Consider the following 72,089-nt stretch of genomic DNA (forward strand, 5'->3'; position numbering starts at 1 on the left):
GGAAAAGTCACCTAGAAAGGAGAGCCAATAAGAATAAGCTTGGACTACTAGGCAGAAACCACACAGGCAAGAAGGCAATGGGATGACATATAAAAAGTTGAAGGAAAAAATTGCCAGCCAAGAATCATATAGCCAGCAAAAATGTCTCTCAAATATAAAGGTGAAATTAAGACATTTCCAGGTAAACAGAAGTTTAGAGAATTCATAAAAACCAACGCAAAACTACAAGAAACACTAAAGGGAGTTCTTTGGCTAGAAAATTGATAATATCAGGTATCAACCCAAGACTAGAACACTGGGCAGAGCAACCAGAAGTCAACCCAGATAGGGAAACCCAAAAAAACAAAGCAAGATTATTAAAAAAAAAAAAAAAAAAAAGCTCAAAACAGGGTAACAGCAATGTTATCATAGAAAAGAAGACAACATTAGAATAATAAAGAGGGAGTAAGAAATGTTATCATACACCTTCCATATGGAGTGGAAAATACGGCAATACAAAGAAATAAAAGTTCCATTTAAATTTAGAAAAATAGGGGTAAATAATAAGGTAACCACAAAGGAGACAAGCTACCCTACTCATTAAAAAAAAATAATAATAATAGAGACTCAGCAGAAACAAAATCAACAACAACAGATATGAGGAAAGGACAATATATAAAGAAAATCTACTCAGCACATAAAATCAAGTGGGAAAAAGAAACTGTCAATACACAAAAAAAGACATCAAAATGATAGCACTAAATTCACACCTATCCATAATTACTCTGAATGTAAATGGACTAAATGCACCAATAAAGAGTCAGAGAGTCTCAGACTGGATAAAGAAACACGATCTGTCTCTATGCTGCCTACAAGAGACACACCTTAGACTTAGAGACACAAACTAAAACTCAAAGGATGGAAAAAAATATATCAAGCAAACAATAAGCAAAAAAGAGCAGGAGTAGCAATATTAATTTCTGACAAAATAGGCTTTAAAGTTAAATCCATCAGAAAAGATAAGGAAGGACACTATATAATGATTAAAGGGACAATACACCAAGAAGCTATAACCATATTAAATACTTACACACCCAATGACAGGGCTGCAAGATACATAAAACAAACTCTATCAGCATTGAATAGTGAGATAGATAGCTCCACAATAATACTGGGATACTTCAACACACCACTTTCGCTGAAGAACAGGATATCCAGAAAGAAGCTCAGTAAAGACACGGAAGATCTAAATGCCACAATCAACTAACACGACCTCATAGACATATACAGAACACTCCACCCAACAGCAACCAACTAAACTTTCTTTTCTAGTGCACATGGAACATTCTATAGAATAGACCACATATTAGGTCATAAAGCAAGCCTTAGCAGAATCCAAAACACTGAAATATTACAAAGCATTTTCTCTGACCAGAAGGCCATAAAAGTGGAAATCAATAACAGGAAAAGCAGGAAAAAGAAATCAAACACTAACTAAACAATACCCTGCTCAAAAAAGATTGGATTATAGAAGACATTAAAAAAAAAAAATAAGGATGGAATAAAGAAATTCATAGAATCCAATAAGATGAAAACACTTCCTAACAGAACCTTTGGGACACAGCAAAAGCGGTGCTCAGAGGCCAATTTATATCAATAAATGCACACATACAAAAAGAAAAAATGGCCAAAATGAAAGAATTATCTCTACAACTTGAAGAAATAGAAACAGAGCAACAAAAAAAAAACTCACAGACACTAGAAGAAAACAAATAATAAAAATTAGAGCAGAACTAAACTAAATAGAAAACAGAAAAACAATAGAAAGAATTAATAAGACCAAAAGCTAGTTTTTTTGAAAAAAATCAACAAAATTGATAAACTACTGGCCAAACTGACAAAAGAAAAACAGGAGAGGAACCAAATAACCCGAATAAGAAATGAGATGGGCGATGTTACAACACACCCAACTGAAATTAAAAGAATCATATCAGATTACTCTGAAAAATTGTACTCTAACAATTTGAAAACCTAGAAGAAATGGATGAATTCCTAGAAACACATTACCTACTTAAACTAACACAAACAGAGGTAGTACAACTAAATAGAGCCATAATAAAAGACGAAGCGAAAAGGGTAATCAAAAAACTGCCCCCCCCCCAAAAAAGCTCTGGCCCGGACAGTTTCACTGAAGAGTTCTACCAAACTTTCAGAGAAGGGATAACACCACTACTACTACAGGTATTTCAGAAAACAGAAAAGGACAGAATACTCCCAAACTCATTCTATGAAGCCACCATATCCCTGATACCAAAACCACGTAATGACATCACACACACACAAAATTACAGACCTGTATCCCTCATGAACTTAGATGCCAAAATCCTCAACAAAACTCTAGCCAATAGAGTTCAACAACATATCAAAAAAAAAATAATTCACCATGACCAAGTGGGATTCATACCACATATACAGGAATGTTTCAACATTAGAAAAACCATTAATGTAATCCATCATATAAATAAAACAAAAGACAAGAATCACATGATTTCATCAATTGATGCAGAAAAGGCATTTGACAAAGTTCAACACCATTCATGACAAAAACTCTCAGCAAAACAGGAATACAAGGAAAATTCCTCAACATAATAAAGGGCATTGATACAAAACCGATAGCCAACATCATCCTAAATGGAGAGAGCCTGAAAGTATTCCCCTTGAGATAGGGAACCAGACAAGGATGCCCTTTATCACCACTCTTATTGAACACTGTGCTGGAGGTCCTACCCATAGCAATTAGGCTAGATAAAGACATAAAGGGCATCCAGATTGGCAAGGAAAAAGTAAAAGTATCTCTATTTGCAGATGACATGATCTTATACACAGAAAACCCTAAGGAATCCTCCAGAAAACTACTGAAACTAATAGAAGAGTTCAGCAGAGTATCAGAATACAAGGCAAACATACAAAAATCAGTTGGATTCCTCTACACCAACAAAAAGAACATCGAAGAGGAAATCACCAAATCAATACCATTTACAATAGCCCCGAAGAAGATAAAATACTTAGGAATACATCTTACCAGAGATGTAAAATACCTAAACATAGAAAACTAGAAGACACTACTGCAAGAAACCAAAAGAGACCTACCTATGTGGAAAAACATACGTGGCTCATGGATAGGAAGACTTAACATTATAAAAATGTCTATTCTACCAAAGGCAATCTATAGATTTAATGCAATTCTGAGCCAAATTCCAACTTTTTAAAAATAATTTGTATTGTGCTTTAAGTGAAAGTTTACAAATCAAGTCAGTCTCTCACATATAAACTTATAATATACGCCTTACTACACAACGAGACAGCCCGCTCCCTCCTTCCAGTCTCTTTTTTCGTGACCATTTTGTAAGCTTCTAACCGTCCCATCTTCCCTCCAAACAGGAGATGCCAACATAGTCTCAGGTGTCCACCTGATACAAGTAGCTCACTCCTCATCATCTCTCTCTCCAATCCATTGTCCAGTCCAATCCATGTCTAATGAGTCCAATGACATTTTTTAATGATAAGTAAAGCATTACTGGAAAAGAAGAATAAAGTGGGAGGCCTCACTCTACCTGATTTTAGAACATATTATACTGCCACAGTAGTCAAAACAGCCTGGTACTCCTACAACAACAGATTCATAGACCACTGGAACAGATTTGAGAATCCAGACATAAATCCATCCACATATGAGCAGTTGATATTTGACTAAGGCACCAAAACAGTTAAATAGGGAAAAGACAGTTTTTTTTAACAAATGATGCTGGCATAACTGGATATCCATCTGCAAAAAAATCAAACAAGACCCATACCTCACCCCATGCACAAAAACAAACTCAAAATGGATCAAAGACCTAAATATAAAATCTAAAATGATAAAGATCATGGAAGAAAAAATAGGGACACTGTTCGGAGCCCTAATACATGGCATAAAGAGTATATGAAACATTATTAATAATGCAGAAGAAAAACCAGGTAACTGGGAGCTCCTAAAAATCAAACACCTATGCTCATCCAAAGACTTCACCAAAAGAGTTAAAAGATTACCCAGACTGAGGAAAAGTTTTTAGGTATGACATTTCCAATCAGTGCCTGATCCCTAGAATCTACATGATACTGCAAAAATTCAACTACAAAAAGACAAATAACACAATTAAAAAATTGTCAAAAGATATGAACAGACACCTCACTAAAGAAGACATTCAGGTAGCTAACAGATACATGAGGAAATATTCATGGTCGTTAGCCATTAGAGAAATGCAGATCAAAACTACAATGACATTTCATCTCACTCCAACAAGGCTGGCATTAATCCAAAAAACACAAAACAAGAAATGTTGGGGAAGTTGTGGAGAGATTGGAACACTTACACACAGTTGGTGGGAATGTAAAATGGTACAACCACTTTTGAAATCAATTTGGCGCTTCCTTAAAAAGCTACAAATAGAACTACCATAAGATCCAGCAATCCCACTCCTTGGAATATACCCTAGAGAAATAAGAACTTTTACAGGAACAGATATATGCACCCTTATGTTCATTGCAGCACTGTTTAGAATAGCAAAAAGATGGAAGCAACCAAGGTGCCCATCAATGAATGAATGAATAAATAAACTATGGTATATTCACATGACAGAATACTGCGCATTGATAAAGAACAGTGATGAATCTGTGAAACATTTCACAACATGGAGGAACCTGGAAGGCATTATGTTGAGTGAAATTAGTTACAACAGAATAAGTATTGTATAAGACCACTACTATAAGAACTAAGAAATAGTTTAAACAGAGAAGAAAATATTCTTTGATGGTTAAGAGAGATGGGAGGGAGGGAAGGAGAGGGATATTCACTAATTAGGTAGTAGATAAGAACTACTTTAGGTGATGGGAAAGACAACACACAATACAGGGGAGGTCAGCACAACTGGACTAAACCAAAAGCAAAGAAGTTTCCTGAATAAACTGAATGCTTCGAAAGCCAGAGTAGCAGGGGCAGGGGTTTGGGGACCATGGTTTCAAGGGAAATCTAAGTCAATTGGCATTATAAAATCTATTAAGAAAGCATTCTGCATCCCACTTTGGAGATTGGCATCTAGAGTCTTCGGCCCTAGCAAGCGGCCATCTAAGATGCATCAATTGGTCTCAGTCCACCTGGATCAAAGGAGAATGTAGAACACTAAGGACACAAGGTCATTAAGAGCCTAAGAGACAGAAAGGGCCACATAAACCAGAGACTACATCAGCCTGAGACCAGAAGAACTAGATGGTGCCCAGCTACAACTGATGACTGCCCTGACAGGGAACACAGAGAACCCCTGAGGGAGCAGGAGAGCAGTGGGATGCAGACTCCAAATTCTCGTAAAAAGACCAGACTTAATGGTCTGACTGAGACTAGAAGGACCCTGGTGGTCATGGCCCCCAGACCTTCTGTTGGCCCAGGACAGGAACCAACTCTTCAGACAGGGATTAGACTGGACAACAGGTTGGAGAGGGATGCTGGTGAGGAGTGAGCTTCTTGGATCAGGTGGACACTTGAGACTGTGTTGGCATCTCCTGTCTGGAGGGAAGAGGAGAGGGTAGAGAGGGTTAGAAGCTGGAGGAATGGACATGAAAAGAGAGAGTGGAGGGAGGGAGTAGGCTGTCTCATTCGGGGAAGAGCAATTGGGAGTATGTAACAAGGTGTATATAAGTTTTTGTGTGAGAGACTGACTTGATTTGTAAACTTTCGCTTAAAGCACAACAAAAATTAAAAAAAAAAAAAAGAAAGAAATCAAAAGACGCATTGCATTGGGCAAATCTGCTGCAAAGGACTTCTTTAAAGTGTTGAAAAGCAAATATGTCACCTTGAAGACTAAGGTGTGCCTGACCCAAGGCATTGTGTTTTCAATCGCCCAATATGCATGTGAAAACTGGACAATGAATAAGGAAGACCAAAAAAGAATTGACGCCTTTGAATTGTGGCGTTGGCAAAGAATATTGAATGCACTGCCAAGAGAAGGAACAAATCTGTCTTGGAAGAAGTACAACCAGAATGCTCCTTAGAAGCAAGGATGGCGAGACTGTGTCTTACATACTTTGGACATGTTGTCAGGAAAGATCAGCTCCTGGAGAAGGACATCATGCTTGGTAAAGTACAGGATCAGCGGAAAAAAAGGAAGACCCTCAAAGAGAGAGATTGACACAGTGGGTGCGACAATGGGCTCCAGGATAGTAACGATTTTAAGAATGGTACAGGACCAGGCAGTGTTTTGTTCTGTGATACATAGGTTGGCTATGAGTCAGAACAGACTTGATGGCACCTAACAACAACAATCAATTTGAAAATGATACCTTCAGTTCTTTTTTACTCCAATTTACTGAATGCTCTGTAATTCTGGTTGACTCATAGTGCCACAGTATTTCAAATTTATTTTCCTAACTTTTTTCAGATTCTTCGAAATCATCCTACTGAGTGATTTGGATAACTTTTATATACAACTTCCATCAACCTAGTTGCATGGTACATTCAAATATTAACAAAAAAAAAATTAGTCAACCCATTTATTTAAGTCTGATTAGAGCCACTTCATTTCTCACAAAAAGATTTAATAAATATCGAATTATTTTACAAATAGTTGTGTTGACATTTGTAAACATATTCCATTTTCTCATGCTTTACTTGAGTCATATTAAGCCCTGATATCCTCCTTCCTTTTGGGAATGTGAGAGTGGAGAGGCAATTAAGAATAATCCACAGCTGGCTCCAGTCAGGCATCTCCTTTCCATGAACCCTTCCTTTATGATAAAAATCTCACATGAGATGATTCTAGATAATGTAATTATCAAGGAAGAGTAAAATTCCCATGTTTCCATATGTGGTTTCATTTCACTGAGAATTAAGTTACCTTGATTAGTGTTTATTTTCCTCGTGCCACACACAAGCAGTTGCACCTAGAAGATATTGCTTGTTTAAGATATTTCTGTTCATTTGTTTAACTTTAAGAGTCTTCTTTGGGACCCAGTCAAGACAGCCAAATTGCATTTGGTTCTTTTTCTGGTCTTTAGGAGCCAATGATGTAACCACCAGGAAGGTAAGTAGCTATAAAAATGAATGTTTCTGCACAAATGAGTTCAAATGCATGACTGCAGGACATCAGGAATGTTCTGGATGAAATATGATGAATATGTTGTTGCTTCTAAGATTTTGTGGAAACTCTGGTGACATAGTGGTTAAGTGCTATGGCTGCTAATCAAAGGGTCAGCAGTTTGAATCTGCCAGGCGCTCCTTGGAAACTCTATGGGGCAGTTCTACTCTGTCCTATAGGGTCGCCATGAGTAGGAATCACCTCGACGGCACTGGGTTTGGTTTGGTTTTTTGGTTCTAAGACTTTGCAGGTAAGGATAAATTTTCTTAATCTTTTTATTCCCATAAATGATTGTCTAATCAAATATACATTATTCTATTTTAAACACCATTGTAGAAGCAACCTTCTGTATGTTCCTGCTATGAACATATTTTACATTTTGTTTGATTATTACTGTTCTAGTCCTACCCTTCTGAGAACCAATCCTTTTGAAATCCTCACCTGCTCTTCATATTAGGTTTCTAACTTACTCTTCTTACATTAATAACAAAATATTAATATCTATATTTATAAATTTATCACTTCAACATGACAGTTAAATTATCTAGCCTGATGTATGGATTCAATAGATAATAAGTAACATATTTATATTTTCTTACTATTTTAAATAACTTTCGCATGCCATGTGAGGCAGGCAGTGCAGGAATTATCTATATTTTAATTTCAGGAAGGTAAATTGCTTACTTAGATGCATACCCCCAATAGCATATAAACACTGAAATTCAACCTAGTGTTTGTGAATTCACAATGAAACTGAAAGGGAAACAAAAAGAGGTAGCATAGAAAGAAAGAAGACGGGAAGGAAGGAAACGTATCTGAGCAAACTGTCTAGAAGCTTGGAGTGAGTAAAGAAGGCAGGTAGAAGAAATAGCAATATTTGTTAGTATTGGCTTTGCTTCATCCATTGTCAGAAGTAAGTTTCATACGTATGTATATATATATATACATATATATATATATATTCTTTCCAGATGAGGGTCATGATCCCATTTTGTGGGAGAGTAAATCAAGGCTACGGAAAGTAAAGAAGCATACTTAAAGTCATCAGCCAATTAAGGGCAGAGTGGGATTACAAATACAAATCTGCGTAATTAAAAAGCCAACATTGTATCAATGATATTTCCCTTAACGTTATAATGGCTCCCACTTTATACTTACAATGTAAGCATTGCTGGACAGTATAAAATACCTATTTGATTCCTGAGTTTCCTATACAAAAAAGTAATGATGAAAGTGGTGAGAAATTTAAAGTATTGAACACTACAAACACTCTGGGCTGTACCATACATAATATGACATGAACAATTGACTTCGTTCTCCAAAAGTAAAAGATAAGAAATATTAGACAGTAAAGATAATTTAAATCTATTAGCCAGCAAAACTTGTGAAAATAGTAGCCCAACCACTCCTGACTGTCTACTGTGTTAGTATCATAATCACTATTCAGAGACTGATGCTGAGTTTGTGCCATTGAGAATGGGTGAAAACAGGGGCACCAACTGGTCTCAAAGGCATTTAAACCCCTACTGAGAACTGGAGCTAATCATTTGATCTTACTTATTTGGAATTTATTATAATTTTTGATTAATTTACATTTAAAATTTTAAACATTACATAATTCTCTTTGACATATTTCATGCACTAAATACATAGCTGGAATATAAGCTTATCAATTTATCTGACTTATTACAAGAAAGGAATCCTGGTGATGTAGCGGATTCCAACCTGGCTGCTAACCAAAAGGCCTACAGTTCAAATCCATCAGCCACTCCTTGGAAGCCCTTATGGGGCAGCTCTCCTCTGTCCTATAGAGTCGGTATGAGTTGGAATCAACTTGATGACAACAGGTTTGGTTTAGTTTTTTTTAACACAAGAAAAATCTAAATGTTAACATCATTTTTGGTGAATTTATATTTTGAAATTAAAAAGAAATGTATATATCTAAAAAAAGCATAGATAGATTGTAACCTGTTTTACAAATGTTGAAATTAAGTTTTATAGTCAGTAAGTATTGCCGATATGCAGCTAGTCAATGAAGGAAGTAAAACTCAGGTAATTGAAACTTGATTCTAAATCCCATTCTGTCTCCACAAAAATGTAATTACTTTTTAATCATGCCTGAACTCTGAGTGGACAAGAATATAATAAAAGAAAAAAACAACAGCAAATAAAATGAAACACTGTTTTAAGTGTTAAGGTAGAGAAATAAGAAAGACATTTAAAAGTAAATAACAAGGCTTCAACAACAGGTAAAGAGCGCAATAAGGCAGTAAACATGTTGAGTCGACAATAGTGACCATAGTGCTATAAAAAAATATATATATATATATAGGATGTTAAAAAAAAAAAAAAAGACTTCACAGGGACACACAGTGATCAGTATCACATAAAATGGTGGTGGGACTAGAACTTGAGTTTACAGCACTGTGAAGATTTTCACAGCTATTTAGGAAGTGGTAAAGGGAAAAGTAATGCATTCAGAATGGGAAGAGTTGTGAGCAAAGCTATGTTTATGTAATGATTTAAGCATTTTTTCTACAGCATGGGACTTGTAAAATGATTTATTGCATTAAAATAATACTTGAATGACATGGACAACTAGTTTAATTCCAATAAATCAGAAATTGCAACACCTGCTAAAGGGAAAAGCTGCTGGATGCACATTTTGAAGCATCTAGCTATTTTATTTCGGTGTCAAGATTCTCCTCTCTTTTACATAACGCTGGTAACCTCTGCTGCACTTATTTTTTATTCTTTGTTTTCTGTTTGTATCTGTCATGACAATAGGTATCTATTGACTTATTCTGCTGTTTAATGTGTTTTTATTTGTTTTTGTCTTTTTTAACCATCCGAATTATTACATTAAACATTTACCTACAAGTACACCTATAGTTATGGAACATATTTGTTGTTGTAACTTTCATGTCAAAATATTTTTTGATTCAGTATTCTCTAGCCACAATAGTCCCTCCAACTCTTTAAACCATTGGAACATCACTTTATAATTTGAAATGTAATGATATACACATTATTACACACCTGATTGTTGTCTTAAGCCACATAAAAAAAAAATAGTGGTGAAAAATTTATATAGAGATGATGATTTGATGAAATAGTGGTTTGCCTAATAATAAAACTTAACATTTTTATAAGATTTTTCACTGTAATTTTCAAGGAGAGATTTGGAGCCAATTCTTGAACAATGCTCTTGGCAGGCTGAAGAATTTTTACCTTAATAGAAGGTGAAGAGCAGTGGCAAATATTGAGACAAAGCTGTCTTTCTTCCTGTGCTGAGATGAAGGCCCGTGTTGCTGTGTGGAACTGCATCAGGTAGAGAATTTCTAAAGGGAGCCAAGACCCACTATGCAATTTCTTCATCCTTAGAGTTAAATAACCGTAAGAATATTTCCTATACTTCAATTTATTCTTGAACATTGAGTGAATGGTCAAAAAAATGAATGATATTGGGTAATATTTGTGAGAAAACTACGTGTAGAATGTTCATTATATGTACACAGAACTCTGGGTATATGGAGCAAGAAAAATATCTACAAAAAATATGAATTAATTAAGAGAATTAGATTCTGGCAGCCAACACAGAACCAATATGCACTTATGTCTTTAGTGATGTTCAATATCCAATGCCTTTATTTTTAACTGACTTGCTTACAGAGCTGTGTTTTGTTCTAGAGATCGGTGTTATGAAGGCAAGTGGGACTTGCTGAGGCACCGCAAATGCAGTCAGTGTGATTGTGTGTATCCAACTGGGGATCCGTCACCAACACTGTCGGGAAACTGCTGGTAAGTAAGCACTTTTATTCAACCTATTTCTGACTAAAAGAGCCAGTCCCCAAAATATACTAAAAGGTGGATGTCATGGATTGTATTATGTCCCCCCCGAAAAATGTGTGTATCAAGTTGGTGAGGCCATGATTCCCAGTGTTCTGTAGTTGTCCTCCATTTTGTGATTGTAATTTTATGTTAAAGAGGATTAAGGTGGGATTGTAATAAAAACATTACTAACAATGTACAAGTACCCAAAGAGAAATTAGATAACTCCTAAAAATCAAACACTTATGCTCATCCAAAGTCTTCACCAGGAGAGTAAACTGATTACCTACAGACTGGGAAACAGTTTTTAGCTATAACATTTCTGATCAGCATCTGAACTCTAAAATCTACATGATATTGCAAAAACTCAATAACAAAAAGACAAATAATCCATTTAAAAATGGGCAAAGGATAGGAATAGGCACTTCAACGAAGAAGACATTCAGGCAGGTAACAGATACATGAGGAAATGCTCACAATCATTAGCCATTAGAGAAATGTAAATCAAAACTACAATGAGATACCATCTCACTCCAACAAGGCTGCCATTAATCCCAAATCACAAAATAATAAATGTTGGAGAGGTTGTAGAGAGCCTGGAACACTTATTCACTGCTGGTGGGAATTTAAAATGGTGCAGCCACTTTGAAAATCAATCTGGCACTTCCTTAAAAAGGTAGAAATAGAACTACCATAGGATATGGCAATCCCACTCCTTGGAATATATCTTAGAGAAATAAGAGCCTTTATATGAACAGATATATGCACAACCATGTTCATTGCAGCACTGTTTACAATAGCAGAAAGATGGAAGTAACCAAGGTGCCCATCAACAGATGAATGGATAAATAAATTGTGGTACATTCACACGATGGAATACTTCACACAGATCAAGAACAATGATGAATCCGTGAAATATTTCATAGCTTGGAGGAATCTGGAGGACATTATGCTGAGTGAAATTAGTCAGTTGCAAAAGGACAAATATTGTATGAGACCACTATTATAAGAACTCAAGAAATAGTTTAAACAGAGAAGAAAATATTCTTTGATGGTTATGAGGGTGGGGAGAAAGGGAGGGAGAAGGATATTTGCAAATTAGATAGTAGACAAGAACTATTTTAGGTGAAGCGAAAGACAACATACAATAAAGGAGAGGTCAGCGTAACTGGACTAAATCAAAAGCAGTTTCCTGAATAAACCAAATGCTCCGAAGGCCAGAGTAGCAGGGGCAGCAGTTGGGGGACCATGTTTTCAGGGGACATCTAGGTCAATTGGCATAATAAAATCTATTAAGAAAACATTCTGCATCCCACTTTGGTGAGTGGCATCTGCAGTCTTAAAAACACTATCAAGCGGCCGTCTAAGATGCATCAATTGGTCTCAACCTACCTGGAGCAAAGGAGAATGAAGAACACCAAAGATACAAGGTAATTATGGGTCCAAAAGACAGAAATGGCCACGTAAATCCAAGACTACATCAGCCTGAGACCGGAAGAACTAGATGGTGCCCGTCTACAACCGAAGACTGCCCCGACAGGGAACGAAACAGAGCATCCCTGACGGAGCACGAGAACAGTGAGATGCACACCTCAAAGTCTCATAAAAAAATCAGACTTAATGATCTGACTGAGACTAGAGGAACCCTGGAGGTCACGGTCCCCAGACCTTCTTTTGGCCCAAGACTGGAACCATTCCCAAAGCCAACTCTTCAGACAGGGATTGGACTGGATTATAGGATAGAATATGATAGTGGTGAGGAGTGACCTTCTGGTCTCAAGTGGACACATAAGACTATGTGGGCAGCTCCTGTTTGGAGGGGAGATGAGAAGGAAGAGAGGGACAGAAAGTGGCTGAATGGACACGGGGAATACAGGGCTGAGAGAAGGAGTGTGCTGTCTCATTAGTGGGAGAGGAACTAGGAGCACATAGCAAGCTGTATACAAATTTTTGTATGAGAGATTGACTTGATTTGTAAAGTTTCACTTAAAGCACACACACACAAAAGATGCAAAGAATACACAGAGTCACAGTACCAAAAGAAATGGTCGACTCTCAGTTGCTTCATGAGGTGGCATATGATGAAGAACTGGTAGTAGTGAAGCAAGAAGTCCAAGCTACACTGAAGGCACTGGCAAAAAACAAGGCTCCAGGAGCTGACAGAATACCCACTGAGTTGTTTCAACAAACAGATGCAGCCCTGTACATGCCCATTCCACTATGCAAAGAAATTTGGAAGCTAGGTACCTGGCCAACAGACTGCAAGAGATGCATGTTTGTGTCCATTCCAAAGAAAAGCGATCCAACTGATTGTGGAAGTTATCAAATGTAAATCATAGTATTAGTAAATATGGTAAACAAACAGACAAACTATCTACTCCACAGTGAATATGACATTCTATCCCCAGGAGATCTAGTGAGTTTATGATGTTGTTGTTAGGTGCTGTTGAGTCAGTTCCAACACATAGTGACCCTGTGTACAACAGAATGGAACAGTGCCCAGCCCTGGGCCTTTCTCATTGCTATGTCTGAGCCCACTGGTGCAGCCACCGTCTCAATCTGTCTCATTGAGGATCTTTGTCTTTTTCACTGACCCTCTACTTTACCAAGCACGATGTCTTTTTCCAGGGACTGATTCCTCCTGATAATATGTCCAGAGGACGTGAGACCAAGTCTTGCCACCCACCTTTCTAAGGAGCATTCTGGCTGTACTTCTTCCAAGACAGGTGTGTTCATTCTTCTAGCAGTCCTTGGTATATTCATTATTCTTCACCAACAACATAATTCAAGTTTCAGTTCTTTTGTCTCCCTTATTCATTGTCCAGCTTTAGCTGCACATGAGGCGACTGAAAATATCATGGCTTGGTTCAGGCACACCTTAGTCCTCAAAGTGATATCTTCGATTTTTAACACTTTGAGGTCTTTTGTAGCAGATTTGCCCAATAAAATATGTCATTTGATTTCTCGAAGTCTGCTTCCATGGGTGTTGATTGTGGATCCAAGTAAAATGAAATCCTTGGCGACTTCAGTATTTTCTCTGTTTATTGTGATTTTTTTATTGTTCCAGTTGTGAGGATTTTTGTTTTCTTTATGTTGAAGTGTAATCCATACTGAAGGCTGAAGTCTTTGATCCTCATCAGTAAGTGCTTCAAGTCCTCTTCACTTTCAGTAAGCAAGGTTGTGTCATCTGCATGTCTAGGCTGTTAATGAGTCTTCCTCCAATCCTGGTGCCCCTTCTTCTTCATAGAGTCCAGCTTCTTGGACTGTATGGATTATATGTTTTTTTAAAGACACTGAGTTTTTGGTAATTTACTATGGCAGCCCTAGAAAATGAATACAGAGCCCTTCACCAAGGACAAGTCAAGTTAGCACCAAAAATGCTCCTGTAAGGGTAGCCATGTAACATGAGACATGGCAGTTTTTAAAAAGTATGAAGTAAAACTTTCAGCTTTGACAAAGAAAGGGCTCCTCTAAGTCCAAGTTCTAAGTCCATTGCTGTTGGGTCAATTCTATCTCACAGCGACCCTAAAGGACAGAGTAGAATTGACCCATAGGGTTTCCAAGGAGTGGCTGGTAGATTCGAACTGCTTGAATAAGTATTGTGAAAAAATACAACCCTGACACACAACTTTTCTGAGCTTAGTACTAAAACAAAACAAAAAAAAAGTCGCTATTGAGTGGATTCTCACTCATAGGGACCCTATAGGACAGAGTAGAGCTTCCCCACAGGGTTTCCAAGGAGCGACTGGTAGATTCAAACTGCAGACCTTTTGGTAGCAGCCAAATGCATAACCACTGCACCACCAGTGGCTTTCAAATCAGCTATAGGCTGATGATCTCCAAATTCTTAGAACCCGGAAAACTACTCTACCTCAGAGTGGTATCCACAGCTGGGAACTGTTCTCCACACTTGGACGAACTCAGACATCCAAATCTAACATGTCCAGAAAAAAATCTTTTGGTCATTTTCTCAAGCTTGTTCCTCCATGGTTTTCCACATGGTAGAGAATGGCTCTGGTGACCATGCGCTCATGGTAGCCTGAATTCTAGAAGTCTCCTTTGATTCTCCATTCCCCTCATCCCATACGTCTGATTGACCAGCAATTCTTGGCAGCTCAAGCTCCAAAGTACACCTCAAGCCTGCCCACTGTTCCCACCTGCACTACCACCATCACTGCTCACCCTGACCACTGCAGAAGCATCCTGACCGGTCCTCTGTATTTGCTGTCTTCAAGTTCTCCTGGGCTACAGTTAATTCCTGGGACACATTCTTTCTGAAGACCATTGAACAATAGAAGGAGAAGGGCATTTAGTTGTATGCTACCTCCTCCGCTTGAGCTGCATGCCCCTCAGAAATCACTTTTCAGTGTGCAGTCTATAATGTCTCTATCCCAATTTCCTGTCTTTGGCCGCACTGCTTTGATAGCGTGCATGCATATGTGCTTCAGGGGTCATGTAGGCAGATGCTTGGAGGAATTTTTCTTAGTACAATCATGGTTGTGTGCCATCAAGAGATTCTGACTCATATCAACCCTGTATGACAACTTAGAACTGCCTCACAAGGTTTCCTAGGTTGCAGTCTTTATGGCGCAGCCCTGGTGGCACCATGGTTAAGAGCTCGGCTGCTAACCAAAGGGTGGACAGTTCGAATCCACCAGTTGATTATTTACAGAAAGACATGGCAGTCTGCTTCTGTAAAGACTTATAGTCTTAGAAACCCTATGGGGCAGTTCTACTCTGCCCTATAGGGTCACTATGAGTCGGAATTGATTCAATAGCCACTGGTTTGGATTTTGTTTGGTTAGAATCTTTATGGGAGCCCATCTCCAGATCTTTTCAACCCCTGAGCTGGTGGGTTCCAACGGCCCACCTTTCAGTTAGCCAAGCACTTAACCGTTGCACCTCCAATACTTAACTCTGCACGCGAGAGGGCCCTCTCCTGACGTCTCCCGTCTCCTCACCCCGCACACCTTGGCGTTGTCCTTGCTTCTAGACCCCACCCTCCCCTCTGGAGGCCCAACCCCCCCACACCCGCCCCACACCCGGGCCGCTGGGCGGGGCCGGCAGCCATGTTCCTCGCCGTCCAGCCAGTTACTCCCGGAAGCGCCTGGACGGGTGGTGAGGGGCCCGGGCTGGATGGCGCGCCTTACAGCGGACGGTGTTCGTGCTGCTTTCCGTGCCGTGGTTTCTGAAAGGTAGGAAACTCCGGCAGGTGGGTGGAGGGACCCGCTCCCAGACTGAACAAGCCCGGCCCCTCGAAGGTGTGGAGGGAAGGCGCCAGGAGGGCGGTTCCCAGTCCCAGCATCCCGTGGGCTCCAGAGGTTGGGGAGTCCGGACGTTGGGTTAGCAGCTGGCATCGCCCCCTCCGGCGTACCCCGTCCCGAGTGATCCCCAGGGGCGGATGCGGTGCGGGGCCGGGCGGACGCAGCCACTCTAGGGGCTGCGAGAGGGAGAGAGGGAGCCTCTGGCCCGGGAGACGCAGCTGGTCTGCGAAATTTCATCCCCATGGATTTGCGGGGGGGGGGGGGGTCCAGCCGCGGGATCCAGCTGCGGAATGCCCTCGGGCCTGGGGGCTTGAAGGTCTTGGGGAGAAAGGCCGTGTCCAGGGCTGCGCCAAGGTCCCTCCTCTGCCCGGGGCGGGTTTGCGGGCCAAGCTGGGGGATGGGCGCCTGCCCCCCCCCGCCCCCCACCTGCTCCCTCTGCCAGGGGGGGAAACCAAGGCCCAGAGTTCGCCCGGGGGGGTGAGACTCCAGACTGAGGACGGGGCACTCGCCCCCGTTCGTCGTCCCACCCCCACCAGACTCCGTAGGGTGCCAGGGGCGGGGAGAGAGCGATCCCCCGCCCAAGGCCCCACTGCCCCTTACTGTTTTGGGCGCTGTGCCTGGGAGGCTGAGGCACCCCGCGCCCGCGCCGGGCTGGTCTACTCTCGGGGCTGGGGCCTCGGCGCGGCCCCGGCCCCACCTGGAAAGGAAGGGGTCCTGGGAATCTGTGGAGCAGCGCGGGGATCCTACTCCTTGTGGAAGCAGCAGCGATTCAGTGTCTGTTAACAGTGTGGATGCCGGGTCCCGCTCCCCCTCTGGGTGGCGGGGGTGGGGGTAGCAGGAAGGGGTCCTGAGCGCCCATGTTGTTTGTTAACTTAAACGTTTGTGCGGCGCTGTGTAGCGGTAGCTGTGGACGCGGTCTCTGGTGCTGAGGGGATTTGAGGGTTCCTCAAACTGGTGGCATTTGGAGCCTCTACCCTGGTGGCAGTGGGTTCAGTGGGTTACCCTGGTGGCGTAGTGGTTAAGTGCTAAGGCTGCTAGCCAAAAGGTTGGCAGTTTGAATCCACCAGGCGCTCCTTGGAAACTCTGTGGGGCAGTTCTACTCTGTCGTATAGGGTCGCTATGAGTCAGAATTGACTCGATGGCAACAGGTGTGGTTTTTTTTTTTAGGTTGGAGATTAGGTGTCTCTCGGGCTGACATTTGAAGGTCTGGAGCTGACGGTTTATGAGGGTTTCTAAGGGTTTTAAGCGCTCCGGCCATGGGCACCAACCCGATCTTCCAGCCCCTGCGGACGGACCGCCCCCCCCCGGGGGGGATTGGCTTCTCTGGGACCCTGAGCCCAGAGGGCGGTGAGAAGCTGACAAACGTGAGTGATGCCCTGCAGGCTCCAGTCGGCGGGGCAGCCCTGCTCACACGGTCTCAATACGGGTAGTCGGCTTCGTGCCTGGGGGGTGGTTTCCGAATGTTTCCTCGTGGCCCCCCCCCCCCCCGTGCGGGGCGACAACTCTCCCCTGGGCGGGGACCTAGTAGAGGCCTGCAGGGCATCAGGGTGTGGAGGGGCAGAGCTTGGGCAGGGAGGGCGCGGCCCTGCAGGTTCCTGTACATGACCACGGCAGGGGGCTGCGGGTCCTGAAGGCTGGGCCTGGTCGAGGACCCACTAGGTCTCGCAGAAGGAGTGGGTTAGGATAATCATAGCATTAATGGGAGTATTGAGAGAGCGCCCTGGGGCGTTGGGTCCCTCGGGAAGAAAAGCTTCTGCTGTCGCCACTGGAGCGGTACCCAGGTCGTCCCGGCTTAGGTCCAGGAGGTTCCCATGCTCGGAGGGTCTGGTGGGCAGAACAGAACCGGCGGTGCGCACGCCCTCTCGCGGCCTTGCGCCGAATCGCTGAGGTTCAGTGTCAGGTGATTCTAAGCCATGGTTTTGGAACTCAATAGTGAAGCAGAGCAAATAAATGATGCAGTGCCTTGATGGGACCGGTGGAGACAACAAGAAGCAAAGCACAGCTGAAACTTCAAAATTCCACTGAGTGTTAGTAGGATTTGGAGGGAGGAAATAGACGGAGAGTCGAGAGGCCCAGAGATGCAGAAGGGTTAGAGGATTAGGGGTTAGGGTTTGGTGTTAGGGGTTCAGGTTGGGGGGTTAGAGGTTTGGGAGTTAGGTTGAGGGGTATAGGTTTTAGGTGGCTGGGGGTTGGGGTTAGGGCTGGGGTTACTAGGCTAGGGCACAAGTGGTTTAGGGTTATGGTTAGGGTTAGAGTGAGGCTGAGGTTGATTCCCAGTCTTGTGTACCGTCTCTTCCTTCACCAGAGTTACCACATATCTGTCGTTTGGTTGGAAACCCTGATGGCATAGTGGTTAAGACCCACCAGTGCTAACCAAAGGTCTGCAGTTCGAAGCCACCAAGCGCTCCTTGGAAACTCAATGGGGCAGTTCTAATCTGTCCTATAGGGTCTCTATGAGCTGGAATCGACTCGACGGCGGTGGGTTTGTTTTTTTTGGTTATTGTTTAGTTAGCTTTTCTCTACCCACTCTCCGTCTGCCTGGTGAACATCAAGGATTGTTTCTGTGTGTAAATGTTTTCATGAGTTTTTATGATAGTGGTCTCTTAGTGTATATGTCGTTTTGTGATTGACTTAGTCAGCATGATGTGCTCCAGATTCATCCATGGTGTGAGATGTTTCGGAGATTCATCATTGGTCTTCATTGTCGTGTAGTGTTCCACTGTGTGTATGTACCGTAGTTTGTTTATCCATTCCTCTGTGGATGAGCACTGAGGTTGTTTCCATCTTTTTGCTACTGTGAATAATGTCGCAGTGAACACGGGTGTGCATATGTCTATTCCTGTGACTGCTCATGGAAACCCTGGTGGCTAGTGGTTAAGTGCTACGGCTGCTAACAAAAAGGGTTAGGGTTTGAGGTTCGGGATGTTAGGGTTAGGGTTGTTAGAGTTCTGGTTGTTAGGGTTTGGGGTTAGGGGTTGGGGTTAGGGTTTTGGGGTTAGGGATGTTAGGGTTAGGGTTGTTAGGGTTTGGGTTAGGGTTTTTCAGTTGGGGTTAGGTGTTAGGCTTAGGTTTAGGGTTTGAGGTTAGAGTTTGGATTTACAGGTTAGGTGTTAGGGGTTGCAGTTTGGGGTTTACAGTTTTGGGGGTTTAGGGTTTTGGGGTTTAGTCATTAGGGTTTGGGTTAGGTTTTAGGGGTCAGGATTTAGATTTAGGGTTGGGGTTGGTGTTGGGTTTGTTTGGGATATGTGGTTTGGGGTAAGAGGGTGGGTGTTAGAGGTTTGGGGGTTAGAGATTGAGGGAGTTAGAGGGTGAGGGGTTAGAGGGTGAGGGGGTTAGAGGTTGAGAAGATTATAGAGTGAGGGAGTGAGAAGGTGAGGGTGTGAGGGGGTGAAGGTTAGGGTTTAGGGTTAGAGGGTTTAGGCTTAGGGTTCAGAGGCTTAGGGTTAGGGGGTTAGGGTTTCAGAGTTCAGAGGTTGGGGTTGGTGTTGTGGTTAGGGTTAGAGAGTTAGGGTTAGAGGGTTAGGGTTGGAGGTTTAGGGTTAGAAGATTAGGGGTATGGTTTAGAGGTTTAGGGTTAGGGGTTAGGGCTAGGGTTTAGGGGTTCAGGTTTAGGGGTGTGGGATGGGTCTGGGGTAAGGTTTTAGGGTTTAGGGTTAGAGGGTTATGTTTAGGGCTTAAGGCTTAGAGTTTAGGGTTTTAGGACTTAAGGTTTAGGGCTTAGGGCTTAGAGCCTAGGGTTTAGGACTTAAGGTTTAGGGTTTAAGGCTTAGAGTGAGGGTTAGGGCTGGGGGCTGGGGTTAGGGTTTAGGGTTTAGTGTTAGGGTATTAGGGTTAGAGGGTTAGATGGTTTAGCGTTTAAGTTTAGGGTTTAGGGGTTGGGGTTAAGGGTGTTAGTGTTTAGGGTTTTGGCATTTAGGATGTTAGGGTTGAATGTGTTAGGGCTAAGGGTGTTAGGGTTTTGTGTGTTAGGGTTTTAAGTGTTAGGGTTTACAGTTTAGGATTAGGCTTAGACCCATTCTTAGGTTTAGGGCTAGGGATTTGAGGTTTAGGGTTTGGCGTTGGGTTTGGGGGTTGGGGTTAGGTTTAGGGCTAGGATTAGAGGGCTAGGGTTAGAGGGTTAGAGTTAGAGGGTTAGGGTTTCAGGTTAGCGTTAGAGGGTTAGGGTTCGAGTGTTAGGGTTAGGGTTAGGGTCGTTAAGGTTAGGGTGGTTAGGGGTTAGGTGTTAGGATTTAGGGTTTAGGGTATAGGGGTTAGAGTTTGGGTTAGGGTTAGAGTTTAGGGCCTTGGGGGTTAGGACCTAAGGGCTTAGGGTCTTAGGGGCTTTGGGACTTAGGGCTTAGGGGCTAGAGTTAGAGGGCTAAGGCCAGAGGGCCAGGGTTATGGTTTGATTCCTGGTTGGCAATTTTTTTCCTTCAATATTTTGTATAAGTCATCCCATTGCCTTCTTGCCTCCATGATTTCTGCTGAGTAGTCCAAGTTTATTATTATTTACTCTCCTTTTTTGGTGACTTCCTTTATCCCTAGCCTCTCTTAAAATTCTCTTTATGTTTGATTTTGGCAAGTTTGATTATTATATGTCTCGGTCACTTTCTTTTGAGATCACCTTATGTGGAATTTGATGAGCATCTTTCATGATATCAGGGAAGTTTTCTGCCAACAAATCTTCAACAGTTCCCTGTGTATTTTCTGTTAGCCCTCCCTGTTCTGGTACTGCAATCACTCGTAGTTATTTCTCTTGATAAAGTCCTACATGATGCTTTGGATTTCTTCATTTAAAATTCTTTTATCTGGTTTCTTTTCAAATATATTGGTCCCAAGAGTTTTATCTTCTATCTCAGTAATTCTGCCTTCCAGTTCTTCAGTTGTGCTCTTCTTACTTTCTATCGAGTTTTCTAACTCTGTAATTTTATTGTTAATCTTCTGAATTTCTGATTGCAGTCTCTCTATGGTTTCTTGCAGCTTATTAAATTTTTAATTATGTGCTTGAGTAACCTTTTTAATTTCTTCAGCTGCTTTATCTTTGTGTTCCTTGGCTTGTTCTGTATTTTGCCTCATTTCCTTCCTGATATCTTTGAGAGTTCTGTATATTAATCTTTTGTATTCTGTATCCGGTAATTCCAGGATTGCACCTTCATCGAGAAGATTCCTTGAGTCTTAGTTCTGAGAGCTTGTTGAAGCAATCATGGGTCAGCTTCTTTTTTTTTTATTTTAATAATTTTTATTGTATTTTAAGTGAAAGTTTACAAATCAAGCCAGTCTCTCACATAAAAACTTATACACAACTTGTTACATATTCCCAATTACTTTCCCCCCAATGGGACAGCCCACTCCCTCCTTCCACTCTTTCTTTCCGTGACCATTTTGCCAGTTTCTAAGCCCCTCTACCCACCCATCTCCCTTCCAGGCAGGAGATGCCAACATAGTCTCAAGTGTCCACCCAAACCAAGTAGCTCACGCCTCACCAGCATCCCTCTCCAACCCATTGTCTAGTCCAACCCATGTCTGATGAACTGGCTTTGGGGATGGTTCCCGTAGTGGGTAAACGGAAGGTGTGGGGGCCATGATCACTGGGGTCCTTCCAGTCTCAGTCAGACCATTAAGTCTGGTCTTTTTATGAGAATTTTGGGTCTGCATCCCACTGTTCTGCTCCCTCAAGGGATCTCTGTTATGTTCCCCGTCAGGGCAGTCATTGGTTGTGGCCCGGCACTGTCTAGTTCTTCTGATCTCAGGATGATGTAGTCTCTAGTTCATGTAGTCTTTTCTGTCTCTTGGGCTCGTTATTATCTTATGTTCTTGGTGTTCTCCATTCTCCCTTGATCCAGGTGGGTTGAGAATCATTGATGCATCTGAGATGGCTGCTTGCTAGCATTTAAGATCCCAGATGCCACTCTTCAAAGTGGGATGCAGAATGTTTTCTTAATAGATTTTATTATGCCAGTTGACTTAGATGTCCCCTAAAACCATGGTCCCCAAACCCCTGCCCCTGCTTTGCTGACCTTCGAAGCATTCAGTTTATTCAGGAAACTTCTTTGCTTTGGTTTAGTCCAGTTGTGCTGACCTCCACTGTGTTGAGTGTTGTTCTTCCATTCACCGAAAGTAGTTCTTGTCTATCTCTTTAGTAAATACCCCTCTCCTACCCTCCCTCCCTCCCCCCCTCATAACAACAAAGGAATATGTTCTTCTCAGTTTAAACTATTTCTCAAGATCTTATAATAGTGGTCTTATACAATATTTGACCTTTTGCTACTAATTTCACTCAGCATAATGCCTTCCAGGTTTCTCCATGTTATGAAGTGTTTCACAGATTCGTCACTGTTCTTTGTTGATGTGCAGTGTTCCATTGTGTGAATATACCATAATTTATTTATCCATTCATCCATTGATGGGCACCTTGGTTGGTTCCATCTTTTTGCTATTGTAAACAGTGCTGCAGTAAATGTGGAAGTGCATGTATCTATTTGTGTAAAGGCTCTTATTTCTCTAGGATATATTCCGAGGAGTGGGATTGCTGGGTTGTATGGTAGTTCTATTTCTAGCTTTTTAAGGAAGCACCAAATTGATTTCCAACGTGGTTGTATACCATTTTACATTCCCACCAGCAGAGTATAAGTGTTCCAGTCTCTCCACAGCCTCTCCAACATTTATTTTTTTGTGTGTTTTGGATTAATGCCAGCCTTGTTGGAGTGAGATGGAATCTCATTGTAGTTTTGATTTGCATTTCTCTAATGGCTAATGATCGAGAGCATTTCCTTATGTATCTGTTACCTGCCTGAATGTCTTCTTTAGTGAAGTGTCTGTTCATATCCTTTGCCTATTTTTTAATTGGGGTGTTTGTCTTTTTGTGGTTGAGTTTTAGCAGAGTCATGTAGGTTTTAGAGATCAGGCACCGGGTGGAGATGTCTTAGCTGAAAACTTTTTCCCAGTCTGTAGGTGGTCTTTTTACTCTTTTGGTGAAGTCTTTAGATGAGCATAGGTGTTTGATTTTTAGGAGCTCCCAGTTATCTGGTTTCTCTTCATCATTTTTGGTAATGTTTTGTATTCTGTTTATGCCATGTATTAGGTCTCCTAATGTCCCTATTTTTTCTTCCATGATCTTTATCGTTTTAGATTTTATGTTTAGGTCTTTGATCCATTTGGAGTTAGTTTTTGTGCATGGTGTGTGGTAGGGGTCCTGTTTCATTTTTTGGAGGTGGCTATACAGTTACAGCAGCAACTTTTGTTAAAAAGACTATCTTCTCCCCAATTAACTGACACTGGGCCTTTGGCAAATATCAGCTGCTCATATGTGGATGGATTTATATCTGGATTCTCAATTCTGTTCCATTGGTCTATGTGTCTGTTGCTGTACCAGTACCAGGCTGTTTTGACTACTGTGACAGTATAATTTGTTCTAATATCAGGCAGAGTGAGTCCTCCCACTTTGTTCTTTTTTAGTAATGCTTTACTTATCCGCGACTTTTTTTCCTTCCATATGAAGTTGGTGATTTGTTTCTCCATCTGTTTAAAAAGTGTCATTGGAATTTGGATCGGAAGTGCATTGTATCTATAGATGGCTTTTGATAGAATGGACAATTTTACAATGTTGTCTTCCTATCCACGAGCAAGATATGTTTTTCCAATTACGTAGGTCCCTTTTGTTTTTTTTGCAGTAGTACCTTGTAGTTTTCTTGGTATAGCTCTTTTACATTTTTGGTAAGGTTTATTCCTAAGTATTTTATCTTCTTGGGGGCTGCTGTGAATGGTATTCATTTGATGATTTCCTCTTCAATGTTCTTTTTGTTGATATAGAGGAATCCAACTGATTTTGTGTGTTTGTATTGTAATCTGAAACTTTGCTGAACCCTTCTATTAGTTTTCTTGAGGATTCCTCAGGGTTTTCTGTGTATAAGATAATGTCTTTGGAAATAGAGATAATTTTATTTCTTCCTTACCAATCTGGATGCCCTTTATTTCTTTGTCTAGCCCAGTTGCTCTGGCTAGGACCTCTAGCACAATGCTGAATAAGAGCAGTGATAAAGGGGATCCTGGTCTGTTTCCCGTTCTCAAGGGAAATGCTTTCAGGCTCTCTCCATTTAGGATGATGCTGGGTATTGGCTTTGTATCAATACCCTTTATTATGTTGAGGAATTTTCCTTCTATTCCTATTTTGCTGAGAGTTTTTATCATGAGTGGGTGTTGGACTTTGTCAAATGCCTTTTCTGTATCAATTGATAAAATTATGTGGTTCTTGTCCTTTTTTTATGTGGTGGATTACATTAATTGTTTTTCTAATATTGAACCAACCTTGCATACCTGGTATAAATCCTACTTGGTTATGGTGGATTATTTTTTTGATATGTTGTTGAATTCTACTGGCTCGAATTTTGTTGAGGATTTTTGCATCTATGTTCATGAGGGATATAGGTCTGTAATTTTCTTTTTTTGTGTTGTCTTTAGCTGGTTTTGGTATCAGGGTTATGCTGGCTTCATAGAAGGAGTTAGGTAGTATTCCGTCCTTTTCTATGCTTTGAAATACCTTCAGTAGTAGTGGTAAGTCTTCCCTGAAAGTTTGGTAGAACTTTGCAGTGAAGCCATCAGGGCCAGGGCTTTTTTTTTGTTGGGAGTGTTTTGATTACCTTTTCAATCTCTTTTTTTTGTTATGGGTCTATTTAGTTGTTCTACTTCAGTTTGTGTTAGTTTAGGTAGGTAGTGTGTTTCTAGGAATTCATCCATTTTTTCTAGGTTTTCAAATTTGTTAGAATACAATTTTTTGTAGTAATCTGATATGATTGTTTTAATTTCAGTTGGATCTGTTGTGATATGGCCCATCCCATTTCTTATTCGGATTATTGGTTTCTTTTCCTGTATTTCTTTAGTCAGTCTGGCCAATGGTTTATCAATTTTGTTAATTTTTTCAAAGAAGCAGTTTTTGGCCTTGTTAACTCTTTCAATTGTTTTTCTATTCTCTAATTCATTTAATTTTGCTGTAGTTTTTATTTTTTGCTTTCTTTTGGTGCCTGACAGTTCCTTTTGTTGCTCTCTTTCTGTTTGTTCAAGTTGTAGGGAGAGTTCTTTCATTTTGGCTCTTCTTTAATATGTGTGCCTTTATTGATATAAATTGACCTCTGAGCACTGCTTTCACCATGTCCCAAAGGTTTTCATAGGAAGTGTTTTCAGTCTTATTGAATTCTGTGAATTTCTTTATTCTCTCCTTAAGGTCTTCCATAACCCAGTCTTTTTTGAGCAGGGTATTGTGCAGTTTCCAAGCATTTGATTTCTTTTCCCTGGTTTTTCTGTTATTGATTTTTACTTTTATGGTCTTTCATTCAGAGAAGATGTTTTGTAATATTTCAATGTTTTGGGTTCTGCAAAGGCTTGTTTTATGACCTAATATGTGATCTATTCTAGAGAATGTTTCATGTGCACTAGAAAAGAAATTATAGTTTGCAGCTGTTGTGTGGAGTGTTCTGTATAAGTCTATGAAGTGAAGTTGTTTAATTGTAGCACTTAGATCTTCCGTGTCTCTATTGAGCTTCTTACTGCATTTCCTATCCTTCACCGAGAGTGTTGTGTTGAAGTCTCCTGCTATAATTGTGGAGGTGTCTATCTCACTTTTTAATTCTGTTAACATTTGTTTTATGAATGTTGTGGCCCTATCATTGGGTGCATAAATATTTAATACAGTTATATGTACCTGGTAAATTGTCCCTTTAATCTTTATGTAGTGTCCTTCTTTATCCTTTGTGGTGGATTTAATTTGAAACTCTATTTTGTTGGAAATTAATATTGCCTCTCCTGCTCTTTTTTGATTGTTGTTTGCTTGATATATTTTTATCCATCCTTTCAGTTTTGGTTTATTTGTGTCTCTTAACTCTAAAGCGTGTCTCTTTTAGGAAGCATACAGACTGATCGTGTTTTTTTATCCAGTCTGCAACTTTCTGTCTCTTTATTGGTGAATTTAGTCCATTTACATTAAGTGTAATTATAGACAAGTATGAGTTTAGTGCTGTCATTTTGATACCTGTTTTTGACAATTTCATTTTCCATTTACTTTTTTGTGCTGAGTTTTTCTTTGTAGAATGTGTGTTCCTCCTTTTTATAGTAGTTGAATTTATTTTGGTGAGTCGTTATGTTTATCTTGGTTTTTATTTTGAAGTATGGAATTGTTAGACCTTGTTGTGGTTACCTTAATATTTACCCTGGTTTGAGTAAGTAAAAACCTAAGTTGTTTCGCCCTGTATCGCCTTGGTTTCCTCTCCATATGTAATTTCTAAGCCTCCTGTATTTAGTCCCTCTTTTTTCACTATCGTAATCTTTTATATAATCACATCAATGATTCCCTGTTTTGAGCAATTTTTTAATTAATCTTATTTTGTTTTTGTGATTTCCCTATCTGGGTTGATATCAGGATGTTTTGTTCTGTGACCTTGTGTTGTGTTGGTATCTGATATTATTGATTTTCTGACCAAAGAATTTCCTTCAGTAATTCTTGCAGTTTTGGTTTGGTTTTTGCAAATTCTCTAAGCTTGTGTTTATCTGTAAATATCTTAATTTCACCTTCATGTTTTAGAATTTTGCTGGATATATGATTGTTCGCTGACAGTTTTTCCTCTTTCAGTGCTCTATATATGTTATCCCATTGTCTTCTTGCCTGCATGATTTCTGCCGAGTAGTGCAAACTTATTGATTCTCCTTTGTAGGTAACTTTTTTTTTATCCTTGGGTGCTTTTGAAATTTCTCTTTATCTTTGGTTTTGGCAGGTTTGATGATATGTCTTGGTGATTTTCTTTTGGGATCTATTTTGTATGAGGTTCGGTGAGCATCTTGGGTAGATATCTTTTCATCTTTTACAATGCCAGGGAATTTTTCTGCCATCAGATCTTCCACTGTTCTCTCTGTATTTTCTGTTATCCCTCCCTGTTCTGGAACTCGAATCACACGCAAATTATTCTTGATAGAGTACCCCATGATTCTTAGGGTTTCTTCATAGTTTTAAATTCTATTTGATTTTTCTTCAACTATATTTGTGTCAATTGTCTTATCCTCCAGCTCCCCCACTCTGCATTCCAGTTCCTCTATTCTGCTCCTGTGACTTCCTATTGAGTTGTCTGAATCTGTGACTTTATTGTTAATCTTTTGGATTTCTGAATGCTGTCTCTCTATGGATTCTTACAGCTTATTAATTTTTTCACTATGTTGTTGAATAATCTTTTGGATATCTTCAACTGCTTTATCCGCGTATTCCTTGGTGTTTTCTGTAGATTGCCTTATTTCATTTGTGAGGTCATTCCTGATGTCTTGAAGCATTCTGTATATAATTTTTTTATATTCTACATTTGGCAATTCTAGGAATGTATCTACATCTGGGAATGATTTTGATTCTTTGATTTGGGGGTTTGTAGAAGGAATCATGGTCTGCTTCTTCATGTGATTTGATGTCGACTGCTGTCTCTGAGCCATTTATAAGATATTGTAATATTTTATATTTGCTCACTGAGTCTTATCTTCTTATTTTGTTTTGTTACAGTACACCCAGATGGGCTACTAGATTGTGGTATCGTGATTGATGTAGCTTTTGAATCACTTACGTCCTGTTACCAGCTTGCCTGAGCTGTTACCAGGTATATAAGTGTATGAGTCCATTCACTATTCTTGAATAGAATCAGCTCAGGTGTCCTGATAGCTGGTCACCTAGTGTGTGGTGTAGGCTCTCACCTATTATCTTAGAGGAGTAGTGGTGATGGTTGTATGCACCAGTTTCTATTAGTGGCAGGGGGTCACATTTCGAGGAGGGCAGGATGCTGACAGCCTTCCTTCAAGTGTCAGTGAGGTAGGTGTGGCTCTATTCTCTAGAGCACTCTGGTGGGTGGGCTTTGCAGCTGTATCTTAGGCACCCAATGCTTGGGTAGGCGTCACTATTCTCAGACCCCTCTAGCAGGTGGCTAGGTGATGTGGGTGGAGTCTCAGCCCTCAGTTCGCTGGTGTGGATCAGTGAGGGCTCTGTTTAGTAGGTAGAGAGGTATCTGACCTCCAAAACTTGCCTTTCCACTGCTGAGCTAAAACAATTATGGTCAGATCTCTATCAGAATTGCCTTTACATTGTAATAGCCACCTAGTTACCTGTAGGGTGAAAGCCAAAGACTATGGGTCTGTTAATGCCTGGATGGAGCTGATTCTGTACTGTTATTTCAGTTTAGGGAAGTCAGGGAAGGATTTTTTCTTTGATTGTTAAATGCTGCTTTTCTCAGGCCAGGAGAATGGGTTAGAAAAGAAAGAAGAAAAAAATTCAGCAGTGCACTTCACTCTCTGGCACAGAGGATTCCAATGTTAATGAAGCTGGCTGGGGCAATGAGGGGTGGAATCAGATACATAGAAGAGAGTAGCCTGGCAAAACATACAAAGTTACTTATGTTGTTTGGTGAGAACTGTTTTTTCTGAGATTCCAGAGCATTGTGTCGCTCGTGTGTGCTGGCTGGATCCCTGCTGAGACTGTCCCAGAGGGTTAGGGCTGCATCCATGCTCACACTGTCTCAAGAAGCCACAATCGGCTCCCCCACATTTAGTCCAAAGCCCAGCACCAAGGTTTCCTTTCTGGGACGCTGCACTCCAGGCTCCAAAACCAGTCGCTGCTTCCCTATAGTTTTTCGTTTCCCTGTCAGCCGCGTCTGTGTGGAGCCTGCGTGTGCTGCCTGGGTCCCCTCTGAGGTTGGTCCTGAGGGTTAGGCCTATATCTGTTCTTCCCTGTCTCAGTAAACCACAATCAGCCCCACCACTCTGACACCAGGAAACCGCGAGGGCTCAAGGCTGCGGCGTGGGACACTGGCTCCGGAAGCAGTCCCTGCTGCAGCGTGGCTTTCGCTCCCCCGTCACTCAGGTCAACTCCTTAGTTCTGTGTTTGATGGTCAGGGTTTGTAGATTGTCCTTTATGTAATCAGTTCACTTGTTTTTTCGAGTCTTTGTTTCAAGAAGGATAAGCGGAATCTTCTACCTAGTCAGCCATCTTGGTCCTGCCCCCGTGTCTGCCTCTTTATGTGATTTGATATTGACTGTTGTCTCTGAGCCATCTATAAGTTATTGTATTAGTTTATTTTATGCTTGCTTTTTGTATCCTAGATTCTTGCTTTGTTTAGTTTTGGTATTCCCAAATAAGCTGCTTGAGTGCACTAGGTTGATTATTTTCACCTTTGAAGCTCTAATGTACTATCACCAGATGGCTAGCACTGTTACCAGGCATATGAGCCTAGGAGTTCATTTACTTTTCTTGTATGGATTCAACTCAGGTGCCCAGGTAGTTGGTCATAAAGTGTAAGGTACAGGCTCTGTCCTACAGTCTTAGAGGGGCAGGGGTTATTGGTGTAGGCAGAAGTATCTGGCTGCAGTAGGGGGTCCGAGTCTGATCAAGGCAGGGGTCTGACAGCTGTGCTCTGAGTGTCTGTGAGGAAAGTGCATCCCTGTTCTGTAGAGCACACGGGTGGGTTCTGCAGAAGGGCGATGGGTACCCAATGCTTTTGGTTGTAAGTTCTGGGCGGTACTACTTATCCTTGGAGCCCTGTCACAGGTGGCCAGGTATTGTGGGTGGAGCCAGCAGTCCTTAGGCCCCTGATGTGGGTAGGTGAAGACCCTGTTTAATAGGCAAAGCAGTGTCAAACATCAAACACCCATCTTTCCACCGTTCAGCTGAAACAGTTGCAGTCTGGCAACAAGGGCGTATTCTCCTGAAATGGGCCCACACAGGTCCATGCTGGGGTGAAAGGTATTCAAAGCCCATGGACCGTTTGTGCCTGAACAAGAGCTACTTCTGTCCTGAGCTCCCCAGCTTAATTGAGCTGGCAGATTATCTTTCCCTCAGTTGTGAACTTATACCTTCTTCAAGGATGGAGAAATGGCTCAGAGTGGTACCAGGGCCTATCTCAGGCCCAGGGAAGTTGACAGCCACTGAAGCCGGCTTGGGGGCTGGGGGCGTGGTAAAATAAACACAAGTAATTAGCTTTTGCCGAGAGTGCCGTTCTTCTCTTGTTCTGGAGGTGTGAGTAGTCTGTGCAACTTGCTGTCCTTCCCTGAGCTAAACGCCTGTGGAACGCCACTGCCAGCCCCACTGCAGTCGCTCCAGGGAACGGTGCCTGAGGGTTCCTGGCTGTTCAGGTCCAGTAACTCCTCTCCACTTCTGAATAGTCTCTCCCTCCCCCTGCCGCTCAGTCCGTTTTCTAACTTTTCCTTTGATGTTCAGGGCTCCTAGCTTGTCATAAATATAATCGCTTCACTTGTTTTTTCTGGTCTTTTTTGTAAGAGGGATCACTGGTGGCGTCTCAATACTCAAAACTTGATCATTTCTTCCTTTCACTTTAGCTACTCGACATTCAAGAGCAACGTTCAGAGTCTCTTCCGACATCCGTTTTGGTCTTTTCTTTCTTTCCTGTCTTTTAAAGGATCTCTTGCTTTCCTCATGTGTGATGTCCTTGATGTCATTCCACAACTCGTCTGGTCTTCAGTCGTTAGTGTTCAACACGTAAAATGTGTTCTTGAGGTGGTCTCTAAATACAGGTGAGATATACTCAAGGTCATACTTTGGCCCTTTTTGACTTATTCTACTTTTCTTCAGTTTCAACTTGAACTTCCATGTGAGCAATTGACAGTCTGTTTCACAATCGATCCCTGGCCTTGTTCCGACTGATGATATGAGTTTTCCCATCTTCTCTTTCCACAGATGTAGTCAGTTTGATTCCTGTGTATTCCATCTGGTAAAGTCCACGTGTATAGTTGCCGTTTATGTTGGTGAAAAAAAATATTTGCAGTGGATGAGTCACTGGTCTTGCAAAATTCTTTCATGAGATTTCTGGCGTCATTTATTTCAGCGATGCTGTATTTTCCAACTACTTTTCCTTCTTTGTTTCCAACTTTAACATTCTAATGACCAGTAATTATCAATGCATCTTGATTGCATGTTTGATCAATTTCAGGCTGCAGAAGTTGTTTAAAATCTTCAATTTCTTTATCTTTGGCATTAGTGGTTGGTGCATAAATTTGAATAGTCATATAAACTAGTCTTTCTTGTAAGTGTATGGATTTTAGCCTATCAGTGACAACATTGTACTTCAGGCTAGATCTTGAAATGTTCTCTTTGATGATATGTAACATCATTCTTTTGACTCTGGTGGAATATCCGTGTTTGTAAGACTGCTCACAGACTGTTTCACCAGAGAGTTTTCTGGTACTGCAACATCTACCACTAATGTCTGTGATCCCTTTAAATTGGCAAAATAAGAATAGTGCTATAGATTTCTTCCAAATACAGAAAACATAAGTATGAAAATGTTCTTGCTGTTGATTATATTCTTTACCAATCTGTTTGTATGGGATTTTTGGTACTTCACTTGAAAAATGAGTCCAAGGTACTGTGATGTGATTGTTTACTTTGTGTGGCCTTTCTAGCCATGGTCTTATAACATCCACCCTGGTGCTTGGGCAGGACTGTGTGATAGGGTAATTGTGGCTCACCAAGGGGATTGTTTATTTTCCCTTCAAAGAGAACCAGTTCCAGAGCAAAGAGGAGGATTCAACTCCCATCAAGGAAGAACAGCCAAGAGCCGAGCGTATATTATGGACCTGAGATCCCTGCACTGAGAAGCTCCTAGAAGCAGGAGACTGAGATAGAGAGAGGAAGCTGTAACCCTGAAGATGGTAAGATGCCATGGCAGGAGAGACCGAGCAACAGGGACCCGGCTATAGGAGATGATGGCCCATGGAGAAGGAAAGCTGAGTGCCTTTGGAGAGAGGCCGGCCCAAGGCCAGGCAGAGGCACGCCTATGAGCACAGGAGGGAAGAGGCTGTCCTGATAGAAGAACTGTATTCTGAGTGTCGTTGAGCCTGAGCTATAACTGTTACTTCCCTAATAAACCCCATAATCGTGAATATGGACTATGAGTTCTGTGTGGCCATTGCAATGAGTTATTGAACCCGGCAGAGAAGTAGGGAGTGCTGTGTGAGGGACAGTTGGTGTCAGGGTTAGTGAAGATGGTGGAGAGAGGATAGTTTTTCACCAATGCCTTCAATGCAGCTTCGATTTCTTCCTTTTATACCATCAGTTCTTAATCTTATGCTACCTATTGAAATGGTTGAAAATTATCCAGTTCTACTGCAGTGGCTGTATTAATATCAGACAAATTATACTTCAGAAAAAGGAGTATTATTGGGAATAAGTAGGGACATAACATAATAAAGATTCAATTCTCCAAAAAGATACAACACTCCTAAATGTGTACGTGTCTAACAACAGCGCTCCAAAATACAAAAACTAATAAATCTGAAAGGGGAAATGGACAAATACGTATTTATAACTGGTATCAGTACTTTTCTATCAATAATTAATAGAGCCCTGCTAGTTGAAGTCCAAAGCATCTGTATGAACCACTCATGGATGTCTATGTGTGTGTGTATGTATATGTGTATGTATGTATATAGTATAAAGAGAAGTAATACAGAAATAAACATAGATACATGTTGTAGTCCTTGGGAGGTACAAACGGTTAATGCATTCAGCTGCTAACCAAAATGTTGGAGGTTTGAGTCCACCCAGAGGCACTTTGGAAGAAAGGCTTGGTGATCTACTTTTGAAAAATTAGCCATTGAACTGACACACTTGTGTGTCAGTACTACTCTGACACACATGAGGGGAGGGGTCACCATGAGTCAGATCAGCTTAATAGCAATCGAATGATTTTTTTATGCATTCTGCCAATGTTTGTCTTTTAATTGGTATCTTAGGCTGGGTTCTCTAGAGAAACAAAACCAGTGAGGTGTATATATATATATATTTTTATATAAATAGCTTTATATCAAGAAAATGGCTCACGAGGCTGTAGAGGCTGGTAAGTCTCAAGTCCATGGGTCAGGCTTGTGGCTTCTCCTGACTCACATAGATGCAGGGACTGCAGAACTCAAGATCTGCAGGTCATACAACAGGTCTGTGGCTCACAGGCTGCAAAGGCTGACAGATCTCAAGATCGGCAGGTAAGCTGGTAGGCCGCGGCTCACAGACTGCGGAGGCTGGTGAATCCCAAAATTGGAAGGTAAGCTGAGAGTTCAAGTCCCAAAAACTTGAGATCAGATGAAGAGGAGCCAGCTGCAGGATTCAGAGTGAGCAAAAGCTCAAGAGCCTTGCCAGAAAGTCCACCTATATTGGATGCAGTCCACACCCCCGAGGAAACTCCCTTAGATCTGATTGGCTACTCACAGCAGATCCCATCATGGAGGTAATCACATTATATCACATCTCATCATGGAAATGATTGCATCGTTATACGACTGCTAAACTACATCATAACTGCCAAAGCACTGAGAATCATGGTCCAACAAAGTTGACACACAACTTTAATGATCCCAATTGTGAGTTTAATCTATTTAAATTTAAAGCGATTAATGATAAGGAAGGACTTATGTCTTCTACTTTGTAGTAGGTCATATACGTATTTTGTTTCTCATTTTCTTCACTACCGTCCACTTTTGTGTTTGACTGATTTTTTTCAAGTGTACAATTTTGATCCTCTCCTTGTTTCCTTTCCTTATATTTTTTAACTTCTTAGTGGTGACCATGAGGATTACAATTAATATCTTATGTTTATAACAATCTTCTTTTAATTAATACAAATTTAGCTTCAACAGTATACAACATTCTGCTTTTATTCAGCTCAGTTACCTCCCCTACTTACGTTGCTGTTACAAAAATTGCATCTTTATACATTGTGTGTCCATTAAGAGAGATGTGTAAGTATTTTTATGCATTTGTGCTTTAAATCATATATGAAAAAAAGAGAGGCGTGATATAAAAATATTACTGACTTTGTTTTATCTAAGTAGTTACCTTTACGGAGTCTTCGTTTCTTTTTATGGCTTCAAGTTACTGTCTAGTGTCCTTCCGTGCCAGCCAGGATGATTCCCTGTAGCATTTCTCATAAGGCAGTTCTGCTGCTAACATACTCCCTCAGGTTTTGTGTATCTGGGCATGTCTTAATTTCCCCTTCATTTTTGAAAGATAGTTTTGCTAGATATTGACATCTTGGTTCATAGTTTTGTTTCTGTATTTTTTTTCCAGTACCTTAAATACATCATTCGACTATTTTCTTGTCTCAATGGTTTCTGATGAAAAATCAACAGTTAAACTTGTTGAGACTCTCTTGTACATTAGGGGTCACTTATCTGTTGCTGCTTTCAAGTTTCTGTCTTCGTCTTTTGACATTTTGATTATGTCTGTCTGTGGATATCTATGTATTTACTGTCCTTTGAGTTTATTGAGCTTCTTGGATATCTAGATGACATTTGGGAAACTTCCAGTCATTATGTTTTTAAATATTCTTTCTGTCGTTTCATCTTTCTTTCCTTTCTGGGACTCCCTTAATGAGTATATTGGTATGCTTGATGTTGTCCCGCAGGTCCCTTAGGCTCTGTTCATTTTCTTCATTCTTTTTCCTTTATGCTCCTCAGTTAGAACAATTTCAGTTGTGCTTTTTCAAGTTTACATTTTCCTGCTTTCTTGCTCAAATCTGCTGTTGAGCTCCTCTAATGAAATTTTTATTTCAGCTATTCAACTTTTCAGCTCTATAATTTCTATTTGGTTCTTTTGTATAATATTTCTTTATTAATGTTTTCTACTTGTTCATACATTCTTCTCTTGGTTTCCTTTTTTTGTGTGTGTGTCTATGGTTTGTTTAGCTCTTTGAGGAAATTTAAGACAATTGGTTTAAAATCTTTGTCTAGTAATCCCAGTATCTGTGTTTCCTTAGGGATGCTTTCTGTTCATTTCTCTTCTTTCTTTCTTCTTAACAAATGAACCATCCTTTTCTTTTTTCTTTTTATGACTTAGAATAGTGTGTTGCAAACTGGATATCTTAAATATTATAATGTAACTCTGGAAATCAGATTCCCTCCTGTCATTAGGGTTTGCTTTTTTTTTTTTTTTAATTGTTGAGGGCCAGTCATCCATTTGCTTAGTGATGTTTCCAAACTATTTCTGCAAAGATTGTATGTCTTCTCATGTGTGGACACTGAAGTTCTGTTCTGTTTTCTCAGCAGTCAGTTCATGACATGACAGTGCTTTCTTTAAATGCTTGTAGCCAAAAAGAAAAAGTAACATTATCCCAGTCTTTGCAGATTGGCTCTGAACTGGTACGTTCTTTCAATGCTAAGCAAGAGTGCCTAAAACTCTGCCCTAGCCTTCACTTCCTGCCCCCATGGAGCCCAAAGATCAACCAGAGGTGCAAGCCTAAAGCTTTGTCAGGATCTTTATGAGCATGTCTTCATCCTTAGGCAAGAACATTGCACTTCAGATTCCTCAGTATATATGGTAGCCCTTCAAAGCCCTTAAACCACCAACCATTGTCCTCTCAGCCCTTTTTCCAAGCTTTTGGATGTCTCTGCTGTTTTCTCTGTCCTTCATCCTTTGACCCTGGAGGTAGGACCAATTCTTTTTAGCTTCGTACTTCTGAGTTTCCATCACATCATACATTTTTTCTTGTGTGCTGTTGAGTCAATTCTGACTCATAGTGAATATAGGATGGAGTAGAACTTCTCCAAAGGTTTCTAAGGCTGTAATCTTTATGGAAGGGAACGGTCATATCTTTCTCCTGTGGAGTAGTTGGTGGATCAAATCAAAAGGTTTAACAGCTGAGTGCTTAACCACTGCACTACTGGGGCTCCTTTTGACATCATGCATCATAATAGATTTTTAACACACCCCTCAGAAACATAGAAGTCCATAAATTATCAAGGATACAGAAGATTTAACATGTAAAAAAAATACCAAATTGATATATGTGTATGTGTATTATCTAACCATGAAAGAATATACATTCATCTCATGCACATACATAGTGTGTATAAAAATTAACTGTATACTGTGTTATAAAGCAAGTCTCAACAAATTTCAAGAGTCTGCAATAATATAGAGGATACTATGTAAGTACACCATAATTAAAAAAAAAAAACCATCTTAGAAAATGAAAATACAAAATCTCCATTTTTTTTTTATGTTAGTACACCATAATTAAAAAAAAAAAAAAACCATCTTAGAAAATGAAAATACAAAATCTCCATGTGCTTGGATATTTTAAAATACTATGAGTCAAAAAAGACATCATAATGAAAATTAGAATACATTTTGAAGTGAACAATTATGAACATAGTGCATATAAAAATTTGTGCAGTACAGACAATATAATATAGGAAACTTATAGCCTTAAAAATATAATTGGAAAGAACAAATCTTGAAAAATAAGTGAGTTAAACATCCATTCAAAATGTTGGGAAAAAACCAGAAACAAACATTCATAGGAATTTTTGTTTCTATTAATGATTGAATACATGCAACAGACGATCAACAAAGACTAAAGTTGATTCTTAGAAAATGCTAGTAAAATTGACAAACTTTAGGCAAGATTGATCAAGTGAAAAAGAATAAAGATATAAAAAACGAATATCAGGAATTAGAAAGAAAATGACTACAGATCTTGCAGAACATAAAGATAATGTGAGAATGTTATGAACCGTATTAGCCAATAAATTTGCAAATTTAGGTAAAGTAGGCAAACGTATCATACCATGTAAGTTAATAACAACGATTCAAGAAGAAACAGGAAGCAAAAGTAATTCCACAACTGTTAATACAATTGAATTAGAGCTCAAACTATTCTCAAAAAGAAAACTTCATATCAGATGGCTTTTCCTGCAAATTCTGCCAAATATTCAAGAAATATTTCACAAATTCTTCAATATAAAAGGAAATATATACCCAAACTCATTTTATAAAGCTTGTAGAATGAATATTGATACCAAAACCTGACAAGAGCAGCACAAGATGGGAAAATTACAGGCCAATGTCACTGATGAACATAGATGCAAAATATAAAAATAAATAGGCAAAACAAACCCAGCAATACTCTAAAGAAGAATATATTATGACCAAGTTGGGTCTATCCCAAGAATTCAAGGTTAGTTTAACATTCGAAAATGAATCAGTATAATTTGCCATATGTACAGGAAAAATAAATGTGATTATATTAATAGGTGTAATAAAATAAGTATTTGATAACCTTCAGCATCCACTCATGTTTTTTAGAAGAACATCTAGCATGCCATGAGACCAGAAGAACCAGAAGGTTCCCGGCTGCTGTCGCTGAACATTTTGATCAAAGAGTCCATAGAAAAGCCCTGATCAAAAGGGGGAAAATGCAGAACAGAATTTCAAATGAACCCTAGACTTTTTGGAGCCACTGAGGGTGAATGAACTCCTGAAACTATTGCCGTGAGATAATCTTTAAACATTACACCAAAAGCATTCCCTTGAATCATCTTAAAACCGAAGTATGAAAAAGAAAAAACCAAGCTGTTGCTGTTGATTCCAACTCAGAGACTCTGTAAGACAGAATAGCACTGCCCCATAGAGTTTCCAAGGTGCAGGTGGTGGATTCAAACTGCTCTTCTTTTGCTTGGCTACCGTATCACTTAACCACTGTGCCATGAGGGCTCCAGAACATTAGCTTACTTAACTAATAAAAATGGTCCACCTTGAGCATATGCTCTTTTAAGAACTGTCTACATGGCATCAGATTGACAACAGCTACTGAAAAGATTAGATAGGAACCTTAAGGAGCAGTGGGTTTATGTTAATGACAGAGGAACAACTCGGAAAAGGAGGGTAAGAATGGTTGCACAACTTCAAGAATGTAGCCAGTGTTATTAAATTGTACAGGTAGAAACTGTTGAGTTGGTGTATGTTTTGCTGCATATATTCTCAACCAGAAAAAATACAGGTAATAATTAACAAAAAATGTCAAGGAGAGCTAAATATTTTGAAAATAAGACAGAGTTGCATGTGAGGGAATGAGTGGGGTGAGCTGTTTTAGATTAATAGTAAAGGCTTATGGGAGCAGGATATTTGAGGAGATAACTGACCTATATCAAAGGAGAGAATAGCTGTATGAAGTTCTGAAGGGAGGGATATTGCCAATAAAGGAAAGAGTTGTTTCTGAGGCCCTTAAATAACCAAGTGTTTTGGCACGTTTGAGGAAGCTCAGGAAATAAGTCATGGCTAGTGTGGAGTGAACCGAGGGAAGACTGTTAGGAAATGATGTTAGTATGGTGAGCAAATCCCGCATCATGAAAGACCATGGGAAGGATTTGGGAATTTTTCCTAATTGCCATGAGAAGCCACTGAAATGATGCTGTTATGTAGATTATAAGAGGGAAGATCGGTGCATGGAGTCCAGTTTTAACCAAGAGATGATGGTGGATGTAAGGTGGAGGTAGTGAGAAGTGGATAGAGTCAGGATTTATGTTAAGGTAGTGCCAAGAGTCCAGAATATGTCAATGGATTGGATGCAAGATTTGAATAAAGGAGAGAAATCAAGGATGATTTCTAGGTTTTTGTCCTGAACAACCCAGAGGATAGTGAGAACATTTGCTGAGATAAGGAAGACTGGGAGGTAGATAAGACACTTGGACGAAGAATTTTATTTGAACCACATTAAGTTTGAGATGCCTAGTAGACATTCAAGGGGAGATGTGAGGTCAGCCATTGGTGAAGGAACAGGGCAGAGTATGTAAATGAGGGTATCCTAGGGCTCAGGTGGAATTGACTGCCATGAATTGGCTCAGATAACCTAGACAGTGAGAAGTGATGAGTGATGTTACTTAAACAGGGCATGGAAATCAGTGAAAAAGGTGTGGGAGTGGCAGGGAAGCTAAGGTAGAGAAGTTTCTCTCTCCCTAAACCTGATTAGCTGGATTTGAAGACATCATAAGTTCGTGTATGAGAAATATCCAGCAAATTACCAGTTGATTTAATAAATTGATAACAAAGTCTACCTTTCAGCCAAAGATTGAAAAGCAAACAAACCAATTGCCATCCAGTGAATTCTAACTCTTAGCAACCCTATAGGACGGAGTAGAACTACCCCATACGGTTTCTAAGGAGCAGCTGGTGAATTCAAACAGCAGACCTTTTGGTTAGCAGCTTAGCTCTTACCCACTGCACCACCAGGACTCAGACCAAGAATAACACATGTGAGGAACTTACTCCTTAGTTCAATCAAGTATGTAGAAATTGAAATTTGTAATTTTGGAGATTCCCCTCTCTTTTTTTCGAAATGGGGGGCATTGAGATGGAGGATTTTCCTATGCCCACCATCCTAAGGGATTTAATTAACCCATAGTAGAGACATTGTAAACATCTGAAGAAATTATTACCTTTGAGAAATTTGAGGGTGAGTAGGCATATCACCTGGCACCTCTTAAACTCCTTTTAAAAACCTGACTTGAAGACTCACCTGCCTTTTTGAATAAGTGCCAGCTTGAATAGGCAGGGTTCAGGGAATTGCCAACCAAAAGTATGGTTTCTCCAGAGGCCTCCAAGGGGTGTAAAAGAAGAGCGGAGCCAGACCCCGTGCTTGGGACACACCCTTGGTAGGAAATATTTGAGTGTGTGTGTGGTGAGGGGAGCACTGGGTGTGGGAGAGTGGGGTGGGTGGGTAATAGGGAAATGCCTGTTTTTTTTTTTTTTTTTTTTTTAAGAAACAGTTTTTTTACTTTTTTTTAAATTACAACGAACAGTTCAGTGGAGACACATTCCTTATGTGCAGGGGCTAGTGGAAGTGCTGATAGCTGAGAATGTAGCCTGCTCCCCAAGTGCCAGTTGGCATTTTGGAGAGAAAACTTGATGTTTGGAGCACTGACTGGCCCTGCCTTTTCTAAATAATTAAGGGTGGTGGGGTGGTGGTAAGAGAAAGAGGATGGTCTGTGAACACTGACCCTGGAAAATTAACCCGAGTGTGTGGGTTGTGGATAGCAGGAAAAGAACATCACCCGCAAATGACAGCAGTGCCTTTATTTATTTATTTATGCTTCTTTTTAGTTCTGAGTTGTTTTTAAGCCACAAATTAATGGGGCCACCATGAATTTTCAGAGAATGAGTTTTACAAAAATCTAAGTGTTTTAAATATTGCCAGGATTTACTTATATATGCTGTATATGAGAAAAGTCCTTCCAGTTATAGGGAGGAGAAAGAAAGTATATTCAGGAATTAAATTTTCACAGTTCTCTGAATTCTTATATTTCTCTTGTTGTCCATTTTTCTTTTTTTGTCCTTCATCCACCCCTTCCACCTTGACCCACTGTCTTCATCATCTAGTGCTGCCGTAACAGAAATACCATGAGTGGATGGCTTTAACCAAGAGAAATTTAATACCTCACATTGAAGTAGGCTAATAGTCCACATTCAAGGCATCAGCTCTAGGGGAAAGCTTTCTCTCTCTTTCGGCTCTGGAAGAAGGTCCTTGTCCTTAGCCTTCCCATGGTCAAGGAGCTTCTCAGGTGCAGGGACCTTGGGTCCAGAGGACATGCTCTGCTCCTGGTGCTGCTTTCTTGATAGTCTGAGGCCCTCAACTCTCTGCTTGCTTCCCTTTGGTTTTATCTCTGGAGAGATAAAAGGTGGTGCAGGCCACACCCCAGGGAAAGGTGACCTGAGTGAGGGTGGTGTTACAATCCCACCCTAATCCTCTTAAAGTAAAATTACAATCACAAAATGGAGGACAACTACACAATAGTGGGAATCATGGCCTAACCAAGTTGAGACACACATTTTTTAGGGTCATAATTCAATCCATGACACCCACCAAACCAAACTTGTCACCATCAAGTTGATTCCAACTCATAGAGACCCTAGTTGATTCGAACTCATAGAGACCCTATAGCATAGAATAGAACTATTCCATAGAGTTTCCAAGGACTAGTTGGTGGATTCGAACTGCTGACCTTTTGGTTAGCAGCTGAGCTCTTAACCACTATGCCACCAGAGCTCCTCTTGATCCACAGTCCACCCTAATTCACCACTGTGTTAGAAACTAAGGTTTTGCTACTCTGAAATAAGAACCTTTTACTATACTTTTGTGTTAGTGGTTGCTTTTGGTACGTCTTTAAGCACTGAACAGTTACCTCATACCCGTTAAAAACCCATTGCCACTGTGTCTATTCCAACTCATAGTGGCCCTATAGGGCAGAGCAGAACTGTGCCATAGACTTTCCAAGGAGCGCCTGGTGGATTTGAACTGATGACCTTTTGGTTAGCAGCCGTAGCTCTTAAACAGTACACCACCAGCGTGGGAGGGGTTTAATTGATAACATGATGTCTGGGCTCCAAGGGAGATGGAATGGATGTGCAGGAGAAGGGCATGCAGAGTCTGCCTGTATAGTCCCCAGAACTCTGTTCAAGATCATAACACACCTCAGTAATCACTTGAATCTAAACATACAACTTTAACAGTTGATGTAAATGACTTTACACATGAATTTTGGAACTCAACTCTTTCTCAATGGAAGTTCCTTCAACCTAGCCGTTTGTTTGTATTCCCTTAATAATTATGAAAGCTAACAATTATTGTGTTCATTCTGTGCGTAAGGCCTTTTTCTAAGTGCCTTGTGTGTTTTATTTAACCTGCGTAACAACCTTTTGAATAAGACCCATTTTAGAAATGGGAAACTGAGGCAGTGAGAGGTAAAGTAACGTGCCCAGATCACCCAGCTGATAAATTGAGTTAGGATTTAAACCCAGGCAGGTTGTTTCAGAATTTGCTTATGTAATCACTGTACATGACAGCAGTGAGCCCTAGTGGCTCTGTGGTTAAAGCACTTGTCTGCTAACTTAAAGGTCAGTGGTTCGAACCCACCAGCCTCTCTGTAGGAGACAGATGTGGCAGTCTGCTTCAGTGAAAACCCTATGGGGCAGTTTTACTCTGTCCTTTGGGGTCACTGTGAGTTAGAATCGACTTGATGACAGTGGGTTTTGGCACATAATACTAATGTGCAGTGTATTCTGTATGCCGTGTATATGTTCAGAAACTAATTTTCCCAACATTTATGCCATATATAGATTACCAAACCAGTTGCCGTTGAGGAGATTTTCACTCATGACGACCCCGTGAGTTTTCAGAGTAGGACTGCCCTCCATACGGTTTTCAATAGCTGTGACTATTTGGAGGTAGATTGCCAGGCCTTTCTTCCAAGGCAACTCTGAGTGGATTTAAACTGCCAACCTTTCAGTTAGTAGCTGAGCACTTAACTCTTTGTGCCACCTAATACATATATATACTAGGAGGTTTTCCTCCTTATTTGTACTTTAACGTTTTTTAGAGTCTTACGAATACTTGTTCCTGGCAGTGAACTGGATGCTAAAGAACAGAATAGGCACATGTAACCCTCTCTCACCTTCTCCCTCCCCTCTTTCACAGAGATGAAATGAAAAGGAATTAATGAAGACAGATCACTGGGGCCCATACTCAGGGCTATAACAGCATGGGGGGTTTCTCCTATCACTTCAGTTCTTGTTCAGGAATTGGCACCTGCTTTTTGTGAATCACAAAGACCAGTGCTGTATATCAAGCCATTTAGATTTGGGGTATGGAGCAGTGATTTAAAAAAATTAAATTTTATTTTCAGAGATTTTTTCTAATAATTGTTTACATTTATTTATTTATTTTTAAAGTTAGACCCTGCTTTATTTTAGAGAGGAACAAACTTTCAAAGTTTTTAAGCAAACATTGGTCAGGGCTGGGCTTTTTTTTTATATTAACTTTTATTGAGCTTCAAGTGAACGTTTACAAATGAAGTCAGTCTGTCACATATAAGTTTGCATACACCTTACTCTGTACTCCCACTTGCTCTCCCCCTAATGAGTCAGCCCTTCCAGTCTCTCCTTTCGTGACAATTTTGCCAGCTTCCAACTCTCTCTATCCTCCCATCCCCCCTCCAGGAATTGGCACCTCCTTTTTGTGAATCACAAAGACCAGTGCTTTATATCAAGCCATTTAGATCTGGGGTATGGAGCAGTGATTTAAAAAAATTAAATTTTATTTTCAGAGATTTTTTCTATTAATTGTTTACATTTATTTTAATTGTATATTCTAAAACCCCTACAAAAAGGCATGAAATAATTGTTTAAATTTTAATTCATATGTGTCAAAATGTATGTTAAACTACCTATCGTCACCTTCACAGTCGTCGTTATTTTTGAGCCAATTGTTGTGGCCACTTGTTACCAAGTATGACCTGCTTCTCCAGGGACTGATCTCTCCTGACAACGTGTCCAAAATATGTGAGATGAAGCCTCGCCATTCTTGCTTCTAAGGAATATTCTGGCTGTACTTCTTTCAAGACAGATTTGTTCATTCTTTTGGCAGTCCATGGTATATTCAGTATTCTTTGCAAACACCGTAATTCAATGCCTTCAATTTTTCTTTGGTCTTCCTTATTCATTGCCCACCTTTCGTGTGCGTATGAGGCGACTGAAAGCACCATGGCTTGAGTCAGGCGCACATTAGTTTTCAAGGTGACATCTGTACTTTTGAGCACTTTAAGAGGCCTCTGGCAGCAGATTTGCCCAATGCAATGTGTCGTTTGATTTCTTGACTGCTGTTTCCGTGGGTGTTTATTGTGGATCCAAGTAAAAATGAAGCCCTTAATGACGTGAACATTTTCTCCGTTTATCATGATGTTGCTTATTGGTCCAGTTGTTAGGCTGTTAGTCTGTAGTCTTTGATCTTCAGCAGTAAATGCTTTAAGGTCTCTTCACTTTCAGCAAGGGAGATTGTATCATCTGCATATCTCAGGTTATTAATGAGTCTTCCTCCAATCCTGATGCCTTATTCTTCTTCGGACCAGCTTCTCAGATTATTTGCTCAGCATACAGGTTAAATACATATGGTGAAAGGATACAACGGTGATGCACACCTTTCTTGACTTTAAACCATGCTGTATTCCTTGTTCTGTTTAGATGACTGCCTCTTGTTCTATGTACAGGTTTCTCATAAAAACAGTTAAGTGTCCTGGAAATCTCATTCTTCCCCATGTTATCCATAATTTGTTATGAGCTGGAGTAGGTCTCAGAAATAATGTACCATTTCTTCCAGTTGGTTGTGCATGGCTGCCTACTTCCCTAGGTGGTAGCAGCTAAGGCCTGTCTCAGAAACACTCTCCTCCCCACATAGCATGATTCTTCACACTGCTCCATCTTCTTTCCCGTGTGTGTTTCCTGCCCTCCTCAGTGGCTGGGGAAAATGATAGTAGTCCACTGATGAGATTTATTCTTTTATTATACTTTATTTTATTATTTGTTTTTATAACATAGTTCTGTTAAAATCAAGGGTAATAAAAATGTTTGTATGATGGAAGTGGATAATCCCACCCACTGTGTCCATCTAAAGTTTCATGAGAAAACTGTGCCCACAACAGAGGGCTCCCACTCCTCTGGCTCACTGTATTTTCACCTTGTTTATTTGCTCTTCCCTCTTTCCTGATGGATGCATGGAACCACTGAGCTTCAGGACTCCACAATTCTGCTTTTCATACCAGTGTTACTGTAATCTTGGGTTCATGGGCTGCCTTGCCACAGATTTACTCATTCTGTTTCTGTTGATTATTTCATTACTTAAAAATCTCTCATGAATTTTTCCAGAAGTACATTCTATTCCTCAAAAACTTGGAAGCAATGGGAAAGTATGCAAAAAAAAAACAAGAAAACATACGTAATGCATAGAATAAATTATTAACGTTCCGATATGTCTATTTTCTTGCTTATATTGGCGTGTATGTGTATTAGAGTCTCTGGTTGATGCAAATGGTTAATATCTTGAGCTGCTGACAGAAAGTTGGAGTTCAGGTCCACCCAGAATTGCTATGAAAGAGAGGTCTGGCAGCCTACTTCCGAAAACTCAGCCATTGGAACCCCTATGGAGTACAGTTCTACTCTGGCACACTGGTGTCATCATGAATCAGAACTGACTCAATGGCAACTGGTTTTATGTGTGTATTAGCACACACATTTATGTATATTAACACAGATATTATATCCTGATATTTTCATTCAACATTAGTCTTTTCATGGTAATTTTTTTTTGTTTTTTTTTAATGAGGGCATTAAATTACTTTGTAATATTCTGTGTGCATGTACTATATGGTTTTTAGCGATTTGCCTATAGTTGCAATAATTTGCATGTTTCTAGTAATCTTTAAGCTATACTTACATCTTTTTAACATACATCTCTGCCATTAAATCTCTTTGTTTAAGTGTTGTTTAACACTCATTACGCCTAAGGGATGGTCTCAGAAGCAGCCCTGATCAATTTTTCTCCCTCTTACTCATGAAGCCCCTTAATGTATCCCAAGGTATCAACTACGAAGGATTTTACGTCCTTATCGTTTGTTTATTTTTCATTCAGTCAGTATATTCCATGGGCCAGAAGTAGTCTATGTTATGCAGATACAGTGGTGAAAGGTACACACTGTCCCTGTCCTCATGAAGGGGACAACCCAGTGCAGGTGGGAGGAGCACTGGGGAAATGCAGCTGAGAGCAAGGACAGACAACCCTCCAGGAACCACACTGGACTTCAGAGAGGCTTGTTGGCTGCTGTTCACCTGGCAGGCTTCTAGATACCCGAGTACCCTTGGCCTTGGTGCCTGCTCCTCTCTCTATTGACACCCTCCCTCTAGGATGCCTCAGTGAGTTTACTGCTGTCTATTTGTAGCTAAGGACGTGAGGTTTATACCTCCATCCATTCAAACTCCTCCTGGGTCCAGACTCATATATTCAAATGTGAGCGTAACTCTCTGTATTGACCTCTTTATGCATTATAATGCTACATTCCTCATATGGCCATCATGAAAAGCAAACATGAAAGGAAAAGCACAGGAGTGCCTGGCACCAGTGTAGGTACTCAATGAACATTAGCTGTTGGTATTATTCTTGACATCTCCGTGTGGGGTGAAGTTTTATTACCGGACATCTCCATGTGGATATCTAACAGCTGCACCATGTTATCTAGGCTATGAAACAATTCTTGGTTCCAACCACCATTCCGTTCTTATCGATGAATTTCTCAAGGCTTCGGTGATGGGAGTGTGTGTTTTTCCACACAATGGACATGATTAGGAATGGTAGGCCAGGTCCTGCACAATAAATTGCTCCAACATTCCTATGGGTGACCATTGAGACAAGTTTCAGCCACTGAATGTAGCAAAGAATTGGAACTACTCTCAGCTGTTCATGTGAGTACTCTCAATCCAGAATATCTGGTAAATCAACTGTTAGGGATTGAATTGTGTCCCTCCAAAATGTATGTGGAAATCCTAACCCCTGTACCTGTAATTCTGACCTTGTTTGGAAATAAGGGGCCTGCTTTTATTATGTGAATGAGGTCATACCAATGTAGGGTGGGTCCTAAGCCTAACTCTTCTTAGTTATAAAAGGAGCAGAATACACACAGACACAAACAGGTGAAAAGGAAGACAGACAAAGAAGACAGATGCTTCTAGAAGGCCAGGAACACAAATGATTGCTGGCATCTACTAGAAGCTGAGGTAGACAAGGAAGGACCTCCCACTACAGCCATGCCCTGAATTCAAACTACTACCTGCTAAACTGTGAGAAAATAAATTTCTGTCCTTTAAAAGCCATCCAGTTGTGTTATTTTTTGTTATGGAGGGACTAGGTAACTAACACACATACCCGTGCTTATAAGTTCAGCCCAGTGCAGAATAATTTTCTTCCCTCCTTGGTCTAGCCCACCCGAACCTGCTCTTTCCCTATCAGTGTCCTTTGGTTTCACCTAAGAGCTATGACAGAGTCCGCTTGATGCTGATGCATTGAAATTTCAATTTATTTTTTATTTATGATTACTATTAATTCCCATATTTTCTACGGTTTTCAATGGAGACAGTCCTATAATCTATGAATAGCAGTTATACTTTTTTTGTACTAGCTTACACTTCCAGTGTTAAATGTTCAATAAAAATAATGATAGAAGCATCCTTATTTTATTTTTTATTAATTTTAAAGAGAATGTCCCACACGTCACCATGAACTATCATGCTAGTTGTAGTTTTCCACGTTCGGGAACTCCTTTTCTGTTCCATGTTTGCTCCCAGTCCTTATCTCTCCGTGTGATTGGATTTTATCAACCTGCTTTGCCCCCATCTCTTGAGGTGAGCATGTGTCTTCCCTTCTTTCACCTATGCATGTGGTGAATGAAATTACTAAATCTTTAATGTTCACTCAAATTTGTATGCCTACAATAAACCGCCTTGATCATGGCATGTTACGTGGTTTACCCTTTGCTGGATTTCCTTTGCTGGCATCTTATGTAGGGTTTTGCATCTCAGTTACTGAGTGTGCTTGTCCTCTAACTCTTCTTCTACCTTCCTTCTCTAATTTGTTATCATTTTTAAACTAGCCATAAGGATCAAGTTAGGGGAGTGTCTCATGGTTTTCTAATCTCTGTTGACTATGTACAAGATTAAAATGACTGTTTCTTGCATGTTTGCTGGAACCTGACTGGAAACGATCTAGGTCTGCCATTTTCTTTGTAGGGAGATCTTGAACTACTGACTCATTTTATTTAGTGGTTAAAGGCCTCTTCTGGTGCTAATTTACGTGTAAAAAATTCTGATGCATGTTCTAGATTGCTCGAATCTCATCTTTAAATATTGATTATCAGGGCTTGTAGCCTCATGCAAGCCAATTCATCAATCCCAGATTTCCCCAAAGTCAGGCTCTGCAACTATTCCCGGTACCAAATTCCCTCATCTAAGACTTATTCGCAAAGAAAGAGACAACAGTATGCTATCTACGCAGTTGTGTATCCGCAGCCTTCTTGAGTCCATAACGTGAGGTTACAGTCTTCTAATACTTTTTTTGTAATTGTTCTCTTTCTTATTTTTTTTTCCTTTTTTCACTGCCAATACCGCCCCCCCCAGTCTAGTAGTTTTAAAGTTGTGCGTTTCAGGTTCAAGTATGTAATCCAGCTGGGATTCTGTGTGTGCTGCATGTGTGCATCAAAAGAACACGCTTCTAGAAGCAGAAAGCAGGCAGTGCGACTGTTGGATGGTTGGCGGGGCGGGGGGAGGGGAGCTGCTGCCCAGAGAGGGCACCCGAGGGAGGCAGGAGATGCCGGGCTGCCCGCCGCAAGCCCGCAGACTCCAAGGAGGGGGAACCTGCGTGCGCCATGAGCCTTTTGAGACAGGCCCAAGCCCGCCCAGCCGGGTGCTAACCTCGCACCCGCCAGGCTTGCGGGTTCCCCCAGGACTAGGGGAAGCCTAAGGCCAAGGAGGGCAAGACCTAGGGTCTGGACCTGGGAACTGGTTCTGCCACGTGTGATCGCAGCACTTATGCTGGGAAGGGGGGCAGGAAGCATATCGCAACGTGCGTCCGGACGATGACCCAGAAGGGCAGGAGTTGTGGTCACCCACGGACTCTGCGTCTGCATATGGATGCCCCCAGGGCGCAATTCCAGGAGCAGAAGGCAAAGCCACAGAGGCCACAGTGCACCTCGCCGATGCTCCCCAGGGGCATTGCCCCAAATTTGGGGAACAGTCCCTCCTCTGGGCTAGGGACTTTGTTTCCTCCATTGTCATCACTGACTGTGAGCAGACTCTTGTCTAGGCAGACTAATGAGGAGTTATCAAAATGAGCTTCAAAGTCCGGATTTGAGTTAAGGATCATAAATTAACACAGAGAAATACGACTTTAGCAATAAGTGCCTGCTTGAAGCCCAAGTTGCCTGAAAACACGGAATTTCAGTCTTTCAGCTCCTCTGCTAATCTAGGGACTAAGAACAGGATCTCACTGGAGCTCAAAGATGTGGGGCACTGGGAATACTCCTGGGTCTGTCTGCTCAGGGCTGATTGCCTGATTCCCAGTTTTATTATACAGCTTAAATACAGACCAGAAGAGGAGTTTGGGGCTTGACACCTGACATCTTAACACCTGTTCCTGTTTCTTGAGGAAGGAAGAGGTAAAATAAATCAGCGTTTACTGTTTCCTTCTCCATCCCCGGAAGTCCTGATGAAGACCCTCTCAGGTAAGGATTGACAGGGAGTGGCTTGGTTTACTATTTGACTTTGTCCTTCAGTAACTTTGTTTATGTCCTGCATGTAAACTGTTGTGCATTGAGAAGCATTCTAATTCTTGTGCAGAAGGACTAGACCTCCTGCAGAATGACTATATTGTGCCTCCCTCGGGCACCCCTGTCTGCGCAGCACCCCCCACCCCCAACTGCCCAACCGCCTCTCTCCTGGCATTCTGCTTCTAGAAGCATGTTCTTTTGATGCAGAGTTGCAGCACACACAGAATCCCAGCTGGATTACAGACTTGAACCTGAAGACCTTATGCAGAATGACAATTTATGAACCACTAAGCTCAGTACTAAAGCAGGTACTTACCCCTCAGAGAAGGCCCTGGGGGAGGTTGACACCTGCATTCCCCAGCGCTCCTGCTGCTCTAGAAGTGCCTGAAATGCCTCTCTGGGAAAGGCCTTCAGAGTAGTAGGCTCATGGCCCACGTGGGAATTCAGGCCTATTTTTCTGTTAGAACATCTCATTTCTCTCTGAAAATATTATTATCCAGTTTATTCACCAGGCATGAGTACAGACATCTCATATTTTCAAAATTAACCCCATTCTCTAATACTAATTTGCCACCAAGAGTATATTCCAAAGTTTTTCCAATAGGCTAGAAAGTCTTTGCAAAGAGGGGAGTCCTGCGCCATGTTGTGCAGTGACAACAGGGTTGGCATAATATGTTTACCGAGATACCTACCACTTTTTTTTATTTTTTATTGTGCTTTATTTGAAACTTTACAGAGCAAATTACTTTCTTGTTCAACCATTTATACACAATTGTTTTGTGACATTGGTTGCAATATTCATGATGTGTCAATATTGTCCTCTCCTATGCTCCAGTTCCCCGTTTCCATCCGCCATGATTCCTGTTCCGTCCTGCCCTCTTTTCAGTGCTTTTGGGCTGGTTTTGTACTTTTGGTCTCATACACATGATTGAACTAAGAAACACTTTCTTCACGTGTGTTGTTGTTTGTTTTATAGACCTGTCTAATCTTTGGTGGAGGGCGAACTTCCGAAGATACTTTCCACTTTGTTGCTTTCCATAATTCCTGAAATTCCAAGCCTGCCACCTGAAGAACTTCCTTTAGTGTTTCATTTAGAGCAAGTCTGGTGGCGATGAATTCTCTTAAGCGTCTTTCACCTGAGAATGTCAATATTTTTCCTTTACTCATGAAGGAAATAACAGCCTATAGAACACTGGGTTAATGTTTTTTTTCTTTCAGTGTTGAAAAAATGTTGTTTTCACAGCCTTTTGGCCTCCATGGCTTCTGATGATGAATACAGAGTCATTCCAATTGTTTCTCCTGTGTGAGATGAGTTGTTTTCTCTCTAGCTTCTTTGAAGATATTTTCTTGGTCCTTGTTATTCCACAATTGACAATGAGGCATTTGGGCATAAAATTATGTGAGTTTAACTTGTTGGAGTTTGCATAGCTTCTTGAATCTGTAAGTTTATGTCTTTCAACAAATTGGGAAAGTGTTGAGCCAGTATTTCTTCAGATACTTTTTTCTACACCACATATTTTCTCTACACCGTATGGAATTCCAATAAATAAATGTTAGATATTTTTGAATTTTTTTGAGGCTCTGTTCATTTTTTTTCAATATTTGTTCTCTGTTTTCAGATTGGATATTTTCAATTGAACTGTTTTCATCTCATCGATCCTTTTGTCTGTCAACAGCATTCCGCTGTAGAGCTGATCAAGTGAATTTTTTATCTCTATTTTTCTGTTTTTCCTGTCTAAAATTTTCATTTGTGAATGGTTTCTATGTATTTTTCTATTTTTCTAAGTTGTGCCTGTTACTTCTTTGAGCATGGTTAAAGTAGCTTTTTAAAGTTTTTGTCTGTGATTCCAAGACTGTGTCTTACTTCAATCTTACAGAAAATGTCGATGTTGTTTGTTTTAGGAATCACTTGACCCAGTTATGTTCAGGCTGCAGGTTCTTTCCCAACTTCTGTGTGCTGTGGCTCAGATGTCAGTTCAGATTTTGAAGACTTTGCAGTGATATTTGGATGTAACCTATGGGAGTGTCACTCAGTCTGGGACCTTGTTGGTGTTCTAACCCATAATGCAGTTCTCAAAGTATTGATCTACTTCTTAGGGTCAGAGCAAAGCCTATGCAACTGTGGGAGTGGGGAGGGGTATGAAAAACAACTTTATGGTATCCCTCTCTTGAGCCGCCTGGTCTCTGTCTCTCTGAGGCTCTCTGATGTCTGAGCAGCTACCTTCCTTGTCCACTGGCAAGAATGTTGGGGCTTTAATCTCTTCATTCTGCTGCACAATTAAGTGAGTGGGTCTGCGTATGAGGCCAAATAATGGTAAGATGGAGAAAATGTAACAGAGATTCCTGTACATTATTTGGTCCTTATATACTTAGGTCAGAGAGAAGGCACACTGTTTCGGGTGATACTTCGAAACAGGTATGGAGAAAAAGGCATTAACAGGTCGATAGCTGCATACTAGGTGTTACGGATTAAATTCTGTCTTCCCAAAATGTATATATCAGCTTGACTAGGCCATGCTTCTCAGTATTGTGCGATTATCCACCATTTTGTCAGCTGATGTGATTTTCCAATGTATTGTAAATCATACCTCTAGGATGTTAATGATCGAGGATTTGAAGCAGTTATGTTAAGGAGGCAGGGCTCAGTCTACAAGATTAAGTTGTGTTTTAAGTCAATCTCTTTTGAGATATAAAAGAGAAAAGAGCAGAGAGACAGGGGGACCTCAGTACCACCAAGAAAGAAGTGTCAGGAGCAGTGCATCCTTTGGACCTAGGATCCCTGTGCTGAGAACCTTCTTGTCCAGGGGAAGATTGGTGACAAAGACCTTCTCGTAGGAGTGACAGAGAGAAAAAGCCTTCCCCTGGAGTTGGCACCCTGAATTTGGACTTATAGCCTCCTAGACTGCGAGGGAATAATTTTCTTTGTTAAAGTCATCCGTTTGTGGTATTTCTGTTACAGGAGCACTGGATATCTAAGACGCTAGGTACCAGGAGATGTACATTTCCCAGCTCTTTCACTCCCAGGGACACTATGACTAAGTAGCCAATGCCATAAATCCATGCGAGCAGACTGTTCTGATTACTGCTTTGAGTCTACTGTCTGTTATGGTAACCACACCCACCTTGTCTTTGTTGATTGAGTGCCACCACTTGGCTGCTACCACCATGGGGTCCAGTCAACTGCATTGTAGTCAGGTGTCTTCATTCAGTTAGGGTAGTTCTCACTGTGGACTCTTACTTACATAAAATAGCAACCACAGAAGTCTTCAATAATGCTGGGGCTTGCTTCCCAAATTTGTACCTCACTGCTATGGTACAAAGAGAGCCCTCTGGGCGCTCCGTGTGTGGGTCTGTGGGTCCAGCCTAATAAATCCATTCTAGCATTCCAATTTCCCTCAGCCTTTGGATACCTTCTCCTACAGTATACAATGGCAGATCTGCCATTTCCACTTGATTTATTTTAGGCCACCACTTAATCCATGCTTCAGTAAACCAGCCAAATAAACTATGAGATCCTTTTCTAACCTCTCAAGCTGAAACACTGAATGAAGAATCTATGCTTCCTGGGCCTATATCAATAAACTCAGACTAATCCACCTTTATGTTGCTTGCACCGTTATCCCACACCCATAATAGCCATTCCCACACATATTCGACCAGGTTTCTGTATGTATATATTAGAAAAATCAAGCAGTTCTTTTGGAGTTTAGCATAGCTTTTCCTGGGTCACACTTCATAGCTCACCTTTTGGGGCTTGTTGGGACTGAAGTCTAGGTATAGGTCTAGAAGCAAAAATGGGCAGTGGCAGTGGGATGTTCAGCCGTGTCTTATAAGGCATCTGCCTAAGGTGATGCCCCAGGCAATGCCCCAGATACCACCCCAGGAGACAACTCAAACAAGACACTTCAGGCACAGCTGGGGTAATCTCATCAGATGGAGGTGGAAGGGATAATTGTTTTACTGGGAAGGGTGGCTTAGCCGGCAAAGTTAGAGAATCTCTTCAGATGGGAGTAAGAGGTCTGGTTCTGTTAGGAAGAGCGATTCAACAGAAATTGGAGGTTCATTGTCCCCCGCTTCCTGACTGTCTGCCCATATGTCCTCATCCCAAGTTTCAGGATCCCATTTCTTCCCAATCAGTGCCCTTACTTTAACTTCAGAAACCATTTGAGGTTGGATATTCAACTGGCGCTTTAATTCAGTCACTCTTATGATAAGAATCTGAGTTTATTTTTGGCAGCATTAGCCTTGTTACTATAAGAAATATGGTTTTCTTTCTGGGCACAGGTGGCAGCTTTCAGATCTTGTATGTGGTGCTTGAGCTTTGAGTCCATTTCTTTCATTCACCAGTGTGGCTAGCAAAAGCAGGACCAACCAAGCAGCTTCCTTATTATTCTTATTCTGACAAAATTATAGAAAAGTATCAAATATGTAATCAGGCAGAGCCTTGTCTCTCACAAATATTTGATCCAGTTGTAGTAGTATTTTGCGTATTTCTATTGTCACCTCCCACCATGGATTAGCAATAGCCTATTTACTACTGGAGGCAGTCATCAGTGCCTTTAAGATTAGCCAGACTTGAGAATCAATTCAGAAAACTCGTCCTTAAGATTTGGTTCCTCTGGAACCAGTGTAGGTACCAAATGTCTTAGCCTGGGATCTCTAGAGATGCAAAACTGGTGAACAGAATATATATATACACACATATATATGAAAAAAAAAAAAAGAGTGTGTGTATATATATATATAAAATTTTTTTTTTTTTTTATATGGAAACCCTAGTCGCATAATGGTTAATAGCTATAGCTGCTAACCAAAAGGTTAGCATTTCGAATCCACCAGGCGCTCCTTGGGAACTCTGTGGGGCAGTTCTACTCTGTTCTGTAGGGTCACTATGAGTTGGAACCGACTCGACAGCAATGGGTATACACACACACACACACACACACACACACACACACACACACCCCCATATATGCTTACATATGTTAGTTGTGGCTGTTAGAGGCCATCGATCCTGTGTAAAACAGAATGAAACACCGCCTGATCCTGAACCATCCTCACAATCATTGCTATGTTTGAGCCCATTCTTGCAGCCAGTGTGTCAGTTCATGTTGTTGAGCGCCTTCCTCTTTTTTTCTGACCCTCAGCTTTTCCAAGCATGATGAGCCTTTCCTGGGACAGGTCCCTCCTGAAAATATGTCCAAGGCACGTGAGACGAAGTCTCTCCATCCTTGCTTCTAAGGTGCATTCTTGGTGTACTTCTTCCCAGATGGATTTGTTTATTCTTCTGGCAGTCCATGGTATATTCAGTATTCTTTGCCAACACCATATTTTAAATGAATCAGTTCTTCGGTTTTCCGTATTCATTGTCTAACTTGCTCAAGCATGTGAGGTAATAGAAAATATCATGGCTTTGCTCAGGCACACCTTAGTCCTCAAAGTGACATCTTTCCTTCACAACACTTTAAGGAGGTCTTTTGCAACAGATTTGCCCAATGCAATACATTGTTTGAATTCTTGACTGCTGCTTCTGTGGGCATTGATTATGGATTCAAGTTAAATGAATTGCTCGATGACTTCAGTATTTTCTCTATTTATCATGGTGTTGCTTACTGGTCCAGTTGTGAGAATTTTTGTTTTCTTTATGTTGAGGTGTAATCCATACTGAAGGGTGTAGTGGTTGCTCTTCATCAGTAACTGCTTCAAGTCCTCTTTACTTTCAGCAAGGAAGGTCGTATCAGCTGCATATCATAGGTTGTTAGTGAATCTTTCTCCAAAACTGATGCCATGTTCTTCTTCTTACAGACCAGCTTCTCAGATTATTTGCTCAGCATACAGATTGAGTAAGTATGGTGAAAGGATACCACCATGACACATAACTTTCTGATTTTAAACCACACGGTATCCCCTTGCCCTACTCAAATGACTGCCTCTTGGTCTACGTAGATATTCCACATGACTACAGTTAAGTGTTCTGGAATTCCCATTCTTTGCTAAGCTATCCATAATTTGTCATGAGCCACACAGTTGAGTGTGCTTGTATAGTAAACAAAAATAGGTAAACATCTTAGTTATAGTCTCTACTTTCAGCCAAGATCCATCAGACATCAGAAATGATATCCCACGTTCCATGTCTTCCTCTGAATCCAGCTTGAATTTTTGGTAGATCCCTGTCTGTGTACTGCTGCAACTGTTTTTAAATTAAATTCAGCAAAATTTTTCTTGCATGTAATGTTAATGACATTGCTCGATAATTTCCGCATTGCGTTGGACCACCTCTCTTTGGAATGGGCACACATATAGATCTCTTTCAGTCATTTGGTCAGGTAGCTGTCTTCCAAATATATTGGAATAGACAAGTGAGCACCTCCAGCACTGCGTCCCTGTGTTGAAACATCTCATTTGGTATGCCATCAATTCCTGGAGCCATGTTTTGTGCCAATGCCTTCAGTGCAGCTTGGAGTTCTTCCTTCAGTACCATCAGCTCTTGATCCTATGCTACCTCCTGATATGGTTGAACGTCGACCAATTGTTTTTGGTGTATTGAGTCTTTGTATTCCTTCCATCTACTTTTGATGTTTCCTCTGTTGTTCGATATTTTGCCCATAGAATCCTTCAGTATTGCACCTAGAGGCTTGAATATTTCCTTCAGTTCTTTTAGCTTGAGAAATGCCAGGTGTTTTCTTCCCTTTTGGTTTTCTAACTCCAGATCTGTTCACATTATATTATCATACTTTGTCTTCTCCAGCTTCCCTTTCAGGTATTCTATTGAGCTCTTTTACTTTATTTTTCCTTCCATTCTCTTTAGCTACTGTACATTCAAGAGCAAGATTCAGAGTCTCTTGTGACATCCTCTTTGGTCTTTGCTTTCTTTCCTGTCTTTCTAATGACTTTTTGTTTTTTTCATATATGATGTCCTTGCTATCATCCCACAACTAATCTGGTCTTCGATCATTAGTGTGCAGTGCATCAAATCTATTCTTGAGATGGTCTCTAAATTCAGGTTTGATATACTCAAGGGCATACTTTGACTCATGGACTTGTTTTAATTTTCTTCAGCTTCAACTTGAACGTGAATATGAGCAACTGATCATCTGTTCTGCAGTCAGCCCCTGGCCTGATTCTGACTCATGATATTGACCAAGTGAAGAGTGATTCAGAGAAAAACATGGGTAGAGTGTGACCTAATTTCCATAAAAACAAACAAATGAATGTACTTACATGTGTCCCGGCAAAAAGAAGTGTGTAAAAGGGTACATATGTATCTTTGGACACTGGACACTTCAGGGGAGCAGGTACAATATACTTATGTGGGGATGGCTCTTATTATAACTTCTATATACAAATCTCTATTGTTAAATGTGTTATAAGAATGTAAAAGCTTTTAAAGTTTAATAACATCATACATGTATGTGTGTGTATTTGAAACTTTTTTTCTTTTGACTATTTCATATATGTGTTTTTTAGTTATCTAGTTTTTTTTTTAGTGTGGCTATAGCAGAGATACCACAAGTGGATGCCTTTAACAAACAGAAACTTATTCTCTCACAGTTTAAGAAGCAACAAGTTTGAAGTCAGGGCACCAGGTCTAGGAGAAAGCTTTCTGTGTTTGTGGCTCTGGGGGAAGGTCCTTGTCATCTATCTTCCCCTGGCCTAGGAAATTCTCAGCGCGTGGACACTGGGTCAAAAAGACGTGCTCCACTCCAGGCACTTCTTCCTTGGTGGTATGAGGTCCCTCTCATTTCTGCTGACTCTTCTCTTTGTATCTCAAAAGAGACTGACTCAAGACTCACCCTAATCCTGTAGATTGTGTCCTCCCTCATTAACCTAACTGCCTCTAATCCCGCCTTATTAACATCACAGAGGTTAGAATTTACAACACATAAGTAATCACATCAGATCACAAAATGCAGGACAACCACACAATACTGGGAATCATGGTCTGGCCAGGTTGACACACATTTTGGGGGACACTATTCAATCCATAACAATAGAGAAAACACTGTCTTCAATGCCAGATTCAGAGACTTTTATCAATCTATGAAGGGCAAACACAGATATTGAACAAAATTCAGACCAGCGAATTATTGCTTGCTCTTGTAACTAATGACTTCTTCTGGTCTCTGTACCTGGAAATGGCCAAAAAGAATTCTGTGAGGATTAATTCAGTTATTGCTAAAACATCTACTGCATTTACATGTCTACAGATAAGGAAGAATGCTGGACACCATGTGTGATTCATTAAGTAACACAGGGACTATTAGACTGTTGTTTTCCTTCTCTGATATGCCACTATCACCTTCTCCCCTTGTTGCTCTCCTGAAAAACCCACACTTGTATATTCTAGGCTTTTTTCCAGGATTGAATTTGCAGGAAGTTGAAGATATATCTTTGAAAGATAAAAAAGACTTTGGCCACATTGTCTTTAGACAGTCGAACTTCCCAGCCAGCCTCTGTGCAGGATGGGAATTCACAATCCCTCCTACTCAGTACCTCTGAGCAGGACGGGATTTCTGTTTCATTATCAGGAGACTGTGGAATTCACCCCTCTTCAGAAAACTTACTTTCCTTTGCCTCAAACTGTCCCTCTCAGGATCTGTCACGGTCACTCTGAGAAATTCACATGGGCAGCCTGTATGGAAGTGCCCATCCTAGAGTCCCTGCCCTTCCTTCCTTGCTCCGTAGGGCTTCCTCTGACACTTGGGGTCACATCTCCCAGGGAGTACACACCTCTGGCACTTCCAGGGATTCCCAGGCCCTGGGATACTGTGATGGGACTTGGAACTCAATCTCTTTCTTCCCATCCTCACCTTTGGTTATCTGTGTTCTGTCTTCACCAGATTTAGGAGGCCTTGACTTCTCTTTGCTCATTTCATTTCAGTCAGGCTTTTCTATTCCAACTCTCTGATCTCAGGACAGATCAGGTTAGACCACAGAAAAGAGAAAGACCAAGCAAACATCACTGATCTGTGCAGAAGCTGCTGGGAAGGGATTCGATTCTCATTGGTTTAGGGTTTTAAGCCCACTGCTCACCGGCAGGCAGGTTCCCTCCAGAGTCTGGCTTCTGTCTGGTACCTTGTACTACAAAGAACTCAGTGACCAGCCCACCTTCACAGTCACACCTCCCTTAGAGCTATCTTTGCAGAGGCTCTTTCTCAGACTTCCATGTCCCACTGAAATCCCATTTCTCTTTCCTTACAAACATTATGCTCATTCTCAGGGCCCTGAGACCTCAACTGCAGGTGAGTCTTGTCCTCTTCTCTCCTTGGCGGGGGGAGCTTTGGAGTGGACCTCATGTCTTTGGACAGCTATCCTGGGCCTTCTTCCACCTTGGTGCTCTAGGGCTGGATCTCTCCATGTAATAGAGGGGGCGTGGAAGGGGCACAAGGCTAAAAGGATGGATCTTCCAGGAGAGGTGGGTTTAAGAAGCCTGAATGAAGTTCTTCCCTGAAGGGTGCATATTTTCAGTCCAGACATCCTGCTTCTCTCAGCCTAAGAGGCCTAGCACGTCTTCAGATGCTTCTCCTTTGACCTTCAGGCCATGCCTGCACCCTCTGCAGCCCGGTCTCCCACATGTGTAGCAGCACCAGTAGGTGTGGCAGTCACTTCAGCCCTTGTCTCCTCCTCCAGATGCTCCTGGAGGTGCCTGGCTCTTCTTGCCAGGACACCAGGATGCTGACCAGGGACTCAGTGTTGGTTAAAGGATGTCGACCAGTGACCACGTGTCCTCATTTCCTTTGAAGGATTTCGCTCCTTGCCCGGGCAGAAGACAGCCAAGGTCAGCCTGAGCCTAAACACCTAGTGACCTGTGACACTGCAGCTAGTGATAGATGTAGATTTCCACGCTCAGGTATCCGCAGGTGGCGGATTGAGAGTGGTCGGAGGAGAAGTGTAACTAGAGATCACACACTCACGAGGGCACGGGTCAAAGGTCTCGGAAAATAGCTGAGGTCGTGGAGCCCTAGCGGAGCCAGTCTAGGGCACAGGCCTCCGTCCTGTGCTTGGCAAATAGGTGGCACCATCTGCAGAGTATGCCGCCATCCGCAGACTCTGGACTGCTGGGGCCCTGGACGCCCGGATTTCGGCCTTGTCTTTGGAGAAGTGACGCGCATGCAGTGTGCCACCGGGGGCTGTGGCCCAGCAGAAGCAAAATCTTGAAAATGCGGGCTTCATTTGACTTTGCCTGTGTTCTCCTTTGGCTGAGTGCCATCCTGTGTTTCCTAGCAGGAGAAGCATTCCTGGAGAGAGGCGGATTCCATGTGTGCCGGCAAAGTGTGTGCTGAGATGATGAGTCGCTGGAGACCAGGGTGGACTCTTCAGACCCAGGATAGGCCTCTGGCAGGTATGTGTCAATGTTTTCTGCCCATGGCACTCAGCCGGGTATTTGAATACAATGTTATCAGCGGAATTAGTAGTCTCCGGAGAGGCTGCCCCGTGTCAACAAGCTTCACCCGGCCAGGGTTCACCCGTGATGTAGCTCCCCAATCAATCACTACTCCCTAGTCCTTCCAGATAGACTACCAGATCTTCTCTGCCCTTGGGCAACCAGTACAGCCAGAGGCCTTCCCCCTTTGCCCTTTCGTCTCTAGACACTCTGTCAGGCACTCCAAGCTGTGAAGTGCCTGGGGGGGAGAAGGAAGAGATTTCAGAGAATGAACACATACAGAGAGAGAGAGAGACAGAGAGAGAGGCAGGAGATGCTGAGTGGGGATGTCTTGCGTACTGATATCCTGAGGAAAGTGGGAAAATTGGACCCTGGCCTGCTGTGCCAATGCCCTGAAGCAGTCCGCACCAGGGGCTCCCTTGTGCCTGCGTAGCCTTTCCCAGGGTGTGCTCAAATCCTGTGGCCACTAGGTGTCCTGGGTCACAATGGAGGGCCCTGTGTCATCTGCCTGGCGGGCTGGATCTCTGCCATTGGCTGAGTCTTGTCACCAGGCCCATCATAAGCTGCGCCTACTCTTCCGGTGGGGAGACTGTCTCCATGGTGATGGCAAAGAAGCCTTAGTCCCGCCCACCTGGCCTTCACTTCACCTACCCGGCCTGCTGACCCTCACTCAGACCTCTGTGTTGATCAAAATGAATGTCCGCCAGTGGCCAGGTGTCAGCATCTGGGATAAAGGATTCGGGACCTTGCCTGAGGCAGAAGGCAGCCTAGGTCTGCGGGTCCCTGGAAGTCTGGTGAGTTGTGACGCTGCTGCCAGTGACAAATGGTGACTCCCACACTCACATATCCCCTGGTGGCAGAATGATAGCGATGGGTGGAGAAACATGGCTCCTGAGCACACGTTGAATGGGGCACCGGCCAAAGGCCAGGGCCAGGAGTGGACGTCGTGGAGCTGAATGGCGAGCCAGTGAAGGGCCCAAGGATTTCTCCTGTATGTGGCAAACAGGTCATCCGTGTCCCCACGTCCATAAACCATTGGAGTGCCGGGGCCCAGGCTGCCAGGATTTCGGCCTTGCCTTCGGAGCCCGGCCACATACGCAGCCTTGCACCGGAGGCGGGGACATGTAGACAGCAAAAATTTGGAAAATGGCAGTGTCTCCTCGATTTCCCCGGCATCGGCCTATTTGAGCGGCATGCTTTCTTTCCTAGTAGGATAAGGCACTGACGGAGAAAGGCAGGATTATGTGTGCAGGAAAGGTGTGTGCTGAGAGGGTGACGACGTTGAGACCAGGTTGGGATCTTTAGTCCCAGGAAAGGCCCCTGGCAGGTGCGGGTGAATGTTCTCTGCCCATCCGAGTTGGCGGGGGGAGGTTTTCAGCAAACAAAGCAGCAGCGGGATTATTCGTCGCCGGAGAGGTTGCATCTGCCCACAAGCTCCACCTGGCCAGGGACCGCCCCTACTGTATTGCCCATGTCAATCAACAGAAGCTAAGACCTTCCAGAGAGACTACCTGCTATTGTCTACCCACGGGGAAGCGGTCCAGCCAGAAGCCTCCCCCGTTTCATCTCCAGGCTCTCTGTCAGGCCCCTCATCCTTGTGATGTGTCTCAGGGGTAGAAGGAAGAGATTCCTCTGAATGAACACATCCAGAGAGGGGCCATAGATGCTGAGGAAGGACACCTTGCCTACTGACATCCTAGCGTAAGTGGTAAAGAGGTACCTGCCTGCTGTCCCAGTGTGTCGAACGTGTCCACATCAGGGATTGGCTACTGTGAAGTTATTCCCTGGTGCCCTCGATTTTGTGGCCAAAGACACAAGGGCCTGTTGTGTGTCCATGGGTACCATGGAGGGCTCTGCAGAACTGGCCGGTTAGGCTGGACTTCTCCTATTGGCTCAGTGTTTGTGACCCGTCCCCGTCAGAAGTTCCGGCCAGCCTTCCGGTGGCTGTCTCCATGGTGATTGGGGAAGAAGCCTTAGGCCCCGCACTCAGCCTTCACCTGGCCTACGTGGCCTCTTTACCCTCATCTGGACCGCCGTGTGGATGAAAGAAAGGATGTCGGCCAGTGAGCACGTGTCCTCATTTCCTTTGAAGGATTTCGCTCCTTGCCCGGGCAGAAGACAGCCAAGGTCAGCCTGAGCCTAAACACCTAGTGACCTGTGACACTGCAGCTAGTGATAGATGTAGATTTCCACGCTCAGGTATCCGCAGGTGGCGGATTGAGAGTGGTCGGAGGAGAAGTGTAACTAGAGATCACACACTCACGAGGGCACGGGTCAAAGGTCTCGGAAAATAGCTGAGGTCGTGGAGCCCTAGCGGAGCCAGTCTAGGGCACAGGCCTCCGTCCTGTGCTTGGCAAATAGGTGGCACCATCTGCAGAGTATGCCGCCATCCGCAGACTCTGGACTGCTGGGGCCCTGGACGCCCGGATTTCGGCCTTGTCTTTGGAGAAGTGACGCGCATGCAGTGTGCCACCGGGGGCTGTGGCCCAGCAGAAGCAAAATCTTGAAAATGCGGGCTTCATTTGACTTTGCCTGTGTTCTCCTTTGGCTGAGTGCCATCCTGTGTTTCCTAGCAGGAGAAGCATTCCTGGAGAGAGGCGGATTCCATGTGTGCCGGCAAAGTGTGTGCTGAGATGATGAGTCGCTGGAGACCAGGGTGGACTCTTCAGACCCAGGATAGGCCTCTGGCAGGTATGTGTCAATGTTTTCTGCCCATGGCACTCAGCCGGGTATTTGAATACAATGTTATCAGCGGAATTAGTAGTCTCCGGAGAGGCTGCCCCGTGTCAACAAGCTTCACCCGGCCAGGGTTCACCCGTGATGTAGCTCCCCAATCAATCACTACTCCCTAGTCCTTCCAGATAGACTACCAGATCTTCTCTGCCCTTGGGCAACCAGTACAGCCAGAGGCCTTCCCCCTTTGCTCTTTCGTCTCTAGACACTCTGTCAGGCACTCCAAGCTGTGAAGCGCCTCGGGGGGAGAAGGAAGAGATTTCAGAGAATGAACACATACAGAGAGAGAGAGAGACAGAGAGAGAGGCAGGAGATGCTGAGTGGGGATGTCTTGCGTACTGATATCCTGAGGAAAGTGGGAAAATTGGACCCTGGCCTGCTGTGCCAATGCCCTGAAGCAGTCCGCACCAGGGGCTCCCTTGTGCCTGCGTAGCCTTTCCCAGGGTGTGCTCAAATCCTGTGGCCACTAGGTGTCCTGGGTCACAATGGAGGGCCCTGTGTCATCTGCCTGGCGGGCTGGATCTCTGCCATTGGCTGAGTCTTGTCACCAGGCCCATCATAAGCTGCGCCTACTCTTCCGGTGGGGAGACTGTCTCCATGGTGATGGCAAAGAAGCCTTAGTCCCGCCCACCTGGCCTTCACTTCACCTACCCGGCCTGCTGACCCTCACTCAGACCTCTGTGTTGATCAAAATGAATGTCCGCCAGTGGCCAGGTGTCAGCATCTGGGATAAAGGATTCGGGACCTTGCCTGAGGCAGAAGGCAGCCTAGGTCTGCGGGTCCCTGGAAGTCTGGTGAGTTGTGACGCTGCTGCCAGTGACAAATGGTGACTCCCACACTCACATATCCCCTGGTGGCAGAATGATAGCGATGGGTGGAGAAACATGGCTCCTGAGCACACGTTGAATGGGGCACCGGCCAAAGGCCAGGGCCAGGAGTGGACGTCGTGGAGCTGAATGTCGAGCCAGTGAAGGGCCCAAGGATTTCTCCTGTATGTGGCAAACAGGTCATCCGTGTCCCCACGTCCATAAACCATTGGAGTGCCGGGGCCCAGGCTGCCAGGATTTCGGCCTTGCCTTCGGAGCCCGGCCACATACGCAGCCTTGCACCGGAGGCGGGGACATGTAGACAGCAAAAATTTGGAAAATGGCAGTGTCTCCTCGATTTCCCCGGCATCGGCCTATTTGAGCGGCATGCTTTCTTTCCTAGTAGGATAAGGCACTGACGGAGAAAGGCAGGATTATGTGTGCAGGAAAGGTGTGTGCTGAGAGGGTGACGACGTTGAGACCAGGTTGGGATCTTTAGTCCCAGGAAAGGCCCCTGGCAGGTGCGGGTGAATGTTCTCTGCCCATCCGAGTTGGCGGGGGGAGGTTTTCAGCAAACAAAGCAGCAGCGGGATTATTCGTCGCCGGAGAGGTTGCATCTGCCCACAAGCTCCACCTGGCCAGGGACCGCCCCTACTGTATTGCCCATGTCAATCAACAGAAGCTAAGACCTTCCAGAGAGACTACCTGCTATTGTCTACCCACGGGGAAGCGGTCCAGCCAGAAGCCTCCCCCGTTTCATCTCCAGGCTCTCTGTCAGGCCCCTCATCCTTGTGATGTGTCTCAGGGGTAGAAGGAAGAGATTCCTCTGAATGAACACATCCAGAGAGGGGCCATAGATGCTGAGGAAGGGCACCTTGCCTACTGACATCCTAGCGTAAGTGGTAAAGAGGTACCTGCCTGCTGTCCCAGTGTGTCGAACGTGTCCACATCAGGGATTGGCTACTGTGAAGTTATTCCCTGGTGCCCTCGATTTTGTGGCCAAAGACACAAGGGCCTGTTGTGTGTCCATGGGTACCATGGAGGGCTCTGCAGAACTGGCCGGTTAGGCTGGACTTCTCCTATTGGCTCAGTGTTTGTGACCCGTCCCCGTCAGAAGTTCCGGCCAGCCTTCCGGTGGCTGTCTCCATGGTGATTGGGGAAGAAGCCTTAGGCCCCGCACTCAGCCTTCACCTGGCCTACGTGGCCTCTTTACCCTCATCTGGACCGCCGTGTGGATGAAAGAAAGGATGTCGGCCAGTGAGCACGTGTCCTCATTTCCTTTGAAGGATTTCGCTCCTTGCCCGGGCAGAAGACAGCCAAGGTCAGCCTGAGCCTAAACACCTAGTGACCTGTGACACTGCAGCTAGTGATAGATGTAGATTTCCACGCTCAGGTATCCGCAGGTGGCGGATTGAGAGTGGTCGGAGGAGAAGTGTAACTAGAGATCACACACTCACGAGGGCACGGGTCAAAGGTCTCGGAAAATAGCTGAGGTCGTGGAGCCCTAGCGGAGCCAGTCTAGGGCACAGGCCTCCGTCCTGTGCTTGGCAAATAGGTGGCACCATCTGCAGAGTATGCCGCCATCCGCAGACTCTGGACTGCTGGGGCCCTGGACGCCCGGATTTCGGCCTTGTCTTTGGAGAAGTGACGCGCATGCAGTGTGCCACCGGGGGCTGTGGCCCAGCAGAAGCAAAATCTTGAAAATGCGGGCTTCATTTGACTTTGCCTGTGTTCTCCTTTGGCTGAGTGCCATCCTGTGTTTCCTAGCAGGAGAAGCATTCCTGGAGAGAGGCGGATTCCATGTGTGCCGGCAAAGTGTGTGCTGAGATGATGAGTCGCTGGAGACCAGGGTGGACTCTTCAGACCCAGGATAGGCCTCTGGCAGGTATGTGTCAATGTTTTCTGCCCATGGCACTCAGCCGGGTATTTGAATACAATGTTATCAGCGGAATTAGTAGTCTCCGGAGAGGCTGCCCCGTGTCAACAAGCTTCACCCGGCCAGGGTTCACCCGTGATGTAGCTCCCCAATCAATCACTACTCCCTAGTCCTTCCAGATAGACTACCAGATCTTCTCTGCCCTTGGGCAACCAGTACAGCCAGAGGCCTTCCCCCTTTGCCCTTTCGTCTCTAGACACTCTGTCAGGCACTCCAAGCTGTGAAGTGCCTGGGGGGGAGAAGGAAGAGATTTCAGAGAATGAACACATACAGAGAGAGAGAGAGACAGAGAGAGAGGCAGGAGATGCTGAGTGGGGATGTCTTGCGTACTGATATCCTGAGGAAAGTGGGAAAATTGGACCCTGGCCTGCTGTGCCAATGCCCTGAAGCAGTCCGCACCAGGGGCTCCCTTGTGCCTGCGTAGCCTTTCCCAGGGTGTGCTCAAATCCTGTGGCCACTAGGTGTCCTGGGTCACAATGGAGGGCCCTGTGTCATCTGCCTGGCGGGCTGGATCTCTGCCATTGGCTGAGTCTTGTCACCAGGCCCATCATAAGCTGCGCCTACTCTTCCGGTGGGGAGACTGTCTCCATGGTGATGGCAAAGAAGCCTTAGTCCCGCCCACCTGGCCTTCACTTCACCTACCCGGCCTGCTGACCCTCACTCAGACCTCTGTGTTGATCAAAATGAATGTCCGCCAGTGGCCAGGTGTCAGCATCTGGGATAAAGGATTCGGGACCTTGCCTGAGGCAGAAGGCAGCCTAGGTCTGCGGGTCCCTGGAAGTCTGGTGAGTTGTGACGCTGCTGCCAGTGACAAATGGTGACTCCCACACTCACATATCCCCTGGTGGCAGAATGATAGCGATGGGTGGAGAAACATGGCTCCTGAGCACACGTTGAATGGGGCACCGGCCAAAGGCCAGGGCCAGGAGTGGACGTCGTGGAGCTGAATGTCGAGCCAGTGAAGGGCCCAAGGATTTCTCCTGTATGTGGCAAACAGGTCATCCGTGTCCCCACGTCCATAAACCATTGGAGTGCCGGGGCCCAGGCTGCCAGGATTTCGGCCTTGCCTTCGGAGCCCGGCCACATACGCAGCCTTGCACCGGAGGCGGGGACATGTAGACAGCAAAAATTTGGAAAATGGCAGTGTCTCCTCGATTTCCCCGGCATCGGCCTATTTGAGCGGCATGCTTTCTTTCCTAGTAGGATAAGGCACTGACGGAGAAAGGCAGGATTATGTGTGCAGGAAAGGTGTGTGCTGAGAGGGTGACGACGTTGAGACCAGGTTGGGATCTTTAGTCCCAGGAAAGGCCCCTGGCAGGTGCGGGTGAATGTTCTCTGCCCATCCGAGTTGGCGGGGGGAGGTTTTCAGCAAACAAAGCAGCAGCGGGATTATTCGTCGCCGGAGAGGTTGCATCTGCCCACAAGCTCCACCTGGCCAGGGACCGCCCCTACTGTATTGCCCATGTCAATCAACAGAAGCTAAGACCTTCCAGAGAGACTACCTGCTATTGTCTACCCACGGGGAAGCGGTCCAGCCAGAAGCCTCCCCCGTTTCATCTCCAGGCTCTCTGTCAGGCCCCTCATCCTTGTGATGTGTCTCAGGGGTAGAAGGAAGAGATTCCTCTGAATGAACACATCCAGAGAGGGGCCATAGATGCTGGGGAAGGCGCCTTGCCTACTGATTGGGAAAGAAGCCTTAGGCCCCGCACTCAGCCTTCACCTGGCCTACGTGGCCTGTTTATCCTCTTCTAGAGCGCTGTGTGGATTAAAGAAAGGATGTCGGCCAGTGACCACTTGTCCTCATTTCCTTTCAAGGATTAAGCTCCTTGCCTGGACAGAAGACAGCCAAGGTCAGCCTGGGCCTAGTCACCTAGTGACCTGTGACACTGTAGCCGGTGATCGATGTTGATTTCCACACTCAGGTATCCACAGGTGGCTTTTTGAGAGTGTTCGGAGGAGAAGTGTACCTAGAGATCACACACTCACAAGGGCACGGACCAAAGATCCTGGAAAATAGCTGAGGTCGTGGAGCTCTAGCGGAGCCAATCCAGGGCCCAGGCCTCCCTCATGTAAGTTCAAAGAGGTTATCCCTATGCCCCCATGCACAGACTCTGGACTGCTGGTACCCTGGATGCCCTGATTTTGGCCTTGCCTTTGGAGAAGTGACGCATATGCAGTGTGCCACCGGAGGTTGCCTATTATTGCCTTCAGAAATCTCTGTTCGGGCCTGTTCTTGCTTGCATGTCTCTCCATTCACGCCTATTCTTGAATGCTGGACTCTCCGTTCGGGACTATTCTTACTGCCGAGCTCTCCGTTCGGACCTAATCTTGCCTGCGGGAGTCTCCTTTCGGGTGTCCTCTTCCACGCGAGGCTCCTCTCTTAGATCCTTTTGTGCTTACGGATCTCCTTTATTTGGTTCTGTTCTAGGCTGCGGAGCTTTGCTATTCAGGCCTGTTCGTGCGTGCATGGCCTCGCTACTTGGGCCAGAGCATATGTGCAGGGCTGCGCTACATGGTGTGTTCGTGCGTGCCCGGCTGTGCTACTCGGGCCTGTTCCTTAGTGTGGGGCTTCTCTATTCGGGCCTGTTCTTGCTGCGGAACTCTGTTCAGGCCTATTCTTGCCTGTGGGGCTCCTGTATTCGGGCCTATTGTGGCCTACGGGATTCTCCGTTCTTTGCTGTTCTGGCCTGCAGGACTATCCGTTCGGGCCTATTCTCGCCTGCGAGAGTCTCCGTTCGGACTATTCTGAACTGCGGGACTCTCTGTTCGGTCCTATTCTTGATAGCGGGACTCTACTCGGGCCTATCCTTGCTTGCGGGACTCTGTTAGAGCCTATGCTTGCCAGCAGGAATCTCCGTTCGGGCCTATTCTGGCCTGCGGGACTCTCCGTTCAGGCCTGTTCTCACCTGCGGGACTCACCGTTCGGGTCTTTCCTCGTCTGCGGGACTCTCTGTTCAGGCCTTTCTGGCCATCGGGACTGTCCGATCAGGTCTATTCTTGCCTGCAGGGCTCTCCGTTCCGGCCTGTGCTGGCCTGCGGGATTCTCAGTTTGGGCCCATTCTCGCCTGCGGGATTCTCCGTTTGGGCCTATTCTGACCTGCAGAACTCTCCGTTCGGGCCTATTCTCACTTGCGGGACTCTCCGTTCGGGTCTTTCTGGACTGCGGGACTCTCTGGACGTTTTCTTGCCAGTGGGACTTTAAAAAAATTCTTGCCTACGGGGCTCATCTATTCGGGCCTATTCTTGCCTGAAGGAATCTCCATTCGGGCCTATTCTTGCCCGCGGTACTCTCTGTTCGATCCTATTCTTCCCTGCGTGACTCTCCGTTCGGACCTATTCTTGCCTACGGGACTCTGTTTGAGCCTCTTCTTGCCTGCATGGCTCCTCTACTCGGGCCTATTCTTACCTGCTGGTCTCTGCTCTTGCCTGTTCCTGCCTGCAGGACTGTCCGTACGGGCCTATTCTTGCCTGCGGGACTCTCCGTTTGAGCCTATTCTTGCCTGCGTTACTCTCCGTTCGGGTCTGTTCTTGCCTGCGGGACTCTGTTCGGGCCTCTTCTTTCCTGCGCGGCTCCTCTACTTGGGCCTATTGTTGCCTGCGGGACTCTCCCTTCGAGCCTATTCTTGCCTCCGGGAATCTCCGTTCGGGCGTCTTCTGGCCTGCGGGACTCTGTTCGGGTCTCTTCTTTCCTGCACGGCTCCTCTACTAGGGCCTATTCTCGCCTGCGGGACTTCCCTTCAGGCCTATTCTTGCCTGCGGTACTCTCCGTTTGGACCTAATCTTGCCTGCGGGAGTCTCCTTTCAGGTCTCCTCTTGCATGCGGGCCTACTCTATCTGGGCCTCTCGAGCTTACGCAGCTCCTTTATTTGGTCCTGTTCTAGCCTGCGGAGCTCTGCTATTCGGGCCTGTTCATGCATGCGGGACTCCGCTACTCAAGCCTGATCGTGCTTGTGGGGCTCTGCTACTCGGGCGTGTTTGTGCGTGCGGGGCTTCGCTACTTGGGCATATTCTTGCCTGCGGGACTCTGTTCGATCCTATCCTTGCCTGCGGGAATCTCTGTTCAGGCCTAGGCTGGCCCGCGGGATTTTCAGTTTGGGCGTATTTTTGCCTGCGAGCCTTCCCTTCGGGCCTATTCGTGCCTGCGGGTCTCTCTGTTCGGGCCTATTCTGGCCTGCGGGACTCTGTTTGGGCCTATTCTTGCCTGCAGCAGTCTCTATTCAGGCCTATTTTTGCCTGCGGGACTCTCCGTTCGAGTCTATTCTTGCTTGCGGGACTCTGTTCGGGCCTATTGTTGCCTGTAGAAATTTCCGTTTGGGCCTGTTCTTGCCTGCGGGAATCTCCGTTCGAGCCTGTTCTTCCCTGTGAGACTTTCCGATCTAACCTATTCTTGCCTGTGGGACTCTCCATTCGGGCCTAATCTTGCCTGGGGACTCTGTTTGGGCCTCTTCTTGCCTACATGGCTTCTCTTCTCGGGCCTATTTTTTCCAGCGGGACTCTATTCGGGCCTATTCTTTCCTCCGGGGCTCCTCTATTCGGGCTTATTCTTGCCTGCGGGACTCTGTTTGGGCCTATTCTTGCCTTCAGGAATCTCCATTTGGGCCTATTCTTGCCTGCGGGAGTATTTTGGGGCCTATTCTAGCTCTGGGAATCTCCATTCGGGTCTATTCTGGCCTGTGGGACTCTGTTCGGGCCTATGCTTGTCCTGTGGGAATCTCCGTTCAGGCCTATGCTGGCCTGCGGGATTCTCAGTTTTGGCGTATTTTCACCTGTGGGACTTGCTTCGGGCCTATTTTCACCTGCAGGTGTCTCCGTTCGGGACTATTCTTACCTGCGGAACTCTCCATTCGGACCTAATCTTGCCTGCAAGAGTCTCCTTTGGGTCACCTCTTGCATGCAGGGCTCCTCTCTTTGGGCCTTTTGTGCTTACGGAGCTCCGTTATTCGGTCCTGTTCTAGCCTGCGGAGCTCCACTATTTGGGCCTGATCGTGCATGCGGGGCTTCCCTACTTCGGTCTGTTCGTGCGTGCGGGACTCTGTTTGTGCCTATGCTTGCGTGGGGGAATCTCCATTCGGGCCTATTCTTGCCTGCGGGACTCTCCATTCAGGCCTATCCTGGCCTGCGGGACTCCCTCTTCGGGTCTTTCTGGCCTGCGGGACTCTCCGTTCAGGTCTATCCTTGCCTGCAGGACTCTCTGTTCGGGCGTATGCTGGTCTGTGGGATTCTCAGTTTGGGAGTATTCTCACCAGCATGACTTCTTTTCGGGCCTATTCTTGCCTGTGGGACTCTGTACGTGCCTATTCTTGCCTGCAGGAATCTCCGTTCTGGCCTATTCTTGCCTAAGGGACACTCCGTTCGAGTCTATTCTTTCTGCGGGGCTCTCTGTTCGGGCCTATTCTTGCCTGCAGGAATCTCCGTTCTGGCCTATTCTTGCCTAAGGGACACTCCGTTCGAGTCTATTCTTTCTGCGGGGCTCTCTGTTCGGGCCTATTCTCACCTGCGGGACTCTCCATTCGGGCCTATTCTTGCCTGCGGGACTCTTTTCGGGCCTCTTCTTGCTTGCATGGCTCCTCTACTTGGGCCTATTCTTCCTGCAGGACTCTGTTCGGACCTAATCTTGCCTCCGGGAATCTCTGTTTGGGTCTATTCTGGCCTGCTGGACTCTGTTCGGGCCTATGCTTGACTGAGGGAATTTTCGTTTGGGTCTATTCTTACGTGTGGGACTCTGCATTCGGGCCGTTCAGTCCTTCGGGACTATCCGTTTGAGCCTATTCTTGCCTGTGGGACTCTATTCGGGCCAATTCTTGCCTGCAGGACTCTCCGTTTGGGCCTATTCTTGCCTGCGGGACTCTGTTCGGGCCTCTTCTTGCCTGCACGGTTCTTCTACTCAGGCCTATTCTTGCCTGCAGGACTCTGTTCGGGCCTATTCTTGCTCCAGGAATCTCCTTTTGGGCCTATTCTCGCCTGCGGGACTCTGTTATTGCCTATGATTTCCTGCGGGAATCTCCGTTCGGGCCTATTCTGGCCTGCGGGACTCTGTTCAGACCTATGCTTGCCTGCGGGAATGTTCGTTAAGGCCTATGCTGGCCTGCGGGATTCTCAGTTTGCGTGTATTCTCGCCTGAGGGACTTCCCTTCGGGCCTGTTCTCGCCTGCAGGACTCTCCGTTCGGGCCTATTCTTGCCAGCGGGGCTCTCTGTTCGGGCCTATTCTTACCTGTGGAACTCTCCGTTCGGACCTAATCTTACCTGCGGGAGTCTCCTTTCAGGTGTCCTCTTGCATGCGGGGCTCCTCTATTTGGGCCTTTTGTGCTTACGGAGCTCCGTTATTCGGTCCTGTTCTAGCCTGTGGAGCTCTGCTATTCGGGCCTGATCGTACATGCGGGGCGGTACTCAGGCCTGATCATGAATGCGAGGCTCCACTACTCAGGTCTGTTTGTGCGTGCGGGGCTCCGCTACTCGGGCCTATTCGTGCGTGTGGGGCTCCTCTATTCAGGCCTATTCATGCCTGCGGGACTCTCCGTTCAGGCCTATTCTTGCCTGCGGGACTCTGTTCGGGCCTCTTCATGCTCCGGAATCTCTGTTGGGGCCTATTTTGGTCTTCGGGACTCTGTTCCGATCGAGGTTTGCCTGCGGGAATCTCCGTTAGGGCCTATTTTGGCCTGCGGGACTCTGCATTCGGGCCTATTCTCGTCTGCGGGAGTATCCGTTAGGATTTCCTTGCCTGTGGGACACTCCGTTCGGTCTTATTCTTGCCAGCGGGACTCTATTCAGGACTCTTCTTGCCTGCATGGCTCCTCTACTCGGGTCTATTTTTGCCCGCGGGACTCTGTTCGTGCCTATTCTTGCCTGCAGGAATCTCCGTTCGGGCCTATCCTTGCCTGCGGGACTCTGTTCGGGCCTATTCTTGCCTGCAGGAATCTATATTCCGGCCTATTTTTGCCTACGGGACTCTCCGTTCAAGTCTATTCTTGCCTGCGGGAATCTCTGTTCGGGCCTGTTCTGGCTTGTGGGACTCTGTACTTGCCTATTCTTGCCTGCAGGAATCTCCGTTCGGGCCTATTCTTGCCTGTGGGACT

At 43.7% G+C, this 72,089-nt stretch overlaps 1 long non-coding RNA gene across 1 annotated transcript; it reads left to right on the forward strand.

The window, feature by feature from the left end:
• The first annotated feature begins 30,448 nt into the window (after positions 1 to 30,448).
• On the forward strand, positions 30,449 to 57,973 carry LOC135229302 (uncharacterized). Its single transcript, XR_010320087.1, has 3 exons — positions 30,449 to 31,897; positions 48,964 to 49,111; positions 56,216 to 57,973. It is a non-coding gene; the product is annotated as an uncharacterized LOC135229302 (long non-coding RNA).
• Positions 57,974 to 72,089: the final 14,116 nt, after the last annotated feature.

This window comes from Loxodonta africana, unplaced genomic scaffold, assembly GCF_030014295.1.
Source record: "Loxodonta africana isolate mLoxAfr1 unplaced genomic scaffold, mLoxAfr1.hap2 scaffold_184, whole genome shotgun sequence".
Classification (NCBI taxonomy): Eukaryota; Metazoa; Chordata; class Mammalia; order Proboscidea; family Elephantidae; genus Loxodonta; species Loxodonta africana.